The following is a 72,089-nucleotide window of genomic DNA, read 5'->3' as shown; positions in this document are numbered from 1 at the left end:
AGCGCTCTCTGCTTGTAGTCGGGACCTGGGGACTGAGACTGCTGCCGGCCCACAGCGCTCTCTGCTTGTAGTCGGGACCTGGGGACTGAGACTGCTGTCGTCCCACAGCGCTCTCTGCTTGTAGTCAGGTCCTGGGGACTGAGACTGCTGCCATCCCACAGTGCTCTCTGCTTGCAGTCGGGACCTGGGGACTGAGACTGCTGTCGTCCCACAGCGCTCTCTGCTTGTAGTCGGGACCTGGGGACTGAGACTGCTGCCGGCCCACAGCGCTCTCTGCTTGTAGTCGGGACCTGGGGACTGAGACTGCTGCCGGCCCACAGCGCTCTCTGATTGTAGTCGGGACCTGGGGACTGAGACTGCTGCCGGCCCACAGCGCTCTCTGCTTGTAGTCGGGACCTGGGGACTGAGACTGCTGCCGGCCTGCAGAGCTCTCTGCTTGTAGTCGGGACATGGGGACTGAGACTGCTGCCGGCCTGCAGAGCTCTCTGCTTGCAGTCAGGACCTGGGGACAGAGACTGCTGCCGTCCCACAGCACTCTCTGCTTGCAGTCGGGACCTGGGGACTGAGACTGCTGCCGTCCCACAGCGCTCTCTGCTTGTAGTCAGGTCCTGGGGACTGAGACTGCTGCCATCCCACAGTGCTCTCTGCTTGCAGTCGGGACCTGGGGACTGAGACTGCTGCCGTCCCACAGCGCTCTCTGCTTGCAGTCGGGACCTGGGGACTGAGACTGCTGTCGTCCCACAGCGCTCTCTGCTTGCAGTCGGGACCTGGGGACTGAGACTGCTGTCGTCCCACAGCGCTCTCTGCTTGTAGTCAGGTCCTGGGAACTGAGACTGCTGCCATCCCACAGTGCTCTCTGCTTGCAGTCGGGACCTGGGGACTGAGACTGCTGTCGTCCCACAGCGCTCTCTGCTTGTAGTCAGGTCCTGGGGACTGAGACTGCTGCCATCCCACAGTGCTCTCTGCTTGCAGTCAGGACCTGGGGACTGAGACTGCTGCCGTCCCACAGCGCTCTCTGCTTGCTGTCGGGACCTGGGGACTGAGACTGCTGCCGTCCCACAGCGCTCTCTGCTTGTAGTCAGGTCCTGGGGACTGAGACTGCTGCCGTCCCACAGCGCTCTCTGCTTGCAGTCGGGACCTGGGGACTGAGACTGCTGTCGTCCCACAGCGCTCTCTGCTTGTAGTCGGGACCTGGGGACTGAGACTGCTGCCGGCCCACAGCGCTCTCTGCTTGTAGTCGGGACCTGGGGACTGAGACTGCTGCCGGCCCACAGTGCTCTCTGCTTGCAGTCAGGACCTGGGGACTGAGACTGCTGTCGTCCCACAGCGCTCTCTGCTTGTAGTCGGGACCTGGGGACTGAGACTGCTGCCGGCCCACATCGCTCTCTGCTTGTAGTCGGGACCTGGGGACTGAGACTGCTGTCGTCCCACAGCGCTCTCTGCTTGTAGTCAGGTCCTGGGGACTGAGACTGCTGCCATCCCACAGTGCTCTCTGCTTGCAGTCGGGACCTGGGGACTGAGACTGCTGTCGTCCCACAGCGCTCTCTGCTTGTAGTCGGGACCTGGGGACTGAGACTGCTGCCGGCCCACAGCGCTCTCTGCTTGTAGTCGGGACCTGGGGACTGAGACTGCTGCCAGCCCACAGCGCTCTCTGCTTGTAGTCGGGACCTGGGGACTGAGACTGCTGCCGGCCCACGGCGCTCTCTGCTTGTAGTCGGTACCTGGGGAGTGAGACTGCTGCTGTCCCACACCGCTCTCTGCTTGCAGACAGGACCTGGGGACTGAGACTGCTGCCGGCCCACACCGCTCTCTGCTTGCAGACGGGACCTGCGGACAGAGACTGCTGCCGGCCCACACCACTCTCTGCTTGCAGTCGGGACCTGGGGACTGCGACTGCTGCTGGCCCACTGCACTCTCGGCTTGCAGTCAGGTCCTGGTGACTGAGACTGCTGCCGGCCCACAGCGCTCTCTGACCACACCGCTCCCTGCTTGCAGTCGGGACCTGAGGACTGAGACTGCTGCTGGCCCACAGTGCTCTCTGCTTGTAGTCGGGACCTGGGGACTGAGACTGCTGCCGGCCCACATTGCTCTCTGCTTGTAGTCGGGACCTGGGGACTGAGACTGCTGCCGTCCCACAGCGCTCTCTGCTTGTAGTCAGGTCCTGGGGACTGAGACTGCTGCCGTCCCACAGCGCTCTCTGCTTGTAGTCAGGACCTGGGGACTGAGACTGCTGCCGTCCCACAGCGCTCTCTGCTTGCAGTCGGGACCTGGGGACTGAGACTGCTGCCGTCCCACAGCGCTCTCTGCTTGTAGTCAGGTCCTGGGGACTGAGACTGCTGCCATCCCTCAGTGCTCTCTGCTTGCAGTCGGGACCTGGGGACTGAGACTGCTGTCGTCCCACAGCGCTCTCTGCTTGTAGTCGGGACCTGGGGACTGAGACTGCTGCCGGCCCACAGCGCTCTCTGCTTGTAGTCGGGACCTGGGGACTGAGACTGCTGTCGTCCCACAGCGCTCTCTGCTTGTAGTCAGGTCCTGGGGACTGAGACTGCTGCCATCCCACAGTGCTCTCTGCTTGCAGTCGGGACCTGGGGACTGAGACTGCTGTCGTCCCACAGCGCTCTCTGCTTGTAGTCGGGACCTGGGGACTGAGACTGCTGCCGGCCCACAGCGCTCTCTGCTTGTAGTCGGGACCTGGGGACTGAGACTGCTGCCGGCCCACAGCGCTCTCTGATTGTAGTCGGGACCTGGGGACTGAGACTGCTGCCGGCCCACAGCGCTCTCTGCTTGTAGTCGGGACCTGGGGACTGAGACTGCTGCCGGCCTGCAGAGCTCTCTGCTTGTAGTCGGGACATGGGGACTGAGACTGCTGCCGGCCTGCAGAGCTCTCTGCTTGCAGTCAGGACCTGGGGACAGAGACTGCTGCCGTCCCACAGCACTCTCTGCTTGCAGTCGGGACCTGGGGACTGAGACTGCTGCCGTCCCACAGCGCTCTCTGCTTGTAGACGGGACCTGGGGACTGAGACTGCTGCCGGCCCACAGCGCTCTCTGCTTGTAGTCGGGACCTGGGGACTGAGACTGCTGTCGTCCCACAGCGCTCTCTGATTGTAGTCGGGACCTGGGGACTGAGACTGCTGCCGGCCCACAGCGCTCTCTGCTTGTAGTCGGGACCTGGGGACTGAGACTGCTGCCGGCCTGCAGAGCTCTCTGCTTGTAGTCGGGACATGGGGACTGAGACTGCTGCCGGCCTGCAGAGCTCTCTGCTTGCAGTCAGGACCTGGGGACAGAGACTGCTGCCGTCCCACAGCACTCTCTGCTTGCAGTCGGGACCTGGGGACTGAGACTGCTGCCGTCCCACAGCGCTCTCTGCTTGTAGTCAGGTCCTGGGGACTGAGACTGCTGCCATCCCACAGTGCTCTCTGCTTGCAGTCGGGACCTGGGGACTGAGACTGCTGTCGTCCCACAGCGCTCTCTGCTTGTAGTCGGGACCTGGGGACTGAGACTGCTGCCGGCCCACAGCGCTCTCTGCTTGTAGTCGGGACCTGGGGACTGAGACTGCTGCCGGCCCACAGCGCTCTCTGCTTGTAGTCGGGACCTGGGGACTGAGACTGCTGTCGTCCCACAGCGCTCTCTGCTTGTAGTCAGGTCCTGGGGACTGAGACTGCTGCCATCCCACAGTGCTCTCTGCTTGCAGTCGGGACCTGGGGACTGAGACTGCTGTCGTCCCACAGCGCTCTCTGCTTGTAGTCAGGTCCTGGGGACTGAGACTGCTGCCATCCCACAGTGCTCTCTGCTTGCAGTCGGGACCTGGGGACTGAGACTGCTGTTGTCCCACAGCGCTCTCTGCTTGTAGTCGGGACCTGGGGACTGAGACTGCTGCCGGCCCACAGCGCTCTCTGCTTGTAGTCGGGACCTGGGGACTGAGACTGCTGCCGGCCCACAGCGCTCTCTGCTTGTAGTCGGGACCTGGGGACTGAGACTGCTGTCGTCCCACAGCGCTCTCTGCTTGTAGTCAGGTCCTGGGGACTGAGACTGCTGCCATCCCACAGTGCTCTCTGCTTGCAGTCGGGACCTGGGGACTGAGACTGCTGTCGTCCCACAGCGCTCTCTGCTTGTAGACGGGACCTGGGGACTGAGACTGCTGCCGGCCCACAGCGCTCTCTGCTTGTAGTCGGGACCTGGGGACTGAGACTGCTGTCGTCCCACAGCGCTCTCTGCTTGTAGTCGGGACCTGGGGACTGAGACTGCTGCCGGCCTGCAGAGCTCTCTGCTTGTAGTCGGGACCTGAGGGACAGTCTAGGGAAGGGAAGGGAAGTGTGTGTGGAGCAGATAAGAGGGTGCATCCGACTCTGTAGCCAGTGACTCCCGCTCGTCAATTCATGTGTCCATTTAAATTCATTTGTGTATTTTAGAAGATTATATAGATCAGCATCAAGCACTGATGTCACATCCCTGAGAGAGTGATAGGGCTTCCCCTACAGTAAGACAGTCACAGGGCAGTAACAATAGGGCTCCTACTATTGAGAGACATCCACAGAGCACTATTATGGCTCCTTCTACACTGAGACAGCCTCAGAGCACTAACAATTGGGCTCCTATCAGAGTGAGACTGCCTCAGAGCACTAATAACAGGGCTGCTACAACCATGGGACATCCACAGAGCATTAGTAGCGCTCCCTCTACAGTGAGACAGACAGATTAGAAGTTTATATAGATCAGCATCAAGCACTGATGTCACATCCCTGAGAGAGTGATAGGGCTTCCCCTAAAGTGAGACAGCCACAGGGCACTAATAACGGGGCTCCACTACACTGAGACAGCCTCAGAGAACTCATAAAAGGGCTCCCACTAGTGTGATAGCCTCAGAGCACTAGTAACAGGGCTCGCACAACACTGAGACAGCATCTGAGCACTGATAACAGGGCTCACTCTACACCGAGACAGCCACAGAGAACTAATAACAGGGCTTGCACTAGAGTGTGATAGCCACAGGGTACTAATAACAGGGCTGCTACTACCGTGAGACATCTACATAACACTAGTAGGGCTTCCCCTAAAATGAGACAGCCACAGGGTAGTAACGATAGTACTCCTACTACCGTGAGACATCCACAGAGCACTATTAGGGTTCCCTCTACAGTGAGACAGCCTCAAAGCGCTAATAACAGGGCTCACACTACACTGAGACAGCCTCAGTGCACTAATAACAGGTCTTGCACTACACTGAGACAGCCTCAGAGCACTAATAACAGGCCTCGCACAACAGTGAGACAGCCTCAGAGCACTAATAACAGGTCTTGCACTACACTGAGACAGCCTCAGAGCACTAATAACAGGCCTCGCACAACAGTGAGACAGCCTCAGAGCACTAATAACAGGGCTCGCACAACACTGAGACAGGGATGCTACAACCGTGGGACATCCACAGAGCACTAGTAGGGCTCCCTCTACAGTGAGACAGACTCAGAGCAATAATAACAGGGCTCACACTAGAGTGCGACAGCCACAGGGCACTAGTAACAGGGCTGCTACTACCGTGGGACATCTACATAACACTAGCAGGGCTTCCCCTAAAGTGAGACAGCCACAGGGTAATAACGATAGTGCTCCTACTACCGTGAGACATCCACGGAGCACTATTAGGGTTCCCTCTACAATGAGACAGCCTCAAAGCGCTAACAATAGGGCTCCCACTAGAGTGCAACAGCCTCAGAGCACTAATAATAGGGCTCCCGCTACACTGAGATAGCCTCAGAGCACTAATAACAGGGCTTGCACTCCACTGAGACAGCCTCAGGGCACTAATAACAGGGTTCGTACTACACTGAGACAGCCACGGAACACTAATAACAGGGCTTGCACTACACTGAGACAGCCTCAGAGCACTAATAACAGGGCTCGCACAACACTGAGACAGCCTCAGAGCACTAATAACAGGGCTCGCACAACACTGAGACCGCCTCAGAGCACTAATAACAGGGCTTACTCTACACCGAGACAACCTCAGAGAAGCAACGACTGGGCTCACAATACACTGAGACAGCCTCAGGGCACTATTAACAGGGTTTGCACTACACTGACACAGCCTCAGGGCACTAATAACAGGGCTTGCACTACACTGAGACAGCCTCAGGGCACTAATAACAGGGTTCACACTACACTGAGACAGCCTCAGAGCACTAATAACAGGGCTTGCACTACACTGAGCCAGCCTCAGAGCACTAATAACAGGGCTTGCACTTCAGTGAGGCAGCAACAGAGCACTAACAACAGGGCTCGCTCAACACTGAGACAGCCTCAGAGCACTAATAACAGGGCTTGCACTACACTGAGACAGCCTCAGAACACTAACAACAGGGCTCGCTCAACACTGAGACAGCCTCAGAGCACTAATAACAGGGCTTGCACTACACTGAGACAGCATCAGAGCACTAATAACAGGGCTCGCACAACACTGGGACAGCCTCAGAGCACTAATTACAGGGCTTGCACTGCACTGAGACAACCTCAGAGAAGCAACGAATGGGCGTGCACTACACTGAGACAGCCTCAGAGCACTAAAATAGGGTTCCCATTATACTAGGACAGCCACAAGGCACTAATGATAGGGCTTGCACTACACCAAGACAGCCACGACACACTGATCAAATGGCTCACACTTTATTGAAGTTGTCTCAGAGCACAATCGATAGGGTACCCACTACACTGAGACAGCCTCAGAACATTAATGACAGGGCTCGAGCTAGAATGTGACAGCCATAGAGCAATAACGATAGGGCTCACTCTACACCAAGACAGCCTCAGAGCACTAATAACAGGGCTCACTCTACACTGAGACAGCCTCAGTGGACTAATAACAGGGCTCACTCTACACCGAGACAGCCTCAGAGCACTAATAACAGGGCTCACTCTACACTGAGACAGCCTCAGTGGACTAATAACAGGGCTCACTCTACACCGAGACAGCCTCAGAGCACTAATAACAGTGCTCACTCTTCACTGAGACAGCCTCAGAGCACTAATAACATGGCTCGCACCACACCAAGACAGCCTCGGAGGAGGGCTTTAAGTGGGCCGGGTTCGTCTGGGTCTCATTCCTGGTACTGATTAATAACTGCATTGGAAAATGTCCCTACAGGCTCTACGTTCTTACCCTTAACTTTTGATCAATTTCTGAACACTGAACATAGAAAACCTTATGGTAGTGCTCAACAGCGATTTAGTTAATATTTATAGTTTACATCTTTTACTCAATTTTGCATTTCCTAAGAGTGTTTGCTTTTCCAGGATGCTGGGTCTCTGTACTTTTTCCTGCACCATACTACTCCTGGCACTGCACACTTTGAACCGAGCGTCTCCAGGTGTTTATAACAGACCATGGACAAGTACTCCTGAGTGGAGGCTGAAGGCAGTGCCTGTTTCTCACAGTGCCTGTCAGTGGGTTACAAAGGTGTTCAGAATACATGATCATCCAATTCTTGGCCTCTCTCCCAAGCACACATAACAATGGTCTTGTATCCGGTTGCAATTGTTATTCTGTGCAAATGTGTGTGATGGAGGTACACAGTTGTCGAAACACTGACAAGGCATAAATTATGCTAGGTTTAGAAAGAAATTGAAAACCTGGCCTGTTCCGGGCTAATAGATGATATGATGTATCTTATCCAGGGTCTTCTCTCAGCGGTTAGGTGAGACGAGGACTCAGCGCTGTGACATCCCTGTGGGGATAAGTGACGCGCTTTATAGGGAAAAAAGAAATAAGTTAAAGAAATGCCTTTCTTACACGTGAGTGGGTGCGTTCTGCTTGGGGAGCGGTGAAAACAAGGAGACGCGAGGAAGTGCATTCAGGAGAGAGCGAGAAGAGTGTGCTGAAGGAGAAAGATGAGGTGTGGGGTGATACGTAGATGGAGGAGATGTGGGGATTAAAAGAGTGAATACGTCTAACACAGAGTGAACATATCTGGAGTGATGGAGACACTGAAGACCACCACCCCTTCCACAGGCCTCCGGTATGTTTATGTCACAGTCTCACAATTTCAGAATTGAGCCAATTCAATATTATTTACAGCAAAACTATTGTTGTTACTCATTCAGCTTAAACAGCTAACAACCATTGGCAAAGCCAATAGTCCCGGGTGGCGTTAAATTGTGGAGAGGTGTGGCTCACTAGTTAGAGGCGGCAGACCCGTAAGCAGAGAATCGGCCAGGGACCAGGGTTCAATTCCCGACGTGGCAGGGTCGTGGACCAGGGTCAAAACAGACTCGATAATTCTTGCCTCGGTACCTACTCTAACCAGGAACACACTCGGCAACTCTGGGCATTAAGCTTGCCTCATCTCTACAACGGCCCCCCACAGACGCCGGGGATGCCTGGTTTCACCTTGGAGATACCCAGAATGGGACCATCTCACAGGGATAGCCAGGACGGGTTCCCCAGCGGTCTCCAGCGCCGGGATGCCCCGTTGCTGGGGTAGCTGTGCGCTTTACAAGTCTACAACAAATGTCCTTTAGTTTTTGTGTTATATTTGTGGAAACCATAACAAAGCTTTCAACAACCAAAATGCCAGTCACTGGGCACACTATGGGAATGATAGAAATGTAGTGTGTGTTTACACCACGCCCTAGATGATATAACTCACACCCCTTTTGGAGAACGCCCCTCTCCCCACTTCTTTCATCCCACTTGAAGCCCTGCCTTGGAGCGCTAGTAACAGTGCCCCCCTCAACTGAGGCTGCCACAGAGCACTAATGACACTGGCACCCCCACTCTAAAAGCTGCTGAGCAACACTGGTGAGGTGAAATAATGAACATTCAGGAGCCCCATGTGTGGCACATCCTGCGGTGAGGATTGTTTATATTCGACTGTGCCAGGCCCCCTCCCCGCCCCCGGATTCGAGGGCCACATTTCAGGGCCGCCTTTTACAATACGAGGCAGAGGTGCTTCATGATACAATCAGTGCTTTAAATTGGCCGGTACTGCCCGGAATGGTGTACCGGCACTTTTTTATTTTGCGAGGGAGAGTATCGGCACTTCTCAAGGGAGACCTAATACTCCTAATCGGAGAGTACCGGCACTTCTCAAGAGAGACCTAATACTTTTAAGCGGAGAGTACCGGCACTTCTCAAGAAAGACCTAATACTTTTAAATGGAGAGTGCCGCCACTTCTCAAGAGAGTCCCAGGTCTTTAAGTAGGAAAAAAACCTGGGGGTGCTTTAAAAGGGGCGGGGCACACCTCAAAGGGGTGTGGCCTATCTACGTAGGGGGCGTGGTCTAAATAAAGATAACTAGTGTAGCAGTACCCCCTGCTCTGACAAGCCGTCAGCTCGAGGACTCCTCAGAAAATCGTGTGTGGCAGCCCGGGCTGAGACAGCTTCCCAGCGCACACACAGCCGCACCAGAGTACTTCACAGGTCTTTAAAAGACCATTTGCATGTTAATGATTCTTTGTCGTTTTTTCACCCCTTCTTAGAACAATTGCACAGCTCAGCACCAGGATCTGCATTTAGGGGTCGGAAGGGGCAAAGACTGCTAATGGAACAAGCATTAAAAATGCAATAGGTCTCGCCTTTCATTAAGTTCAAGCCATTTGCTTTGCTATACAATACCATTAGCAAAGCAAATGGCTTTAATTTTATCAAAGGTAAGACCTATTGCATTTTCAATGCTTGTTTGTTGGGCCAATTACCTGAAGCATTTGCCTAGAAAAACAACATAGTCTTGGAGAAGTGTGGAGTGCTAGCTGGACAGTTAGTATTAAATCCCTTCCTTTTGAAGCAGTGATGGATGTGTTCACTGCCGACGCATGAAGCCCTGGCATCTAAGGTGGGCACTCGGAGTCTTGTCTGACTCAGGGCCTAGATTTACTAACAGTTTGTTCCAGCGCTAGCAAGACTCAAAGGGATTGAAAGCTGCATCAGTGATTTACTTTCAGAGCAAAAAGTGTTTTGTGCAGAAATGGTGGACTTCTCACAGTGCCAAATCCACTTTGTGTCATGCAAGTGTGTCTGAGGGAGGGTCACAGCAAACACCTATAGGTTTTGAGGCAAAGTCTGACCTGCTAAAGTAGCCAGACAGAACTAGCGTATAATGGAAGAATCAAAAAACAAACTGATGGGTGAAATGCTTGAATTAGTGGAAGCGGACACAAGCCACGGGAAAGCATTGAATTTCCCAGAAACAGTCATTGCTTGTCTGACCCTTCTGCAGCTGTCCATGCATTGGGGTTTTTATAGGACATCCCAAACAGAACCAATCAATATTCCAATAGCTTATGGTTTGCACAGTGAACAGGACCAATGCTTCTTTAAAGCACCAAACCGCGTCTGCTTCCATGTGAAAGTTATGTGCATCAGGTAAGCATCTGTGCCACAGGAGGACCAGTGCATAACTCATGCAGTGTGCCTTGCTGGACAAATGTCCCGCAGTCTCCATGTAAGACAGCAAGTCCAGCGTTGCTGTTTGTTGCTTTAATTTTAGTGACATCAAACCCACGTGGCTCAGAGAGGCCGGCCCAGATCTGAGATCACAATTGTTTTTTTAAGGATCATAATCCGCACTATGCTTGCGGCAACCTAAATAAACAAAGTATGACATTCTCTCAGTTGATTGTGTGACCAAAACTAAATGCAGCAGCATGGTCGCCAGTGTGCCAGCACGTGCCCTGCTGTTTCTATCGCGCGAACGACAGACAGGCACTACCCAACCCCTGCTTAGTGCACCTAGGCTCAGTGCGAGCAGGTGCTCAAGGTGCCAAAAATGTGCGATAATGCATTTTTAATGCAGTGATGCGGACCACCACATTAAAATACGTTAGTCTAACGCTTGATGCGTGGTACTTGGCAGGGAGGCACATCCTAAGTAGAAAATCTTCATTCAGCAGATCTCTGCCATTTTTAAAAGAACAGAGCAGCACAAGGGTGTGTTAAATGCCCACCATTAACCTTTTAAATGCTACAATCAAATTTTAATTTGGTACAAACATGCCACCATGCATTCGCTTTCTTGACAATGAAACAGACTGGAGGGCTTGGAAAGAGAATTGAGTGCTAGGAAATTAGACAGGGAGGCGCAAGAAATAATGAAAAGTTACTTGAAAAAAAAAGAAAGGAACGGCTTTGGCAAATTAAGTTAGGTGCTGAAAAGAAGGGAGGAATTAACAAGGCAGGAAAGAAAAGCATATTTCTTTATAAGAATTGGAAAAACGCCAACCCAGTGATTTTTTAAGGAGCTAAAAAGAGTAATACCAATAACCACTTATTTTTCCCCCGTTGTTTAAAACATTGGAATAAAAAAAACCACCCAAATTCATGACAAGCAAACTGAAACCAGGGAAGCCTAATTATAATGCATGTGATTCTATTCCATTCTCAGCTTAAGAGAACATGCCATGCAGCTACCGGTGTCTGCTTGAAGTAGAAGAAATGTAAGGGTATATGTTTCAGAGCCAAAACGTAAGCGGTGATACATTTTATTCACACTGTACGATGCCCACTCACCATGAAAGCTGCAATTTCTCAGAAACCATTACACTGAAAGCCTAGTTTACCGTGCATCATTCAGGCCTCGCAGTATCAGCAACAGGGGAGGTGGGATGAGGGACTGAGCTCCCCAGCGCTCTGTCAGTGAACGGTCTTCCCTTGCACCCGAAGCAGCAAGGACACCGGTTACGAGTATCACTAGCTGGGCTGGTTATATTTTGCTCCACCTTTCTTCCTCCTGATCCCAGATCCAGAGCTGCCTACTGCAAGATGCTCTTATCCGGAGGAAGCAGGCTGTAACAGGCACTGTAATCGCCTTCAGATTGAATGCACCTGATCAGCTTCTCTGGCTCATCTTGTAATGCCTTGACAAAGAGCAGTAAGGTACGACAGCAGTGCCGCTTCAGGGTGTGAATTGTTCTTGTTTCTGATGGGGGGATGATTTGAGTGAGTACCTAGTAGGTAAGGCAGTGTCTGTGCATGTGTCACTGTGTGTGTGCGTGTCTCCGTGCGGATTACTGTGTCTAAGTGACAGTCACTACGTCATTGTGTGGGTGAGTGGCTAAATGTTCGTGTCTGGTGTAGGTTGTTTTGTGTGTGAGGGTATGTATGTATTTGTAGTTTGTATGCATGTTTGAGTGAGTAACCATTGAAGTGTAGGTTTAATCGCTTGGTGTACAGTAAACGACGTGCCACTGAGACAATGAAAGTGAATTGAAAAACTGTTTGTCACAATATATCCACAGTTCCCCAGACATGGTGATGCGAGTAATTTTCTGTAACCAGCCGGCACTGAAGACAAAGGAGGTCGGCCGGACTGTAGCGCAGTGCACGTGCGTGCACATGGCAGCGTGCTTTCACTTTAAACTGCGTTTAAAGTGAAAGCACACGTGTCTAAACAAAATGGCGGCGGACTGTCCACTGTCCTTACATACACGCGCATGCTGTTAGGTTTGGGCAAATTGCGAGAGCAGCCATCTTTGTCCATCCCTATGCATGCATGTAAGGCTTTGGCAGAATCGATTGCAAAAGGTCCTCTCCATGGCGAGGGTAGCGCATGCGCTGCTTTTGCCAGGCGAGACCTAAAAAAGAGCAGTGTAAAACCAAATGAGCTTCTGTGGAGAAACCGGAGACTACAAATTCAATCCCTAAACATAATTCTGCACCACTGAGCGCCAATACATATTTGTTGCAAAGTATCTACACACATGAAAGGGACTGCCAGTAAATGGGTGGAGCCTCACAAAATCAAGGGGTCAGCCTGTGGTTCAAGAATCAATCCCAGGTCATCTATCTCCCGCTTTGAAGCACCATCAAAAGATGGTGGTTGCGGGAGGGACAGAGAGACTACGCCAGGTAGGAGGGCCGAGAGGGAATTCCAAGTTCTGTCATTTTCTAGGGCCATGAAACCTGCAAGTGAAAGAGTGAGAACGGAGAAAATGAAATAACCACTCTCCCGAGTCATAATTAGCTCCCAAAAATGTAATCGCTTAAAATGAAAATACACAAATGATCACTAACAGTTGTTGCAAAGTCCCTGATTAGATACACATTGCTATGAGGTTGCAGCCTCACCCACTAAGGTATTTAGGCTAGGGTTCAGGATCCATACACAGGTCATTTTTCTCCCACTCGGGAGCAACGTTAAAAGATGTTGCTGTGCTCAAGAAAAGAATGAGAGTCTTGCTAGCTTTGGGTGCAAAATAATGAAGTATAATTCCTCCTGATAGTCATCAATTAATTTAAGGAGTAACTAAAAGCATATTTGTTCCTAAGTGGTTAACCTTGATGTGCCCAGGCCTGCCGATCCACAAGCACCTTGATACCTTAAGTATGTGTGTAACAATAGTCCAAGAAAAAAAAAATAGAAAACGGACTACCTCTGCGAGGCCCGTTTCGAGGCCCCCCTAAAAAAAACTGCTGATGCTCAGACCCGTCCCACTTAAAGCCCTGGAGAGACCTAATACTTTTAAATGGAGAGTGCTGTCACTTCTCAAGAGAGACCTAATACTTTTAAATGGAGAGTACCGGCACTTCTCAAGAGAGACCTAATACTTTTAAATGGAGAGTAACGGCACTTATCAGTAACAAGCAGGTACTCTGGTATAGAGTACCTGCACTTCTATTTTTCCATTTCAAGCACTGGACAATGATTGAGTTCCCAGTCCCCACCCAAACCCCTGAATAGGGAAATAAAAAGCACAGCTATAATTAGGATGCAGTGGACACTGGTGCCACTGCACCTGCTGCACTATAGATTGTTAGGCTTGATACAGAGAGTGAAGCCCTTTAACGCAGTCCATCCTGTGCGATTTGATGAAGATTCTTGTATTTGCCGCCTGGCAATTGGTAGAAAGAAGGGAAAATGGAGCTGAGCGACCATTTATGGAAGTATGTTAAGCTTGTGTAATGTTTACATTGTCTGGGGGAAAACAGTGAATACGAGTCGCAAAAAGATGCTGTCAGAAGTGGGATTCAAACCCACGCCTCCAGAAGAGACTGCAACCTGAACGCAGCTCCTTGGACCGCTCAGCCATCCTGACACACTTCATATGTGTCTTTGGCTCACTTTCCAGCCCATGAAATGATAGCTTCCATCAGAATTTGTATTCTATTGTGGTTTTATGTCCTCTGTCCTTGCATGGAACTGATGGGGTTCAGAGATGTTTGTAAAGATGGGTCACGAGCCTAGATGCCAAAAGCTTCTAAACAAGTGGCTAGGGTCGTCACTAAACACAGCTCCATAATTTACTCCCCCCAAACATTCTAAATCATGTGTAAAAGATGTCATTGGGACATTTTATGTTATTTAGGTCTCGCCTGAGCCAGCGCATGCGATGCCCACTCTGGTGAGACATTTAGTGAGTGGGCTTTAAAAAGCCCTACCACAGCTTTTTGTGTGGCATACTGCGTGTGGTTGCGCGCACAGGCCCGAGCAGAGGCGCCATCTGGCTTTCCTCTCTCGCCTCATTAAGCGCGCACTAACCATTTGTGTGTTTTTCCTGTTTCTTTCACTTTTAGCGCGAGGCGCACGCACGCACGCACTCACCACTTGCGTGTTGTTCCTGTTTCTTTCACTTTTAGCTAGTCTACCGTGGCTCTGTGAATGTTTGCTGTTTATTATTGAATTGGAATGGGGCAAACTAACTTCCAGCCGCGGTGCCATCTCAGATCTGTGCAACTAGTCAGACGACACCGGGAAATAAAGAGCAGGTGCAACCCTTTTCAATAGGGTGAGTTTATTTGTATGCTTGCACGGGGATGAAATCTGTTCGCCCCTTTACTCCTAACCTAATTTCCAACCACTTTTTTTAATCTCTGAATGCCGATGGACAGCCAGCCCTGTGCTAAACCGGTCCCTCCGTACCACGGTAACTGCTGGCAGCAGGGATAACATTTGAAAGCAATTTTTTAATTTTTTATTTTAATATTTCGATTTTCACAATGTAAATCGTTTTACAGAGGATTTAAAAACGGTTCATGCTGAGCATTAAAAGTCAAACATCGAATGAATATGGTGGTGTTAGTTGGGGTTCGTGTTTGAGAGTCGCCTGCCCAGGCACCACCAACACCGACCTCCACTGGCGTGACGTGCACCTGTAGAAGAGCCCCGAGAAATACTGCAATGTACAGGTGTGTCTGTCTAGTGAAATAGGTTTATTCACAAATTCATCCAGGGGCAGGAGGGTGACTGCACACAGAACACCCTTCCCCCCCTGCGCTGTAATTGGCAGGCCTTGTTTGTTACATGATGTTCTCTGAAGATGGCAGACACGCATTTCATTTTAAATATTAACAATCATCTGCACAGAAAATCGGAAATGTAATTAAGGCTGACACATTGCAATTGCTCGCACCACACACTGTTAAAGAACACGCAGATTTGCCCAGAATCACATGATGTGGACGCGACCTCAAGGCTCGAACTCTGGTTTCCGGCACCAAAGTCGACAGCGCAGCCGACGAACCACATCCTCTCCCCAAGGTATATTTATTATTTATATATCTACTTCAAGGTATAGTTATTATTTATATATCTACTTCAAGGTATATTTATTATTTATGTATCTACTTCAAGGTATATTTATTATTTATATATCTACTTCAAGGTATATTTATTATTCGCCGTTTTGTCTAACTAAGCAACATCAATTACTCCAAAGGTGTCCGTTTGAAAGCAAACGCTTTTACAATATGCATTCCTTAAATTGAATGAAAGAGGGGTTGAAGGCAAAGGTTGGGGGTGGCGGGAGTGAAGCAGAGGCAGTTCACTGAGATATAGTGTTATATGTGCTGAAGTGACGCGTGGAGTTGCTCGATTGCTGACATCTTTGCGGTTGGAAACCTGGGGTAATTCCAGCCTAAATACTTGATTCTGAGCTTATCACTTTTTCGGTGTATTGAAGTGTACATACATGAAATGTTAAAACCGTCAGTACAGCGTTCTGTTTAGTTCGACCCAATCCAGGGGCATATTATCAAGCCCATTATAGCCGCTTTAGAGGCAGTTGTCTGCAGCGAAAGCGGCGATAATTTGAACGCCGTTTCTTGATAATATGCCCCCCAATTACTTGTGGTTACAATAATCTAGTCTCAGCAGCTCCCACCCCACCATGCCCCCCTGTGTACATCATCGTATGTTCACGGTGCTCCTGTCGCGATATAACCCATCTGTTAAGCGCGTGGGCTGGTTGCGCCATCCGGCGCTGTCTGTGCTATTTCAAACCCTAATTAAGTTTGTATCTACGTATAAAAACACATGTCAAAAAGTAAATAGGGGCATATCAGCAACAACCAGTGATAATTATCGCTAAGCGCACTTAGCGCTAGGATAATTATCGCCGGCTAGCGTGGATTTTTATCGCTGAGATAGCGTGCTATTAGCAATGCTTATCTCAAAATTTATAAAAATCCTAGCGCTAACTGCCAAACGTGAGGTTATCGCTCGAAACCCAGCGATGAATTATTGAAATGTGGCGTTAGCTTGTTGATAGGGACTCACAAACTTAGCCATGATATCCTCCTTCCATAGGATATCATGGCTAAGTCAGTCCTGAAGCAGGCGTAAGGAAAGTAGCGATAACAGGGGTTATCGCTACTTTTCCTGCCACTATGCTTCATAGTGTGGGGCTTGATGATAGGAGAAATGTTGCTTAGCAACATTTCTCCTGTCATGTCAGGCCAAGAACGCCCACTTTGCATCTCATTAGCGATGCAAAGCTGCGCGTTAAGAATAGGTGCGCTAATGCAAGGTTTCACGTGTTAGCGTAACCTTGCTAATTAGGCGATAAAATTATCACCGCTTTTCGGCCGAAAACGGCCGCAAAAGCGGCGATAATTTTCTATCGCCGCCTTGTAAATATGCCCCATAGTTTGTTGGTGCCAACAGCATAGTCGTTGTGTATGCCCACCGTCTGACCATGGCTCATCTCACCGACCTCGGAAGGATGAAAGGCAGAGTCGACCACTCTATAATTCAAAAGCTGATGTTTGCTTATTTTTATTTGTTTTTGCCTGCCATATTAGGGCATGAACGTAATATTTCTTCTAATTGCATAATTATGTAAAGTGGTGCCGATGCAATGACTCCAACAAACAGATGTTAAATATACTCACATTTTTTAACATAGATTGAAACGCGTTCCGATATTGAAATAGTTGTCTATTGTGAACTTTAGGATTTAGTTACTGCTATTATCGGATTGGCATAAGTTAGGTATTTTATTCAATTAATATTATGTTTGAGCAGTTTTGTATCAATGAGATCTGTATACATTCCTACCCCGCCTTTCACACATACAGGTGGACACGCAATACTCATACCTAAACTCTCCAAACTCCTCTTCCTCCCATGAAACTATAAAAAATAAGGGGCAGATTATCAAGAAACGGCGTTAAAATTATCGCTGCTAGCGGGAGAAAACTGCCGCTAAAGCGGCGATAATGGGCTTGATAATATGCCCTGGAGAATTCCCATACAAGCCCATGTTCACGCCAGAACATGGGCTTCTATGGGAATTCACCAGGGCATATTATCAAGCCCATTATCGCCGCTTTTTATTTGCAGTTTTCTGCCTCAAAAGTGGCGATAATTTTAACGCCGTCCTTGATAATATGCCCCTAAATCATTCATATGATGTATTTTAAACCTAGTAATCGTGCCTTAAAACGTACATTTTACTAACCATGCCTGAGAGTGCTTACCTTTTTTGCTTGTTCTGTCTGTATCCCGGACGCACACCCTCGGTCAAATGCTGCCATAAGTGACCCAGACTACACTTGTTATGGATGAGCATTGTTAAATGCAAAATGCGATTATTTTTTCGTATGGAATCTGATTTTAGCCACCCCATTGTCTTGACAAGCCGTTTACACCTTATACGTGCATTTCATCCTGTACACACTTTATGCACTTTGGAGTAATTGCTCACCACAGTAAACGCTAAAGTATGGTTATTGGTCACACACAGTGACGACTCAGCGACATTCACAGCTGGTCATTTTGTGCTACAGAGGCTAGTGCAAGAGCCGAAAATTCTGACCAGGCAAAGTTCCTCTAAATAATGAAAAACGTGTTGTTGGTGAGGACACACAATGTTCACATGTCCAGATACAGCAGCCTTTCAAGTGCTAGTCACAGCCGCCATTTGTTGACCAGCAACCCCGTCAAGCTTCTGGCATTCTTCGGAATGTATACTATGTACATTTCTCTCACGGGTTGTAATCTCGTTAACCAATAAGAGTCCAATATGAGCAAAGGCTCGTGTTTAGGGGAGAGAAGCGTCCTATCAAATATCTGGCCAGTTCTTTAGCGCGTGCTCAGTTTTTGCCTGTAGCCCATTTCCTTCCCATGACTGGCCTCAATAGGACAGTGATCCATGTCTTTGCTTTGCAACATATGTTTCTTTTGAACATGCTTATACGGTCTAGCAGAAAGGAGAGTATTAGATGTGATGGTTATATGCAGGCTGGGCTAGACATACCTCCATACTACACTTTAAACAGACCCCTGACAACTTCACAACCCCACTACAGCTCCATGTCATGAAGTAGGCTGAGAATGTGTCCCCTCAATGGCACAATTATATCAAGTTATAGCCAATGCTTTCCCTACTTCAATAGCACGCTACAGGCACAGAGCCCAATACCTGCATGTGCACAGCACAGTTCCAAGTCACACAGCTGGCTGAGGGTTGGCGCTTCAACAGCACATTCATATCAAGTTATAGTCCTACTTGGCCCTACACGATCAATACGCATTAAACTGCACTGAGCAAGGGAGTTAGTAGAAGGGGTCATTATACAGTTTTTAGAATTGTTGAATGCCATTTAGAAAACTTATTTTAATAATTGTATAAAATTCATGACATTTGCACAGAGGGCTTTCGCCTGAATTGTGCCCCTTTTGCTTACTTCTGTGCCCCCTTTTTTTGCTTCTGTGCCCCTTTGCTGACTTCTGTGCCCCCTCTGTGATTCTGTGCCCCTTTTACTTACTTATGCGCCACCTTTTTTGATTCTGTGCCCCTTTGCCTGTCACCTTCCCGCGGCCGCTCCGCTTCCCTGCTCCCGTCCCCGCCGCTGCTTCCCCTGCGGCCCCGCCCCCTCCATGCCCATTTGCTGCCCCTGACACACGCCTCCCGCCTCCCAGCTGCTCCTCCCTCCCCACCTCCCCATATATGGCGGCCGCTGCGCGCCCGCGCAGCGGGCACGCCGCTGGCGCGCTGAAGGCGTACCTAAGGCAAGCCCATCTGCGCCCGTCCGCACCTGGACCGCGCCCAGCACCAGAACCCCTGCCCCCCGCACCAGCCAGGAAGACCACCTCCGCTACGACGCCAACACCCTCGTCGCTCTCAACCCAGGAAGAACTCACACCTGCTGCAAAGCCGCCCCGAAGCGTACCCACGGTCCCTTCGCCTGCCAGAACTGCAGCTTCTTCTGCCTCGAAGGCACCAAGACACCCACAACGACGGAACCCAACCAGCTCAGATGCATCCTGATCAACACCCGCTCCGCATGCAAACACGCCGTCGAGCCCTGGGACCTACTCGACACCGCATCCCCAGACATCGCCTTCCTGACCGAGACCTGGATGAACGAAGCCTCCTCTCCAGACATCGCCATAGCCATCCCCGACGGGTACAAGATCATCCGCAGAGACCGCACCAACGGAGCCGGAGGAGGATTCGCCATCGTCCACAAAAACACCATCAGGGTCTCAACAAACACCAACGACACTCTCAGCACCGCCGAACACATGCACTTCCAGATCCACACGGACCCCAAGACCACCCTAAGAGGCACCCTCGTCTACAGACCCCCAGGACCCCGGCCACAATTCTGCGACTCCATCGCCGACCTCATCAGCACGCACGCGCTGACCTCCACCGACTACATCCTCCTCAGAGACCTGAACTATCATCTGGAGAACAACGACGACAACAACTCCTCCACCCTGATAGCCAACCGTCACCGTGGACTAAAACAGCTCGTCACGACGCCGACCCACCTCGCCGGTCACACGCTTGATGCCATCTTCTCCTCAAGCCCCCACGTCGCCTTCAGCCACGCGTCCGAACTCACCTGGACAGACCACCACTGCATCCACTTCTCCTTCCGAAAACCCCTCACACACCACCGCACTCTACAGATCCCCCGCCGCTGCTGGGGCAATACCACTGAAGAACAACTACAGACAAGCCTCGCACTCAAACCACCGACCAACCCTACCAACCCCGACGATGGTGCACTCACCCTCAGACGCTGGATGGACGACTGCGCCAACAGCTTAGCCCCGCTGAAAAAGCCCACCAACAGAGACACCAGCAAAAGAGCCAGCTGGTTCACCCCGGAACTCCTCGCTCCAAAGCGCACCTGCCGGAAATTGGAGAACAAATGGCACAGCGACAAGACGCCGGACAGCCACGCTGCCCACAAAGACACCATCCGCAACCACCACCACCTCATCAGGACTGCCAAAGGACCTCCTTCACAGACCGCCTTGACAACAAAGCACACAACAGCAAGGATATCTTCAACATCGTGAAGGACCTCTCCAGCGCCAACGACATCCCGCCATCGCAAGCCCTGTGCGACTCCCTCGCCACCTTCTTTCACCGAAAAATCACCGACATCCATGACAGTTTCAACCCCCGGATGACCCCTACAGGCCTCGACACGCCGGACCCACCGCACCCCACCGACCACGACTCCCTGTCAACCTGGGCCAACGTGAGCATCGAGAACACAATCACGACCATGGGCACAATCCACTCCGGATCCCCGTCCGACCCTCTCCCACACCACATCTTCAACAAAGCCGGCAGTTCCATCGCACACCACCTGCGCAACATCATCAACCTCTTCTTCGAGACCGCTACCTTCCCTGAGAGCTGGAAGCACGCAGAGATCAACGCCCTAGTGAAGAAACCCAAGGCGGATCCGAGCGACCTCAAGAACTTCTGGCCCATCTCCCGGCTTCCGTTCCCAGCAAAGGTCATCGAGAAGATAGTTAACATCCAGCTCACCCGTCACCTCGAAGACAACAGCATCCTGGACCCCTCCCAATCAGGATTCCGCAGCAATTAAAGCACCGAGACCGCCCTCATCGCCGCCACAGACGACATCAGGATCCTGCTAGACAACGGCGAGACGGCGGCCCTCATCCTCCTGGATCTCTCCGCCGCCTTCGACACCGTCTGCCACCTCACACTACGCATGCGCCTCCACGACGCAGGGATCCGAGACAAGGCCTTAGACTGGACCACCTCCTTCCTCACTGGCAGAACTCAGAGAGTCCGCCTCCACCCGTTCCGATCCGAAGCCTCCGAGATCATCTGCGGCGTCCCACAGTGATCCTCCCTTAGCCCGATGCTGTTCAACGTCTACATGGCACCACTAGCACGCATCGCCCGACAGCACGACCTCAACATAATCTCCTACGCCGATGACACGCAGCTGATCCTCTCCCTCACCAAGGACCCTCTCACCGCCAAATCCAACCTCCACCAGGGAATGAAGGCGGTCGCCGACTGGATGAAGGAAAGCCGACTTAAGCTGAACTCAGATAAGATCCTTAAGCCTGTCACGGCATGGCACGGCGTCTGTGGAACCTCATGCTATTATCACTGGTGGCTTCTTGAGATCCCTCTAATTGTTCCTTGGCCTAACACTAAACACTGGTCTGTGGTAGGGTCTGTCCCCAGCTGGAACAAGCATCGGCATAACCAATAGGTCTCGCCTTTGGGAACTTATAAGTGTTTAGCCATGCAACAGTTGATGTTGTTGCACCAAGGATATTGTGCTGCATAACTAAATACTTATAAGGTCCCAAAAGCGAGACCTATTGGCTATGCCAATGCTTGTTTTTCATTGCAGCGTTACTGGAACGGTGACAGGCAGTTCTTTAAATGGGAAAAAATAAGTGCAGGTACTCATTAAAATGAGCTAGATGTGTAGTGAGGGGGCGGGGCTAGGGGCGGGGCTTAAGGCAAGACATGATGATACTTCATGACTTATATATTAGTTGCAGCACATACCAAAACACACGAGAAATGCGTTTATATAAACAAAGCAAGTTAACTCATTACACAAAATGAAAGAGAAATGCTATAATATGTTAACATTTCCTTTTTTTTGCAATAGATGCACTTTCTTAATGCCATACTGTTAATTGATGTTGTTTGGCACAAAACCATTTATTTTTCAGCACATGAGTAGGAAGAAACTGAAAATACCCCCACTTCGACCCAAAGCTCTTATGGCACAAAGCAAATGAAGCAAATCATCATGACCCTCCCCAGAAGATATCTCTTGTCTCTTCCATTGATCTATCCATTCATCCTTTCACCTACCATTTACCTGCTGATGTCCATCATTTAACCTTTACAATTTGTTGTCTATTCAGTCTTTCATCCATCATTCAGTTTTTCACCATTCCGTCTGTCCACCCTTCATATACAAACCTATCTATCCATCCAACTCAAAACCTATCCATTCATCCTTTCACTCATCCATCTCAATCCACCCTTTCGCTCATTCATCAATCCTTTTGCTCATCTATCCATCAACCCTTTCATTTCTTAATTCCATCCACCATTCTTGTGAGTTTTCGAAAGTGCTTGCTGCAGAAGTGAAGGAGTTAAGAACTGAAAACGTTTCGGCCACATAACCCGTGCATTTATCGGTGACTTTCACTTATGAGTAATTCATAACATTGGGCCAATGTCTCATTATTTCTATGTGCGTGGAAAGCCTTTTTTGCAGCTTACACGCATGTCTATGTCACATTTAGAATCTTCCAAACGTTCAGGAAATGTTGTCTCAATATTTCATGCTATCAAAATTGTTCTGCATAAGAACCGTTTCTGTACTAGATTTGGGTGAGGCCCCTCTGGCCCTTATTTAACACTTACACTATCAATACAGTAATGCTGGGAGGAACGATTAACATAAGACACCTCTTCCCCTCGCCGCAGGGGACCCAGTGCAGCTCACGGAAGCCATGTCACACAAGGCGAGAGCAACGTTCATACCTCAGTTTGTCCTGCGACAAGGACGTTTCCCCAGACCAACTTATCAGCAGGCGGATAAATGCGCAGCAGCATTTTCACAAAAAGAATTCATATTAAATTATATAATTTTTTCCAGAATGGTTAAAGCTGCACCTGACCTTCGAGCCGCACTTGCTTTACTCTGTTAGTACACTGCAGTCCAAGAGGTCTATAGAAATGGCTCACAGTTGTTCTTCTACAATAAATGTAAAACCACTGAGAATTAACTACGGCAAAAAACAAGCTCTGTTGTAGGTCCTTACAAGAGAATATCATACCTACCTTGGCATAGCTCATTCTCAATTACATTTATCTGATAGCCTCATGTGGAACACGCATGTTCACTCACACCCACACACACAGACAGGGGCATGTGCATACACACTTTTTGTAAAACTGATGTTTTAAGAAGAATGTTGGTGGAAAAATATGCTAACTATATGTGGTGTTGTTGAAATGTATACGAGGCTAGAGTACCATCAAGTGAAGGCTGTGCTTTCGGTATATACAGTGCAGAGGTGTGGTTTCCGTCTGCGTACATGAAACTTCTAAGAATAGAGAGCAAGATTTGGAAAGTATTTTTGGGCCTGAGGTAGGGAGCACCATCCAATGTGGTTCGTCACAAATGGTAACTCTCTCCGCGGCTGCTATCGACTACAAACTACATTTTCTAATGATTATAAAACGTTCATTGACTCATCAGGTTCTCCATGAAAGTTGTGACTCGTTGTATCATGCTCTTTTTGACTACTCCCTCGGAAACCTCTGTCAGCTGACACTTGTTTGCACAAATGCACAGGATAGCGTGACTGTGATTGACAGCACAGGGCCTGAACGAACCCTGCCTGCTCTGTCAAGCATAGCGTGATGGTGAGCACCCTTCAATTATTCAAATGAGCCCTGCAGAAGCGGCGCCTTGGCTGCCAGAGACACCTTCAACTCCAGCTCACCAGCACTCTCAGCCAAAAAACCTACCTTTTCATGAGTACCGGTACTCTCCTCGGCAGAAGAGAAGTGCCGGTACTCACAGTGATAAATCTAAGAAGTGCTGGTACTCAGTCCCGGTGAGTACCAGCTCATTTAAAGCACTGCTCTATATTCTATTGTGGTTTTATGTCCTTGCAGGGAGCTGTAGGGTTTCAGAGATGTTTCTAAAAGTGGGTCATGAGCCTGGATACCAAAAGCTTCTAAACTAGCGGCTTGGGTCGTCACTAAACACAGCTCCATAATTTACTCCACCCGAACATTCTAGATTGTGTGTGTAAAAGACGTCTTTGTTTCGGCGGGACTTTTTTTTTCTTTGCAGGGTTACTGGAATGGTGACAGGAAATTGCAAAAGTCACAGAACATCCATCAAAGAAAGATTGTGTTTTTCACTCAGCAGGTGCAGCTCAGTCCGGGCTCAGCAGGTGCATCTCAGTCCGGGCTCAGCGGATGCAGCTCAGTCCGGGCTCAGCGGGTGCAGCTCAGTTCGGGCTCCGCAGGTGCAGCTCAGTCCAGACTCAGCAGATGCAGCTCAGTCCAGGCTCAGCAGATGCAGCTCAGTCCGGGCTCAGCGGGTGCAGCTCAGTCCGGGCTCAGCGGGTGCAGCTCAGTCCGGGCTCAGCGGGTGCAGCTCAGTCCGGGCTCAGCGGGTGCAGCTCAGTCCGGGCTCAGCGGGTGCAGCTCAGTCCGGGCTCCGCAGGTGCAGCTCAGTCCTGACTCAGCAGATGCAGCTCAGTCCGGGCTCAGCAGATGCAGCTCAGTCCGGGCTCAAAGGGTGCAGCTCAGTCCGGGCTCAGCAGATGCAGCTCAGTCCGGGCTCAAAGAGTGCAGCTCAGTCCGGGCTCAGCAGGTGCAGCTCAGTCCGGGCTCAGCAGGTGCAGCTCAGTCCGGGCTCAAAGGGTGCAGCTCAGTCCGGGATCAGCGGGTGCATCTCAGTCTGGGCTCCGCAGGTGAAGCTCAGTCCGGACCCAGCAGATGCAGCTCAGTCCGGGCTCAGCAGATGCAGCTCAGTCCGGGCTCAAAGGGTGCAGCTCAGTCCGGGCTCAGCAGGTGCAGCTTAGTCTGGGCTTAGAGGATGCAGCTCAGTCCGGGCTCAGAGGGTGCAGCTCAGTCCGGGCTCAGCAGATGCAGCTTAGTCTGGGCTCAAAGGATGCAGCTAAGAGCGGGGTTCAGGGCTGCACAGTTGGTGAGTGCGGTTAATCCCCACAGCTCCTGCATCCACTTTCTGCCCTTTTTAGGTCTCGCTAGCGTAAGGCTGCGTGCATGCGCAGTCTCGCTGGCGAGATTTAGTGTTGACAGGGTATTTTCAGCAAGGGGCATTAAGCCCCGCCCCTCTTTCCCATTGGCCAGCGTCACCGTTTATGGTAATCGGCGGCCAGCCATTGGGAAAGAGGTGCCGGTGACGTTTTCTCTTGGCTTTTCGAGCCGTCCCATTTGGACAGCCTCGCCTGCTTTGCATTGGTCGCAAAAGGTTTCTTGTCTTTATGGGGCCAAACACATGGCCCCATAAAGACAAGAAACCTTTTGGCAGGCGAGGCCGTCCAACTGGGATGGCAGAAAAAGCGAAACAAAAACGTCATGGGAACGCTGTTTATTAGCTGAAGATTCATGGTTGTGCTGTTTTCGGCACATCCGTTTTCGTGGTGTTCCGCTCTACCACGCTGGTTTGGGGCCATCAAAGCTTTCTATCAAAACCGATTAAATTAAAAAAAAATTAGGAATACATATTGTTTCAGTACGTTATCTGCTTGATATTCTTACGTTGTTGCAGTTTAGTGGAGTTTCGTGTGATAACCTGGCCTGTACCCACGATGGTTCATGGTTTTGTCTTTTACGTACGTCTTTGTCTGTTAGTTTAGTCTTTCTTTTGATTGCTAGTGCTGAACAATCTTTTTTTCCTTCCCAATCGCGCTCGGCTGTCTGAGGTTGCACGCATGTCGGAAATGACGTCACACCGGTGGGTGTTCGAGGTGCTCACAGAGGCGGGGTCGCTGTGACCAAAGTTTGGCCGAGGGCTAGCGGTGGAGCGGAGCTGGGGGGATCCTGGGGCAAGGGGCCACGGGAGGCCCCACCATGGGGAAGGGAAAGGAGCTTCTGGAGGCCGCGCGCACTGGCAACCTGCCGGCCGTGGAGAAGCTGCTGTCTGGAAAGAGGCTGTCTGCTGGCTTTGGTGGATCTGGAGAGCGAGGCGGGGAGTGCAGTGGCGCTGGGGGTTCTGGCCATCCCTGTCCAGCCTTCTCAGGTAAGAAACAGGACACCGTCATGGACCACACCCAATCAGCCAACCTCTGCCCAGCGAAGACCCAACAAAGTCTTCATATCCCCTTCACCAGCATCAGCCCACCTTGAACGCAGGTGGACATCTAGCCTACTTGGGTACGGCACAAATGCGCCTATCAACGCCCCAACCTACCACCGATGTTTAGAAGTCCCATGCCTACCTAGCATGTGTAAGAGTCACTTAACCATACCCTCAATCCCAGTACGCAGGAACTGCTGTCACCTTCTAGCTTGCCCAGATAATTAAGTTGTTTAGTCCCTCCCTTATGGAGGCGACCAATCTCCGGATGGCCATCCAGCTCAAGTGATACTACGGCCCGGTTAATCTCTGTCCAGTGCACTAAAATGGGACTTATCTCTTAATGGCACCCAACGGCAACCTTTCATCATCCCGCGGCAGAAGGAGTTCTAAACACCCTCTGTTCAACTTGTTTGGGTAAGAGGTCATAGAGCATTTTAGCACCCACAGCGAGCGGGTGGGCGGTAGTCACCTAATTGCGGCGGCAGAGGACTTTAGGACTTTCCTGTTCCCTTACCTAATTAGTACTGTTAGTTAACCAAAGCTCTCTATCAGGTCGCCACACTGTCCGCGTGCCTTGCGTAGTAGAGGCAAAACCTATTGGACGATACAACAGTTATTTTATTTTTATCCTATAACGTGTTCCTTATGTTTATTTCATGGTCTTCGTTATTTATTTCACTGTCCCTCACTCCTGTTATGTGGCTAATTATTCAAAATAGGTATTCGGTGGATGTTTTGGACCCTTCTCATTCATTTCATCTGAATTAGTTTCTACGAAAGAAGCGAATTATTGCACTCTATTGCAAAAGAACACAGAAGCAGTATACACGTGCATACTAGTTGTTCTTAGAATGGTTAGGGGTTGGTGTTTAGTAGGGAGAAACAGCAACAAAGCTCCCCTCGGTATTGCTGAAATATCAAAATGCCATTCAATCCACAATAACACATTTCCAATATCAACCTGAGCCCAAAGTAAACCATTACCATGGGTACCTCACTTATAGTAAAATGTTATCAAATTCATTTACAAATCTTTTTTATATGTATTTTAATATTAAAAAACATGTATTTGCTAGACACAGCCAAACACAACCACAGAAGAACTGAAAACAGATATGTTCACCAGTCTTTAAAAACAGTCACGTCTCCCATCATGCATCACTGTACAGTTTATGAACCACTTCATGTAAAAGTGTACAGTGCAGGTAGATTGTGATGGTGTAGATTTCAGGTGATTGTTTTTAAGGACTGGTCTGCAATAATATTAGAGGGCTCTATTTATTCCCTGGTGGAGACTACTACTACTACATCAGACTCCTTTCTGTACGACAGGGAACTGCTGACACTACGAGACAGTGTGGCTGCTGGAAGGTGACCTCAGACACATGCATCCTGCTGGATATGGTGTCTTCTGTGGGGCTCCTCTTCAGGAGGTCAATACCTTCTGAACCGGGTATTAACACGCAACATGGACTTAATATACTAATGATTCCTGCAATGTGTTTATTGACTTGTTATGTTTTTAAGTTGATGAGTGTTCACATAACACATTTTATATTATATGCATAGTTTTGTATGGGGCATATATTTGCATAACCCATTCTTTTCTTTACAGTATTAACTGTACTGCTGTCATAGGTATATAAATTGGTCTCTGGGTGTTGTCTTTGTAATTATAGGTAACGAAATGTGCTTATTTGTCACATTGCTTGACAGTTAAGGGGTCTTGACGAGCACTGAGCTTTCGTTTCACTGTTGGAAGAATCTGTCACCACTTAAGTGCCTTTAGAAAGATTGTGTAAGCTACATTTCTTAGGAGGAGAATTTACAAGTGCTTCTTTCAACAGGTTAACATCCACAAACTGCTTGCAAACATTCTCGACCTGCTATATTCATTAATAATTGACACTTCTTTCATATGTTAATGTAATCCATAACTCTAGAAGCGGAATCAATTATTTAAAAGACCAACAAATATTGTTTTTGTTACCAACAGGAGTAGTCTGGAATTAATTATAAATATTACATTTGTAAAAAGTGGTATTTTGATGGAATCCATGGTTACTGTGTAGTTACAAATTCACATTAAGCTCCGGTTTCAGCTAGCACCAAGACACCCTTGGGTATTCGCGCTGTATAAATTGCATTAACATGCCAAAACTGTGCTGGGGTGGGGAGGTGAGGCAGGCCTTGCATATGCCCCTCCACACATCAGACCCACATTTCCCTTTTTTGCATACTTCTGTGTGGCACATATTCTGCATAAGGCTTAAAGTATTTAGTTATGCAGCACAATATCCTTTGTGCAACAACATCAACTTGTTGCATGTGTTGGATTTTGAAATAAATAAATAAAAGGCATTGTCATTTCCAAAGCCAATAGCTCAAACTCTAGTAAATGCGAGACCTATTGCATTGTAAATGCTTGTTTTTTATCCTACCCTATCATTAGCGGGTTGCAAACGTATCTTTTCTGAGGCCCGTTTGTTTTTGAGCGGGCGTTTTGTCAGTTTGATCCAAGACATGTAGTGTTGTCTTATCTCTGCGCACGCAGCACTATTGCAGTGACGCCTCTCCACACGCAAGCGCGCGCTGCTCAAAAGAACAGTTCCGGGAAATCTCTCTATTCAAGAGTTCAGCTGCTCCGAGGCTTCCTGTTGAGAACCTATGTTGTAGAGGTGGTCGAGCAAACAAATGAACGGAGAACAGAGCTAAGGGTCTGGATGGAATGTCAGAGCCCGCGCACCAGCCGATGCCTGTATATGTGTCACGTAAAATATGATACTGTCTTCAGATTTCAGCGAAGTGTATTTAACATATGCATGCTTTGCCATCAAAAGGGCAACGTTATAGCACTGCACTGAGAAGTACTGATTAAAAGTGATACTTTTGCACAACTGTTAGTCTGAACTCGCATATTTGAAAGTGCTTATTATGCAACAATTAAAGAAAAAGGTGAAGTAAAATATTTGCCTAAGACTACACAATTTAAGCAGGGAAATACAATGTATCCAGTTTTTCTACTTTGTCTGTATAAATTGGTATCTAATTGTCTTTCCTTATGGTAAGGCTTTGGGGCAGATTTACAAGCCCCTTGCGCCTCCTTTACGCCGCCGTTGCGTAACTTTTGTGACGCAGCGGCGGCGCAAATCCTGCGGCATGGTGCGGGTTACTTACAACGTGACGCATCTGGGAGATGCATCACGTTGTAAAGCCCTGCGCCACATGTTGGCGTTCCTGCGCAGGGGGGGCGTTCCGGCACAGGAACGCCTCCTAAAAGTGGCTGAGTGAAATCTACAAGATTTCACTCAGTCACTTTTAGGCCCATGCTGCATCAAAACCCTGCGCCTGCCTGAAGCAGGCGTAAGGATTGACGCAGCATTAGCAAGATAGGGCCCCCCAGACCATTGCTGGAGCTGCGTCGCGCTTGCGACGCAACTTCAGCAATGCGCCACTTTTACGGCACAGATGCGTCACGCATCTGTGCCGTTTTTGACCCATGGTGCGCCGCATTGTAAATGCGGCGCATCCATGGTGGCGGAGCTGTGGCGCACAATAACTGGCGCATCCCTGCTGATATGCAGGGATGCGCCAGTTATTGTAAATATGCCCCATAGTTTTTACCTTTTAGTGCATACTTCTGTAGGTTTTGGAATATGGCGCATCCTTGAGCCAAAGGTGTGGGCGCGCTTTACAGGCGCACCAGTTACATTACTCAAGGTCATGCATTGTTTATAGTGAGATTAAGTGATTTGCCCAGAATCACATAATGTTGAACCGACGCCCACAGTCGGCTGCTCCTGCTATAACATCACATCTCCGGTAGAGGGAGGTGGAAGCCGCATGAAAGCTCGGCTTGCTGTGAGTTAGAGGTTCCAGCAGGACCTCGAGCTGAGCCAGGGCCATCTTCAGCCTGGAGCCTGGCTCTAGCATTCAGCGGCTCGCCCACCTCTACTATGTTGCGACACACAGTTGAGATTTCCCATGGCACCTTGGTTCCGTCCTGATAAAAACATTTCCGTGAGATAAAAAATACCGCACGTGTTTTTCATTACAGCCGATTTGTTGCCTATTCATTAAACACAGAAATAGGTTAATTTGTTGGCGCTGAGAGAAAACCCGGCGGCGAGAATGACCTAGGCTGACTGACCCTATGATTATCTACCAACCACCCAGAATATGTATCTGTTTTTTGTTGTCTTTTAGGTGTGCTTACCTCCCCACCTTTGACCACCATAGCCAGGGATGACATTGCCCCTCAGCGGGGCGCTGCTATACAGAACTGACCCACAGAAAAAAGGCAGCAAAGCAGGTGAACCCCTGTTGCCCACCTTTTAAGTTCCCAAGGGACCCGCCCGAGGATTTCTTGATGACCTGGCGCCTCCACGGGGATGTTCCCGCTCTCCGCAGTGGCAGGAGGGGCAGTTTACTTGGGCTTTGGGGAAACAAGACCATAGGGGCAGATTTATGTTCCCTGGCGCATCCCTGCAAATCAGCATGGATGCGTCACGAAAGTTTACCCTTGCGCCACAATAGATGCGCCGCATTTACAGTGCAGCGCATCGTGGCGCAAGGATAAACAGATGCGTGACGCATCTGATGGCGGAAGGTTGGCACATTGCTGGAGTTGCGTCGCAAGCGCGACGCAGCTCCAGCAAGGCTCGGGGGTGCCCTATCGTTAGGCGCAGGGTTTTGACGCAGCATGGCTGGAAAAGTGACTGAGTGAAATCTTGTAGATTTCACTCAGCCACTTTTCGGAGGCGTTCCTGCGCCGGAACGCCCCCCCCCCCCCCTGTGCAGGTACGCCCACATGTGGCGCAAGCTTTACAACGTGACGCATCTCCCTAGATGCGTCACGTTGTAAATGGGGCGCAACATGGCGCAGGGTTTATGCCACCTTTTTCTCAGTATTGCTGATTATTGCGTTTTTTTTGCTCCCCGTGTAAAACTGAGCTTGTTCTTATTTAAGCCAGATTCCTGGGTCTATTTCACGGAGATCTCGGATTTTCTTTTTTACTTTTTATATAGCGCCAGTCTGACCCACGAGCGATAGAAACCTTTACAGCAGGACCAGTTTACATCGCACATTTTTTCGGCATAGGGAGATTGAAGTGATTTCCCAGAATCACAGGGGGCCAGATTCACAGAACTAACTTAAGACAAAATCCTAAACTTACTTCCATTTTGGTATTCACAGAAGGCACTTACTCATTTCGGTATTCACAGAAGTTAGGAGTCCTAACTTTAGGACTCCTAAATGCCTTCTGTGAATACCGAAAGTCTCAAAATTAGGATTTTTCTCAATTTAGTAGTCCTAAATTTAGGACTCCTAACTTTAGGACTCCTAAATGCCTTCTGTGAATACCGAAAGCCTTAAAATTAGGTTTTTTCTCAGTTTAGTAGTTGTAAAGTTAGGAGTCCTAACCTTAGGACTCCTAAACTGAGAAAAATCCTAATTTTAAGACTTTCGGTATTCACAGAAGACATTTAGGAGTCCTAAAGTTAGGACTCCTAACTTCTGTGAATACCGAAGTGAGTAAGTGTCTTCTGTGAATACCAAAATGAGTAAGTGCCTTCTGTGAATACCAAAATGGTAGTAAGTTTAGGATTTTGTCTTAAGTTAGTTCTGTGAATCGGGCCCACGATGTTGAGCCGAAGCTGGGATTCAAACCTGGTTCCCCATTATCTAAAGCTGGGAGTTCTAGCCATTAGGCTGTCGGATTACGTATTGGCTGCCTCCTTCCATCTGAATGCATTTAAAAGCAGACAGTCATTCTGATTGGCTGATTCATTTAGTCAGATTGTCTGAGTCTTGGCATGCTCCCGTTGCCAACACAGCTGATAACACCCAGTTTTTTTGTGACTATTGTTCTGAGCAAAGCTGTGGCTCTTTTTCTAAAACGTTATCAATTGATCATGACATAAACAAACCCAACAGTAACCCCAAAGTGTGGGGAGCATTATATCGCGCACAACAGAGCAAGGTATCCAAGAGGGCGCAGGCTACGGCTGGTAGTGCCGGACTAACAGCAAATCCGTGTATATGGGAAGGTAGTTCAGGCAGTAGGAAACCCAATGAAGTCGGAGAGCAGGCTACATCTGAGGTTTACATTTGCTACTCTATAAGGTGTAACCAAGACCGATATATAGACATCACCCGTAGTCAAGAGTTAAGTTCCGTAGACTCCGATGCCTGCAGGTAGGCCCAAAGGGGTGCCCAATGTCCTTTGCTATGGCAGACGGGGGCTGAAGTGTGGCATACAGTCAGGGCCGGACTGGCCGTAGCAGGCACCGGGCAATCCCCCGGTGCGCCGCACGGGTGGGGGGCCGGTTTTGGGATGGGGGGCCGGCTGAGCACTTTGCCAGGGCCGGTTTTGGTTCCCAGTCCGGCCCTGCATACAGTACTGGTAGTGTCGCAGTGCACTAGGGTGTTCAGTCAGATTGACCAGTGTCTGCCCCTCCAGTGCAGAGCAACTTCGCACTTAGCTAATGGCAGTGTAATTGCAGTAAATTGTTAGATGCTCTTTGCTATATCCTGAACATAGCCTAGTAAACTGGCAGCGGATCCGGTGCAAGTTCCATGTCAAACATCACAGCTAGTTGGGTTCAAATGTTGCGCCATAAAGACCTGATATGACTGCACATCCATGTCTTATGCACAAAAACAGCCCCAGCAACGTGGCGCTTGAGGCAGCTAGAGGATCTCATCTGGTGTAGTTGCGGCAGGTGTGCTGGGTGTGACATTGGCTCTGCGTAAGACTATGTAATGTATAGGCCTGTGACTGTGCTTGGGTGAAATGAGGTGTGTTTGGGTGCAGCAAACAAACCAAACTTTGTCGGTAAGGAGGGCCCCCAAGTCCGCTTCCTAAGTGTCCCATCGCGTGGCGGCAGGAAAGCCACACAAGCACGGTACAGTCTTGGAGACCAGCCCACCCCCATCACTGTCAGTAATCATTCGCGTCGCAGGGGCGAATTATTCGGTTAGGATGGTAGCAGGGCCCGTAATGCGCTGTGGGGACGTCGTAAAAGGAAGTGATCCATAAGGGTGGCACAGCTGTGGCTGTCTTGAGTTTTATTACACTAGATCGCTTTTCAGTTCATGCCCACGAGACCGCTCTCTCTGTTTGGTTGGAAAATAACTCTTGTGGGCTATCCCAAAAACGTACACTGGGCTTAGACCCTGCCCATTGTTTCCATTGGTTGACTTTATTGTGCTACTTTTTTTTTCCTTCTTGAATGGCTTTCTTTATTCTTCTTGTGTTCATCCCTCCCCTGGAGCATGGGCTCTATACCATGCTTTTGATTGACTGGCATGTGCCCTTCCACTGCTTCCTTTTAGATTACTACTTTTTACTTTTTCATTGAGTACTCCGCTAGAGCGCATATGTTTTAAAAATAAAAAATAAAAACTTTCTTTAGTAGCATTTCAACAAGTACAATCTTGTAGATACAGCGCATCAGCCATCGTAAAAAGCTATCTCTAAACTGTATAAATGTTGTTTACTTTCCTACCCACCCACTTTCATCTGCCCCATGCCCTCTGCCCTCCCAGATCCCTCCTCAGAGGCAGGAAGGTGAGGATGTATGGAGCAAATCATTTGCAAGTCGCAGTAGGGGTTTTCCCAATGTTTTTCAGTGAATTCCCTCCATCCACCCGCCAATCCGCTCCAAAGAGTGTTGTCAGGGCAGTCTAGCCCCAAAATAAATCTGAAACGTCTTGCATGCGCTGCTCTAGGAGGGCCTTTAGCCATCGGTCTTCACTTTTCAAGCACTGCACTCGTGCTTGTGGCGGCATCCACCTTTCGGAAGCGAGCAGCGGCGAGCCACGAGCACGAGTGCAGTGCTTGAAAAGTGAAGTCCACGCACGCATGTCTCCCTTCTAGTTTTATTCGCCCTCTCACCATCACTCGCAGCTTCATGACCAGGCTCTCTCATGCTGTTTACCTCTGTTTACCCCCTCCCTCTTTTCCTCTGATTTCTTTCTCCCTCTTCTGTGCTCTCCCCAGTGCTTGGCGCCTTCCCAACCCTCAGTTCTGTCTTCTTTCCACCTGGCTTCTCTCTCCTGCTCTCTCCACTCTCCCTCCTTGAGTGTCTTCCTCCCAGCTCCCCTCAGCCCACCTCCTGCTCCTTCGGCCTACCTCCCGTCTCGCCCCGCTTCCTTTGTGTCTCTCTGATTTACATGGGATATGCTCAGTGTTTCCGAGAAGTCGCAGGCCCCACCCCCGGCTGTAAATGACAGATAAATGCTTAATCCATAAGATTTGTAAATTGAGACTAAGTCAACATTTTATTTTACAATAATAACCTCTTTAACTAAAACACTCATCAAGATTGCCTAATAATGTTGAGTTGTACGTTTGCGTCACATAACTAGAATAACAACATATGCATCTGAGGAATGTTTACAATCAACTACTGTTTTTTTAGCTCTTTGAACTAGGTTGCCGAGGATCATTTTGCCACCATGTGTACAGAGGTCCCCAGATAGGCGGAAGCTTTCTCTCAAGCGGCGTTTCTGAGGGGGACGCTTTAGCGCGGTGCACAGTGTCAGCACGCGTAGCTGTAGATGATATTTTGTGTGTTCAAGTCAGGGTCATTGACTGTGTGCAGGATGGCCGGCGGAGGCTTCGCTTTTCGTCTTGTACAGTAAAGTGAGTTGTTGTTAAGAAGGACATGTAGGCGAGTGGGTTCTTGGGACCTCTCGCGGGCTCTGCTGCTTCTAGGGTTTGCTGTGGCTGCCAAGAGCAAAAGCATGCAGATTCAGATTTCAAACAACTTGTTAGATTTCAGGCTCCTCCCTAACCAGCAGATGCTGATGGCTGCTCTGCAGCAAGTGTTATTGATGTAGAATTGCTGCATTTTAAACGGAAACGTTAAAATAACTGACTTTATACCGTTTTGAAGATTACGTCTGCATTTTACAGTGCTATTTCCTTGTGGTTTCCAATCCGGAGCGCAACATATTTGCCAAACCTAATCTGTTACTGCGAACATGTTTTTAACAAGAAGTGTCCCAATTGGATATTCGCACCCGAGGCATGTTTTACAAAATGTATTTTAAAAGTATGCTGTTATTCTCATGCACGAGCACAGCAGATTTACCACTAATCTTTGATTTATATCATGTTTTATGACGAGGAGTTCCCCCTTTGCGCACCTCTCAGAGTCCCACCAATTGGATAAATATATTTGACAGAAATATATCTTTAAAAACAGTTATTTCCGGCCGCTTTATACTTCCCAGACTTTGATCTGTTTTATTGTGTCCGATGTTAGTGCTTAGAAGCAGGCACTCTCGGTTGTGCATTATCCATGTTGCTCTGTCTTTCCACGAGGGAGGTCGAATGCTTCTTTCACACTCAGCAAGCCCCTTACCGCCTCTTTGCTTCCTTATTTCCCTTCCATTTCTGGTGCTTTGTAGCAGTTTAAAAAATCTTCTTAAAGTTTCTCATTGCTCTAATTGGTTTAATTAATATGTTGCACTTGTCCTAATTGCTTAATTTTTCTCACAGGAAAGTGTCACTCTTAGTTGCTAAAATGTCACTCAGAATTCAGCATAAATAATGCAAATGTCACACATGGCAATCTGAAACCTGGGCAGCAATGTTGTCTGTGTCTGCAGATCTGCCAGTCACAGACACCACTCGGTCGAGAAACCATGCCTGCGGCCCGCTGGGGGAGCAACTTGCAGCCTGGCCGCTCTCTTGTGAACGATCTGCCGGGCTTTTTATTTCATTCTTGAACACACATTTCTTTAAACGTCCACGGACTAAAGTTGGAGTCGTCATATTGAGTATTTTCAACCTGTAATCCCCGTGATTATGTTCAATGTAACAATTGCCCGCTGCCTCCTCTTCACAACAAGTGTCCTTCCATTTCTGTGTCGCACCCCCCCTTTACTCTGACATACTACTCCATTTCTGTCCACTAGTCTCCACACATGCTGCCCTGTCCTCTGTTCACTCCAGCGCTACCACCCTTTCTTTGTTTTTTTTCTCCACATTCTCCTCTATTTACAACCATCCTCTTCTCTCCTCTTCACCTACACACTGACCAGCTGTTCTGCTGGTCTTACCCCATCCCCATCTTCACCCCAGGGCTGACTTCCTTTTCTCTGTTCTCACCCCTGCCTCCTCTTCACCCTGGAACTGACTTCCTAAACTCTTATAAGGTCCCAAAGGCGAGACCTATTGGCTATGCCAATGTTTATTAATCAAATATGGTGAAAAGAGCTCTAAAGAGTTCTATAACTCGTGACTCTTCAGTCTTGGGGACTCGTTCAAGCACTGACGGTGACTGAGCCCCACAGCTGCTCCGTGGTCTTCACTCCGTTCACCCCATAGCTCACGCCTCGGCCTCATCGGGAGTTTCTGAGGGTGATTCACAGCAAAAGAAACAACCTCAGAGAGAACCACCGGAACTAGACTTACCACTCCGCAGCTGGGACTCAGTCTGGTCTCGGAGTTTGCAGTCTTCAGGGCTCTGGAATGATGAAGGGTCCGTCAGCCCCACACCCCCAGCATGCACCTGCCGCCCTGCTGAACTGGGAGCGGAGTTGTCTCCTAAACTGAGCGGTGTACTTACTATTCATAGGTTAAAAGTTAGCTTGTTTATAAATAGTCAGAATGAAATTCTTTTTGTAGGAGGGAATGGGCTGAGTGCTCTGCTGCAGCAGGAGAGGGGCAGACACGCCACAAAGGGAGACTGAGATGAAAGCAGCTAGAACCAAAGTAGGAAACCATTTCTGAAGCCGCCTTAAGAGACACAATCGGGACTTTTCACAGTGTGCTCATACTGCTGCTCTGCGCTTCTTAGAGATTTGTGCTTAGGGCCCAGCGTTGTTTACTCGTGAGTTTCCGTAGTGTAGTGGTTATCACGTTTGCCTAACACGCGAAAGGTCCCCGGTTCGAGACCGGGCGGAAACACTTTTTACAATAATTATAGAGGGTAGTTCACAGAATTCAAAGACGAGTAAAAGAAAATAAGTGAAAAAGTAAGTGTCTGTCAAAGGCAACTGGCAGGTAAATGCATTTTACTGTCGGTATTAAACACTTAGTGACTGCAGAGCAGAGAAAGACAAACACCAGCGAATTTGCTGTTTAAAACACAGCACTGTCTAAAAATCCTGCCATGGCCTGGTCTATAGGTGTTAAAGGAATTGAAATGTATATGGTTTATACGTATTCAATCAGACGGATACAGAACAAATGATAGACTGACTGTGGCATCAAAACAAAACATGCCCTCTCTTCGGTTCATCCAGAGCGCCATCTAGAATGTGATGCTGGCATTGAACATCTGCCTGCGTAAAGCGCCGAGAGGAGGCCAGGGCGCGCTGGACGCAACACAACCAGGTTAGAAAATGGGCCCTCCTACTCCTTGTTTGGTTGTAGAGTACAATAACTGGGGTGTAGAGGGCCCCAGAAACATGTCCCAGTGCCACTGCACCTGCTGCACCACTCATAGCTATGCCAATGGTAAAGATCTTTCATAGCCAGGGCTTTAAGTGGGAGAAAAAAGGTGGGTGGGGCGTCTCTCAAAGGGGCGTGGCCAATGCAATTAAGGGCGGGGCTTAAAAACAAATAAGCTAAAAATCTGTGCTTAGCATAGTGTGCCCGACTTGTATTTTGCTGCTCCTGTCATTGCATCCAGATATATCATACAACAAGTAACATCATACCTACAAGTTAGGACTATTGGCTTTGTCAATGGTTGTTAGTTGCATAAGATACATAAGCAGCAATTATGGCTTGTATATAATATTGAAAAAGCTTCCACCTAAAGCCCTGGTGACACCACGACGATGTTGCTGCTCCTGAGCTTCAACAAAAGAAGGGAAATCCAGAGAGAAAATGACTCTCTTTAAAGGATTTCCCTTCCCCATGCAACGCTCACCTGGCATGACGTCATGCCGTAACTTCTCCACTAGTGCGAGCGCGGGCACATGATGTGCATGCTCTAACTGCATTCTGGAAAAAAAACGGACCGCCTATGCCAGGGCACAAAACAGAGCCCGATAGAGACCCGTTTCGAGGCCCCCTTTAAAAAACAGCCAGTGCCCAGCCCCGTTGAGACACGGCCCACTCACAGCCCTGGGCATAGTGATATGGAGAATATTGAGGCAGCATGTTTAGCATCAGCACTTCTGGGACATTAGTAATTCTGGTCTGAGTGACTTGCTGTAAGAAACTGGCTCTATAGATACTGCACAAAAGCGAGGTACAGAGTGTATAGAGTTGAAGAGTCTCCAGAGGTTTGGCAGAGGTTAAAGTTAGATAGAACCTTACTCTCTAAAGTGGTAGCTTGGTCGAGCAGTAAGGCACTATCAGAGGACAGTGTAAAGCATTTGTTGCACACACTCACTCAGCAAATGGTCTCACACACTCAAGAACTGAACTCTAGGCCAATTGTTTTGTATAAAAAATATACTGTTGTTTTATTTCTAGAACCAAGCAAGCCTGGTACAGGTAAGCATATAAATACTCTGCAGTAGTAAATTACTTGTATGAACACAGTTCAGAATTGCAGTGTAACTTGTACTGGTTTTGGTTACAGTTTTAAGAAAGCAGTTTGCAACACATTGCAGGTATAGTACATTCAAATGAATGGGCTTTTTAAGTAAAATACAGTTAATTACTTTTCAGATTGCTTTTGCTAACACAGGACTGGATCCTAGATTCAGTCCTGGGACATTTCCTGAAAACAGGTGAGTAAATGCGTTTTGGTTAAAGGTCCGATTTTTAAGGAATATTATTGCATTTCAAAAGTTGACACAAAAACTTTTTCACATAGAATTACCAATGTTAAACTATGGGAGGAAATTCACTTAGCAGGTAAGTTAGGTTATTGTTACTTTTCTTACTCAGTGCTCGATCCTGGATTCAGCACTGGGACATTTCCTGAAAACAGTTGAGAAAATCTGTTTTGGTTAATCGGCTGATTTTTAAGGAATATTTGTAGTTTTCAAAAGTCGACACAAAACTTTTTGGGAGAAAAATTGTCAATGTTATCCTATGAGGAAAAATGAGTTATCGGTTTCATGGTAAGTAATCGGTCTTTAGAGTTAGGGTTCTGGGATTAGACTCAGGAGTCTCCTAGGGTCAGTGATGCACTGTTGTTGCACCCTCAGCGGCACTCGGGCGGCTGGGTGCAGAGTGTTGAGACCTAATGTTATCCTATGAGGGATAGGGGGGCTCCGATTGGTGGCGGCTGGCAAGCAGGCCACAGGGTTGCTGGAGCAAGGCTTCTAGGGTTAAGCTCAGGGCAAGTTAGGGACCAAGTTAGCACCAAAGGGGCACCCTCAGTGGCTCTAGGGCAGCTGGGTGCAGACTGCAATTTTGAGGTCGGTGCCCTGTTGAGTTCAATGGAGATTCTCCGGGACAAAGAAACACTGCAGGCTCGGGGACGAGGATCTTTCAGGAGTGACCACCACTTAGAGGGGTAAGTTGGGATATAGTGGGATGGTTAGGCACCACTGGGTTGGGCACACAAGGCCGTGGGGCATTGGGTGCAGGGGTGCCTTTGGACGTCGGATTTTCTTACCCGCTCTGGTCGCAGTAGGGGGGTCTCCTGGATTGAGGCCGGAGGCATCGTCTGGAGGCTTGAGGCAGGTCAGGGGTCGCCGGATCTCGGGTCAGGATCGCCGGGGGAACCTCCCCGTGGTGTTTGTTCACTCAAACACGGGCCGGGCTCGGCAGGTGCAGAGTGTGCTGGATTCGCAGTCCCTGGCTGGCACCAGGAGGTGCAGATCAAACACGTCCGGTGTTCACGGGAGAAGCAGCTTGGAAAGTGAATGCAAGCAGGTGCTCCGGGGTTTTTGAAGTTGCTGGCCGCTGGACACGCCGGGGTTTCGCAGGAGCAGGTTCGAGGGGAGACAGGCCTGTAGGGCTGGGGCCAAGTTAGTGGGCGTCGTCCTCTTGTTAGCTCTGCACGGCTTCTCGTCCTTCTTCTTCTTCTTCTTTTCTTTTGGTTGCTGGATCTGAGGAAGGAAGGTTCAGGGTGCCCCTAAATACTAAATTTAGGGGCATTACAGGTAGGCAAAGGGCAGGGTACACCCCCTATTCTGCCACTCTCCAGTGGGAGAGGGGCCAGGAGCCTGTCCCTGGTTGGCTGGGTCCCCCCATCCTCAAGATGGCGGGGACTCGAGGTTGTGCTTCACCTCACCTCCCCCACCTTAGGGGTGGAGTTGGCATAGATGGGCACACTTCTATTCCACGCTTGTTTTTCCTGCCGGCTCTCCCACCCAAAGTGGAGGGTAGAACCGGTGGGGACCAGTTGCTGAAAGTAGCAAATGGTCTGGGGAAGCTTATAAAGGCGGCTTGCCTTTGAAGCTTCTCCTTCGTGAACCTGGCCCATCCTGGGGCGGAGGCTTGGCACCTCGTCCCAGGATGTGCATTGTTTCAGGCCCCCGAGAGCAGCAAGCTCTCGACCCAGGGGTCCAGAAACATGTCTGGTGGTGGCAGCCTGTGCAGCCACTCAGTCAGGTCACTGGGAGCTGGTTGAGTTTCAGGGGGCATCTCTAAGATGCCCTCTGTCACGCATTTTACATTAAATCCCACTCTGGCATCAGTGTGGGTTTAATGTGTTGAGATGTTTGATACCAAACTTCCCAGTCTTCAGTGTAGCCATTATGGTGCTGTGGAGTTCGTAATGACAACCTCTCTGCACCATATACTCTTAATGGCAGCACTGCAATTACAGGGCCCAGGAATAGACCTGGGCACTGTTGGGGTACATGGCTCATGCACCTGTACCTTCACCACTGGCATAGGGCACCCAGCTAGAGGGGTGACTGATGTATGCCAGGGCAGTGGTTTGTGGGCATGGCACACAGGGATGTGTGCCATGTTGACTATTTGTTTTGTTCTGCACCTAGACACCCAGCCTGCAAAGGCAGTGTGTGTGTGTCAGGGTACAGGGCCTCGAAGGGTGGCACACTAAGTGCTGCAGCCCTTAGGGGCCTTCTCTGGTCACAGTGCCCTGGGTACCTATGGTACCATTTATCAGGGGCTGACATGTGGCGAGAGATGCCAATTGGGTTTAGACTTCAATGTAGTTTTAGGGAAGGAACACAGGCCCTCAGTACCTGATTGGCAGGAGCCCAGGGCACACTTAAAGTACATCAGCAATTCAGCAAAAAGTGGGGGCATACCATGCAAGAAAGAGGGCACTTTCTCACACAACCCCCCCCCCCCACCAAACGAAAGATGATGAGACTAACCTTCCCCTAGAGAGTCTTCATTGTCTAAGTGGAAGAACCTGGAAAGTCCATCTGCATTGGCATGGGTAGTCCCAGGTCTGTGTTCCACTTCAAAGTCCATTCCCTGTAGAAAGATGGACCATCTCAACAGTTTAGGATTTTCTCCTTTCATTTGCATTAGCCATCTGAGAGGTCTGTGGTCAGTTTGAACTAGGAAGTGAGTACCAAACAAGTATGGTCTCAACTTCTTCAGGGACCAAACCACAGCAAAGGCCTCCCTCTCAATGGCACTCCAACTCTGCTTTTTTTTGTAACACTAGAGAGAGAGAGAGAAAAGCAAGGCAGTTGCCATCTCCCAAGGATATAATATCACAGAAGCAACTGCTGGTGCCTATGTCCCCGATTCCGGTTCAATAGGTGTTTGGAGTCAATTATAAAATGACCCAGATAGTCCTATATAACAGATGTTGTCGTTAAACATAGCCATGAGAAGTGATGGGATATCCACAGATATTGGAGAAGACGCCTCACTCACTAATAGTGACATGCTTCATCATTGGCGTCTTTCCACACCCAGGTAAGATGGTACTACCTGGGCGGACTCAACCAAAAGGTGTAATGGGAGTTCTTATATAAATTTTCTCTGGTTATGCAGGAAACCAGTTCAGTGGTAGATACTAAAAATACCTCCAGATATACCCCTCATGCGAAACTTTATTCTTGGGGTACCTGGGGTACCAAATAAAAAGCGTATGCTGTGATGGGGTTGTTTTGAAATTATTGTTTCAAATGTACCCACTTCTTATGCCAACATGTTTCGGCCCGCGCACAGAGCCCACAAGGGTCTGGGGCCTTCTTCAGGGCCGTCTTTTGTAATAGTAGGTTTTCCTGACTCAAGTTTAATCATGTACTACATGCAAACCCAGATAGAAAAATGAGGCCTATTGCACTCACCTAAAATTAGAATCCAGTAGATTTTCTAGACGGAGAGAATAGTGTCAAAATCATGTTAGAACTCTGTTTGGAACTCACATCCATCGTGACATCTATGACTCAACTCTATGTGGCTATATCAATCCACCCGTGATTGGTGCGATATCGTCTACTCCATTGTGTTTATTAGTGTCAATTTCGCATCTCTAATTTGAGAGTGACTAAATAAAAAACTCCCTACCCTTAACCATCCGGAATACAACTCTCAAATTTGTTCTCCAAGTCACCTCGGGGGTAATAACAATGTGATTTTCTGTGTGCCCCGTGTTTCATAACAAAAGGTGGGGGCAAAGATGGGGAAAATTTTATCGGTGCGCGGTGTGTGAAACCGATATCCTTTCCCAAAACTGCACCTTCTTGTCTAATGCTGAAGTTGTGTTCATCAGCAAACCATTCTCACCTACTGGTCGGTGCTAGATTGCACCATGCGGGTCACGTGGTTATTGGTGCCGTCTTGTAGTCACACACTGAAGATATAAAGCAAAACGTGAAAGATACAAATGGTGGTCGTGTGGTTACCACTTCAGAAACTCACATACGTTTACACGTTTTATGTTTGAAGCTACAAGTATTCTTGCTGCATCACTTATACTATGAAAGTTAGTCAAGAGCCTTTCCGTCTATGAGGTAGTATTTCTCACGTTCCCGAGTGCAGACCTCTGTATTATTACACTCAAATCATAACACGGGATGGGCTCCGGTAATTTATGCTCGCACCTATTGACCGTAAGACCCTATTAGCTTAACCAGATCCCCGTCATAATACAGTTAAACAGGAAACTGATGGTAACGTAAAGTTACAGAAGGTAGTTTAAACGTTACGCATTCTCGTCCCAAACATCCAATATATTGTACTTAGAAACGCCTGCACACACACGTTTCTTAAGGCAGACATACGATCTATTTAGCTGCATCTTACTTCATCAAAGATCGGTCACCGTAGATACACCTATAGTGTTCACTGCCCGCCGCCGTGTGAATCTAGTGTGTGTGTTGTGGTTTTTAAATAATTAGTGAGTTTCCGTCCGTCTTCCGTATAGCGTCAACAGCGTATTGTGTAATTGGATACGGTCTGTCACGTGGATAGATGTTAGGACGTGCATCCGTAAAGGTTGCTCAGGTGTCTGCTGTGTGACGCGTCCTTGGTGGATTTCTGGGAGATATAGTCTACAGGGCCGGTCTTGGCGTGTTTGCACCTTATTTTGGGCAAAGAGGGGAACTTTTTCCGCGTTGACTGGAATTATATTCACAATCCCTTACAGCCAAGTGCACAGTGCGGACCTACCGATGTAGGATAACATTGAGTATCCGTCTACCCTTGTGTCGCAGGCTTGTTCTCGTCTGCATATGTAAGGGGAGACTGACCATCCTTTCAATCATTATTGCAATGTGAAATTGTTGGCAATGCGAGGAAGAGTGGCCCCCGGATCTACTCAGGGGTTATCCTATGTCAGGAACCGATCAATGGTTGCCTCAATGTAGTCCGCGTGTCGTGCAGTCTGTAGTTGTTAAAGACGTATGTATCAGTGCAACATCCAACCCCCTGGTTAGTGTCCAATCGTGTAAAGTATTTTTACATTGTGAATCTCCATCTTAAGTAATTAGTTGATTTTTTATTATCATTGATCAGTGTTTTGGGACTTTTTATTCGAATAGATACTAATCAGTACTAATCACTATCAGTGGCGTTCAAACTGTGTGTATGGTCCTGTTCATGTTAACATAGACCACGGAATTTCCTCATTTAACCCATTGCTGACATTTGACAATCGGTAAATCCATCGTTGTTCTGCTTTCAACAGTTGTTTCTCATTGCATAGATTGGGCAGTTTTTCAATGATTGACCAAGTGAAATCATTCTCACTATGTCTCAGCGTTTGGAAATGGCGCATCATCTTTGTGACCGTTTTTCCGCATCGGAAGGTACTGCGGTGTTCATTCAATCGTGTTTTGACTTTACGTGACGTCATACCAATGTACCTCAGATTACATTTACAGGTCATGATGTACACCACATTTTGGCTGTTACAATTCGAAAATGACCTTTGTTCCCATGGTGTTTGTAGCCCCAAATCGATGGTTTTACTTGCTTTTGTTAGAGTGCACACATTACAGCTTCCACATGGAAAGTGTCCTACAACTACGGGTAAGTCCCATAGTGTATTTGTGTTTTCTCTGGTTCCTGTCTTCTTCTTGGGGCGAGTGTGTACTATTGAGTCCCATAGGGATTTGCCGCGTTTGAATGCAAAAAGCGGTTTGGGTAAATTAAGAGTTCCTGAATTTAGGGTCTTCCAGTGTCTTGATACGATCCCCTTTAGTTTGTTGGATTCAGTGCCGAAGGTGGTGACGCACACTATTCGTTTATTCTCGGGTTTGAGATGAGAGTCCAGTAGTGCTTCCCTTGGGTTGTTGATTGCCCTCTTGTTAGCTTGTTTGATTAGCCGTGGTGGATACAGTTTAGAGTGTAACTTTTGTGATAATTTCTTTGCGTGTACCATGTATGTTTCCTTCTCTGTACAATTCCTGCGTAGTCTCAGAAATTGTCCTACTGGTAGATTATCTTTCAAGGTTTTCGGATGAAAGCTGTCGTATCTCAGTAAGTTGTTCACATCTGTAGGTTTATAAAAAACCTCCGTTTTCAATTTGCCCATATCGGGCCAGATTTTTAGATCGAGGAAGGTAATCCAGTCTCTTTTTACCGTCATAGTGAACTTGAGATATTGGTCTCTTGTATTTAACCAGTTCAGAAAGTCTTCTGCTGTTGCTTCGTTCCCTTTCCATATAAGGAAGATGTCGTCAATGTATTGTTTCCACACCGACATGTTGTCAACATACGGGTTAGTGTCGGTGTAGATAAATTTGGTTTTAAAATCATGGACATAAAGACATGCTATACTAGGTGCACAGGTCATGCCCATGGAAGTGCCATGAGTCTGTAAGAAAAAATCACCATCATACTCGAAGTAGTTTTTTGTAAGTGCCAATCTCGCACAGTCAATGATGAATTGTATGGGAGTGATGGATGTCCATTCTTCATTCCTTAACAGGGTTTTGATTACTCGTAGGGAGGCTTCCTGCGGGATGCTGGTATACAGCGCCTCCACATCTAAAGTAATCAATAGATCTGTGGATACATTGTATGGTATCAGCTGGAGATTGTTGAGAATATCTCGGGTATCTTTCAGGTAGGACGCCATCCTGTGGACAATGGGCCTTAAAAAAGAATCTATGAATTTTGACAATGGTTCCAAAATTGAACCAATTCCGGAAACAATTGGTCTTCCCGGTGGTGGGTTTACATTCTTGTGCACTTTTGGTAGAATGTAAAAATAGGGAATTTTTGGATTGGGTTCTACCAAAAAGGCTGCTTCTGCTGTCGTGATCCACCCCTCTTCGGCTGCTGTCTTTACCATCTTGGATATATTTTGTTTCAGGCCTCCTGTGGGGTCTCTCTGCAATCGTTTGTAATTGCGTTGATCATCCAGCAGTTTTCTGCATTCTTGCTGGTACATTTCCAAAGGCATCACAACTGTGGCGCCGCCCTTATCCGCTGGTTTGATGACGATATCATTCATGCAATCGATATTTCTGATTGCTTCTCGTTCAATCGAGGTCAGGTTATTAAAAACTTTGTGTTCATTTGTTTTCATTTTATCCACTTCTAGAGTGACTGCCTTCTCAAAAGCGAGGAGGGCGGGTGGCATAGTGTGATTGGGTGGAATAAAACGTGATTTTCTTCTGAGGCCGGTGTTTTTGTCCTCAGTTAGTTCTTGTGTATTGTCTGCATCCGCAAAAAATACTGATAATCTCAGTTTTCGAAAGAATTCTGACAATTCAATCCTTAAATTGAATAAATTTGTCCTGGCCGTAGGTACAAAGCCTAGTCCCTTGTTTAGAACATTCTGTTGTACCGGGGAGAGCATCTTGGAACTGAGGTTTAGTATTCCTGTAGGTTCCTGCTCGTGCTGGGTCTCGCTTCTGGTATTGTCTGTTCTTCCTGGGTTTTCTCTCCAGTGAACTCTGGGGCCTCTCCCATTGTTTCCCCCTCCTCTGGTTGGGCCTCTCCCTAAAAAAGAAGGTTGGAAAGGTGGCCATTGATATCCAAATTGAGGAGGTGGGAATGGTGGTTGCATGTAGGGTCCCCATCCGAATGGTTGTTGTGGAAATGAGCCCATAGTCTGGTAGTTGCCCCGGTTTCTCCTGGGGCGGCCGCCCCTCCTTTTAGTGTTATTCCAACTCTGGTTTCTCCCCTCAGAGGAGGAATCGCTTGAGGTTCTAGTGGAGCCTGAACTGTCGGTATCGGAGAAATCCGATTTGTCTTTCTCGGTTGGATTATAATCCGCTTTTGAATACGGGAAGACCTTTTCATACTTGAATCGTTTGAGATCTTTTTGGAATTTAGTGATCTTTGCTTGTGTCAAGTATTCTTTGTATTCATTGATGGTCTTGTTGTTTTCCTCCAATTTCTTTTTAAAAGCACTGATGGTAATTTGGGTTTTAAGCCCATTTTCCAGTGTCTTGATTTCTACTAGGAGGGCATCAGACAGTCTCCTAGCTGTTTTAATAATTAAGACTAGCCAATCTCTTCCATGCAATAAGGGACCAGCTATGTCGAAATTCAGGGTCATTCAAGAAAATTCTTGGGGCGTTGGTGACAATTAATCCATTAGGGGCAATGTTCCCCCGGAGGTATTCGGTCATGATTGCCCCATGCCGATGTATTCGGTCATGATTGTCCCTGCCGATAGCGCCCCCAGCAGCGGTCCTAACGCTGCGAGGGAGAGCCTACGGGAGTCTTAGCAGGCGCCACTGGCCACGCCGTAGCAAAGGACACGCCCCCTCGAGGCCACGCCCCCTCTATCAGGTATAACTAACCGGCTGATAGACGAGCGTGTTAGGTAACCTTTAGTCCTCCTGAGGCTCAGCCGGGAGTTAGTTCTGCGCTACTTGCACTGTATGCTTTTAAAATTACTTTTTAAACTCACTTGCAATTGTTGCTGCTGTTCATTTGCCCTTCAGCTGCCTCCTGCTCCCTGCCGATAGCGCCCCCAGCAGCGGTCCTAACGCTGCGAGGGAGAGCCTACGGGAGTCTTAGCAGGCGCCACTGGCCACGCCGTAGCAAAGGACACGCCCCCTCGAGGCCACGCCCCCTTCCCGCCCTATAACAATGTGTATGCACCGGAAGCGCAGCGGACGAGCGCAGCGGGCGCGACGATTGCGCGCCAAAGGCGCGCATAAGGCAAGCTCGTCTGCGCTCGTCCGCGCCGAGTCCGGGCCTAGGGCCAGTCCCTCTACCTCTCAGTCCTCAGGACTTATCACCTACAATGCTGACACTCTCCACAGTCTCAGGTCAACCAACTGGAACTGCTGTCGAAACAGCTACCAAGCTGACACCTTGCCGCCCATATGCCCTGACTGCCACCACTCCTTCAGATCCAAATGTAATTCGGATCCACTACACGACTTTCGCATGCTATTACTGAACTGTCGTTCCCTACCAAAACATACGACCGAAATCGCTCTGCTAATAGAGGAACACTCACCAGACATACTATTCCTTACAGAAACCTGGCTATCCTCTGAGGCCGATCCCGCGGTCATAGCAGCCATTCCTCCAGGCTTTCGAATCTCCCGCCAAGACCGCCCCAAAGGGAGAGGAGGAGGTGTGGCGTTAATCTATAAAGAACAACTTCACTGCCGAGTAGTTCCGGAAACCATTACGGACTGTGAGAGTCTTACCTTTAACATCAAATTAACACCCAATAGTTGCCTTTCCGGCACTCTTATTTATCGCCCACCCGGCCCCTCGAAGCAGTTCCATGTCAGCCTACCATCTGGTGTGGCTGAACGTCTTACTACCACCTCTAATTACATCCTGTTGGGTGACTTCAATTTTCATTTTGAGTCATCCTCAGATCACGTAGCACTGACTTTAGCAGAGGACCTAGCAGCTCTGCAACTCTCCCAATGGGTCCCCTCTGCCACCCACGTGAAGGGCCATCTGCTGGATCCAGTTTTTAGCAACTGTCCGGGCCTCTCAATCAGTCCACCAATTCCCCTGCCTTGGACGGACCATTTTTTGATCCCCATCAACTGGACTGTATTCAAAAACCCTGAGCCACCACCCACCACGAGATTTTTGAGAGCCTGGTCCCGTTTGGCAGCTGACAAGTGGTCCAGCAAACTTGCTGAGAACCCACCTAGGACATATGCCAATCCCGACCTTGCCCACCAGGCCTACAGCAACTGGATCACTCAATCCCTCAATGATGTTCTACCTATAAAGAAAATCACACTTAAACGCTCCTACAAATCCGCACCGTGGTACTCAGAGACCCTCAGAGATAAGAAACGTCTCTGTAGGCAATCGGAGAGACGCTGGCGCTCAGATTACTCCACAGACAATAAAACTCGCTATCGAGAAACCATCAGCGAATATAAAACGATGATAAAAGCAGCACAAGCCTCATACTTCTCCGAGAAAATTTTACTTGCCAAATCCAAGCCCAAGGAAATTTTCCAGATCATCACTACCCTCACTAAACAGTCCCCTTGCACCCAGGCGGAGGTGTCCGATACCCACTGTGACGATATTGCAGAGTTTTTCCATCAGAAGATAAGCACAATCTACTCCTCCTTTCCCCCGAAAAATCCTAACCAATCCACTCCCTTTCCTGATCCCGCCACCTCACCACCAACTTATCGGTCACCTTTGCTCACTCACTTCCCCCCTCTGGATTTAGCCACTCTTGATTCTCTGGCTCGGAAAGTACAATCTGGATCCCCAGAAGACCCAGCTCCACCAGACATAATAATGGCAGCCTCGCGGGTCACCCTACCTATTATTAAGGAGGTCTTAAATGCCTCCATTTCTTCCGGTACGGTTCCGACTGTTTGGAAACAAGCGATGGTCAAAGCCTTATTGAAAAAGCCTACCTTGGACCCCACTAATATGAGCAACTACCGTCCCATCTCCCTGCTCCCATGGGCAGGTAAGATCCTGGAGAAATATATTAATTCGCAATTAATACACTTCCTGGAAGACAACCATTTACTGGATCCAACCCAGACGGGCTTCAGACCAAAACATGGCACCGAGACCGCCCTTCTCATGGTTACAGAGGAAGCCAGAAAAATCCTCGATCAAGGAGGATCAGTGGCAGTGATCCTCCTTGATCTAAGTGCGGCCTTTGATACGGTCAGCCATGTCACCCTGCTGGAACGCTTATCCCAAGCCGGGATTAAGGATAAAGCCTGGGCCTGGTTCCAATCCTTCCTAGAGAACAGGTCATTTCGCGTGTTTGAAGGCGATTCGGTGTCCACTAGGAGACCTCTGAACTGTGGAGTCCCTCAGGGATCCTCTCTGAGTCCTGCCCTCTTTAATCTGTACATGGGGCCACTGGCTGATGTCGTCCGCCCATTTGGAGTAAAGATCATTTCCTATGCGGACGATACGCAGCTGGTGGTCTCCATGTCGCAGGCTACTAATCCACCTGTCTGTGGCGGGCTCAGAGAGTGTTTAGAGGCAGTAAGGACCTGGATGTCCCTGTCCTGTTTAAAACTGAATGGGGACAAAACCGAGCTCTTGCTCCTAGGTCCTTCTGATCTCAGCCTCCCCACCTCCCTGTGGCCGCCTGGGTCTGGGCTCCCCCCCAATCCCTAAAAATAGCATCAAGAGTCTGGGAGTTTGGCTGTATAGATCGTTGTCTTTCAATATACAATCCTCCAAACTCTCAGCTACCTGTTTTGGCATCATGAGGATGTTAAAGAAAATCCTCCCTCTCCTCCCTCTGGACGCCAAGCAGGTGGCCGTACAAGGTCTTATCCAGTCACGCCTGGATTTTAATAACGTATTATATCTTGGCGCCCCTGAATCCACTCTGAGAAGACTGCAGACAGTCCAGAATTGCGCAGCACGCATTCTACTAGACCTCCCCCGCAGACAGTCAGCAAGGTCGGGACTGATATCTCTCCATTGGTTACCGGTGCGCCAGAGAGTAATGTTCAAAGCTATGTGTTTAGCTCATCAGGCCTTCTGGAACGCCGGCCCCAGGATCACTCGGGATCTTATCATCCACTACATTCCCAGAAGAAGTCTACGTTCCACTCAGACCTTCATCGCACTGACCCCCAGGTTTAAAAGAACCAGATCCGGAGGCAGGACATTCTCCTACAATGCCGCAAGGGCTTGGAACGCCCTGCCGCTGTCTCTCAGAGCCAACCCCAATCTAACGGTCTTCCGCAAACAACTGAAAACCTGGTTATTTCACTCAGTCTAACCTTCTTTTCCTACCCCTTTCCTGAGTCCACTGGTCGGACTATTGCTACTCTTAGCGCTTGGACGCCTTCGGGCAGCAATTCGCGCTCTACAAATGCACTTCCAATTCCAATTCCAATTCCAATTCCAAAAGTGTTTTGAGTTGTGTCCTTTTTAATTCCGTAAGAGACTCCCAATCACCGCTATTTTGGGTAATGTGGGTCAGTGTGGTGTCTGAAATCAGAGGAGGTAGGGATAAAATGGATGAAATTTCATCCTCACCATATGCCAACCCTTCTGCCATTATGAGTGACAGCGGGAACAGGTATTAGAAGAGTATATTCCGGGATGTCCCAGGAGGAGAGTAGCAGTAGGGTAGATCAATTGGGTGAGAGTTGGGATAAGGAGTTATCTGAGGAACAAGTTTTGTCTCATGTACTAGGTGTCTTATTTGGCCCTAGATTCTTATAAACTCTCGAGGCTATGGAGGCCCCTCTATATCTTGTAACACTAGAGAGAGAGAGAGAGAGAGAAAAGCAAGGCAGATGCAATCTCCCAAGGATATAATATCACAGAAGCAACTGCTGGTGCCTATGTCCCCGATTCCGGTTCAATAGGTGTTTGGAGTCAATTATAAAATGACCCAGATAGTCCTATATAACAGATGTTGTCGTTAAACATAGCCATGAGAAGTGATGGGATATCCACAGATATTGGAGAAGACGCCTCACTCACTAATAGTGACATGCTTCATCATTGGCGTCTTTCCACACCCAGGTAAGATGGTACTACCTGGGCGGACTCAACCAAAAGATGTAATGGGAGTTCTTATATAAACTTTGCTCCCTGGGGCGAAGCCTTCTGCCTATAAAAGCAACAGGTTGGTCTTGGCCTTCATCATTGGTCTGAGATAGAACCGCTCGTATCCCTAGCTCAGAGGCATCCGTCTGCACTATGAACTGCTTGGCATAATCTGGAGCTTTTATAATTGGTACTGAGCACATTGTTTCTTTCAGGGTGTCAAAAGCCTTTTGGCAACTAACTGTCCAGTTAACCTTCTTGGACATTTTCTTGGAGGTGAGTTCTGTGAGGGGAGTCACAATGGACCCATATCCCTTCGCAAACCTCCTGTAGTACCCAGTCAAGCCAAGGAATGCCCTGACCTGGGTCTGGGTTGTTTGAGATGCCCAGTCCAGGATGGCCTGGATCCTGGATCCTGGGCTGTAAGGGCTGTACCTGGCCTCCACCAACATGGTGGCCAAAGTACACCACAGTGTCCTGTCCTATCTGGCATTTGGATGCGTTGATAGTTAGACTTGCAGTTTTCAGGGCTTTTAAAACCTTCCCAAGGTGGATCAGGTGATCCAGCCAGTTGGAACTAAAGACAGCAATATCATCAAAATAAGCTGGACTAAAGGACTCCAACCCAGCAAGGACTTGATTCAACAACCCCTGGAAGGTGGCAGGGGCATTCTTTCGACCAAAGTGCATTACAGTGAACTGATAGTGCCCATTAGGTGTGGAGAATGCTGTTTTCTCTTTTGCTCCTGGGGCCATGCCAATCTGCTAGTACCCTGCAGTTAAGTCAAAGGTACTTGGAAATTTTGCTGCCCTTAATTTGTCTATCAACTCATCTGCTCTTTGGATAGGGTGAGCATCTGTCTTGGTGACAGAGTTGAGTCCGAAATAGTCCACACAGAACCTAATTTCTCTCTTTCCACCCTGTGGATGAGGCTTGGGGACCAGAACCACTGGGCCGGCCCAGGGGCTCTCAGAGGGTTCAATAACCCTTAACTCCAGCATCTTGCTGACTTCAGCGTTGATGCTTTCCTTGACTTGGTCTGACTGTCGATAGGTCTTGTTTTTGACAGGTGCACTGTTACCAGTGTCCACATCATGGGTACAGCAGTTGGTCAGGCCAGGGAAAAGAGCTCAGCATACTGTTGCAAGACATGCTTGCAGTCAGTCTGCTGTTGGGCAGAGAGGGTGTCTGAAAACACAACTCCATCTACTGACCCATCTTTTGGGCTGTAAGAGAGGAGATCAGGGAGAGGTTCACCCTCTGCTTCCTGTTCCCCATCAGTCACCATCAGCATGGTGATGTCAGCCCTGTCATTGTAGAGCTTGAGGCGGTTCACATGGATAACCCTTGTGGGTGTCCTGCTTGTGCCCAGGTCAACTAAGTAGGTGACCTCACTATTTTCCTCTAGGATAGGGTAAGGTCCACTCCATCTATCTTGGAGTGCCCTTGGTGCCACTGGCTCCAAAACCCACACCTGTTGCCCAGGTTGAAATTCAACCAGTGCAGCTTTTTGGTCAAACCATTGCTTCTGAGGCTCCTGACTGGCCTCAAGATGCTTGGATGCCTTTTCCGTGTACTCAGCCATTCTGGACCTTAGGCAAAGCACATAGTCCACAATACCTTGTTTGGGTTCTTGGAGAGGCCTCTCCCAGCCCTCCTTTACAAGACAAAGTGGTCCCCTTACAGGATGGCCAAACAGAAGCTCAAATGGTGAGAAACCTACTCCCTTCTGTGGCACTTCTCTGTAAGTAAAAAGCAGACATGGTAAGAGGACATCCCATCTCCTTTAGAGTTTCTCAGGGAGCCCCATAATCATGCCTTTCAATGTCTTGACACCAATGAGGGCCTTGGCTACTGCAGGAGCTGTAGTAGTCCTAAGTGGAATTGCTTCAGGGTACCTAGTAGCACGATCCACTACCACTAGAATTAATTTGTTCCCTGAGGCTGTGGGAGGTTCAAGTGCACCCACTATGTCCACACCTACCCTTTCAAAGGGAATCCCCACCACAGGAAGTGATATCAGTGGGCCTTTGTGTGGCCACCTGTCTTGCCACTGGCGTGACAGGTAACACATGAGCTGACAAACGCCTTCACCTTTTGGTGCATCCGGGGATAGTAAAAGTGGCTAACTAGCCTTTCCCAAGTTTTGGGTTGGCCCAGAAGTCCAGCTAGGGGGATGTCATGAGCTAAAGTTAGGAGGAACTCCCTGTACTTCTGTGGCACTACCACTCTCCTGGTGGCTCCAGGAGTGGGGTTTCTTGCCTCAGTGTACAGTAATCCTTCTTCCCAATAAACTCTGTGGGTACCACTGACATCTCCATTTGCTTCTGATACAGCTTGCTGCCTCAGACGTTCGAGAGTGGGACAGTCTTGCTGACCCTGGCACAGCTCTTCCCTAGAGGGTCCCCCTGGGCCCAAGAGTTCAACCTGGTAAAGGTCAAGCTCCATAGGCTCAGTTCCCTCTGGGGTGTCCAAGTCTTCTCCCTGAGGAGAGGGGTCCTGATCTTTTTGCTGAACAGAAGCTGGTTCCCCAGTCTTCTTGCCTTTCCTCTTAGTAGGTTGGGCCATTCTTTCAGGCTCCAACACTTTTTCACCCTGCCTTTTGCTCTGTACTCTTGTGTTCACACACACCAATTCAGGGATATCCAGCATTGCTGCATGAGTTTTTAGTTCAACCTCAGCCTAGGCTGAGGCTTCCAGGTCATTCCCAAGCAGACATGCAGCTGGTAGCTTTAGAGAGACCACTACCTGTTTCAGGCCAGTAAACTCCCCCCCCCACCCCCCTCCCCCAGTCTAATGTCACCATAGACATTGCATGATTAGTGGTAACACTGTCAGCATTGGTGACTGGGTAAGTACGCCCAATCAAATATTGCTCAGGGGTAACCAGTGTATCTCTCACCATAGTGACACTGGCGCCTGTATCCACCGAGTGACCTCTGCCCTCCCAGAATTATGGCCCTCTTAGCATCAAGCTGTGACCCGGAAATCCAAAGAATTTTTAATTGTTCAATCAACTCCGGTATAATTCCCCCCACCTGGAAGGAAGCATACGTTCGCCCTATCCTGAAAAAACCATCTGCAGACCCCCAGGTACATAGCAACTACCGCCCCATATATTTGCTACCCTTGTTGGGCAAACAACTGGAAACGGCCATAAACAGGCAGCTGAGCCTCTACCTGGAGTCTAACAACCTCCTGGACCCATCACAATCAGGGTCCCGTCCAGGCTATAGCACCGAAACTGCAATCCTGGCAGTGACCGATTCACTGAGGCGAGAAATGGATGCTGGAGGATCAGTAATTCTGGTCCTCCTGGATCTCTCCGCCACATTTGACACCATCGCGCACTCCAAGCTGGTGGAGAGATTACTTTCTTGCGGCATCCAAGATCGAGCCCTAAAATGGCTGCAGAACTTTCTCTCTGACAGACATCAAACGATCATGCTAGGGCCCTACTGCTCAGAGAAATCCTGTCTGGATAAGGGTGTTCCCCAGGGTTCCTGCCTCAGTCCTACACAGTTTAATGTTTATATGTCCCCATTAGCCAAAGTAGTAGAGCCACTTGGGTTTGAGATAGTCTCATACGCGGACGACACCCAGCTTATGTTCAAAATTAACCCTGACGTAGAATCAGAAAACCTATGTTTCTCGGCAAGCATGCTTGCCATTTCTAATTGGATGACGGTAAACTGTCTCCAATTGAATACAAGCAAGACCGAAATCATGCTAATAGGGAAAGCCCCTCTTTTCTGGACGCCCGATTGGTGGCCTTCCCAGCTGGGAGTCACCCCAGCCCCAAAACAATCAGTGAAAAACCTGGGGTTTAAACTTGATCGGGCTCTATCCATGAAAGAACACATAGCAGCTATCTCCAGCTCCTGCTACTTTAGCCTTCGTCTCTTACGTAGGATTCTGCCCTATCTTCCCATCAAGCATCGCAGAACTCTAGTCCAGGCCATGGTGATCAGTCACCTCGACTACGGAAATGCTTTGCTGGGAGAAATAGGCTCGACGCTGCTCAAAAAACTGCAGGTCATTCAAAATACCGCTGCCTGAATGATTCTAAACCGTCCCGTGGGCTCGCCTTCAGCCCCTCTACTGCGAAACCTCCACTGGCTTCCGGTCTGCAAGCGATCACACTTCAAGACCTGCTGCCTCACGTTTAACGCCTTAAATGGCAAAGGCACCAAATATTTGCTTAGAAGGCTCGCTAGACATACTTCGACCCGCAATCAGAGACGTTTTAAGGCATGGGCAAAGTGGGCTCTGGCCCAGGGCCCCAGCCTATCAGGGGGGCCCCTTCATAGAGCCAGCTCTTTTCTGCAGTCCTGCCCTAGTGACCTTGAGTAATTCTTAGACAGATTGATTTAAATACCGTTTTCCTTCAATTAATTTTTCAATGTGGGCGATGGGTGAAAGTCTATTACAGACATTTTGCAGAGAAATGTTTGTTTCATGCAACATCCATAAAAAAAGGTTCTTTCAATATGAACAAGCATTTGCAATGCAATCGGTCTCGCCTTTGGGACCTTATAAGTATTTTGCCATGCAGCAGATTGTCGCACATTACTGCAAAGAAGCCTACCAATGGAATGTAAGACAGCGATCACTGCCGTTATCACCAGCTTTTTATGCTTTTGATGTGGAGAGAACTCTGCTCTCACACTTTCAACATTTTATTCGTAGTTTAAACTATCAGTAGTAAACTAACTACTAGTACCCCAAAAAAATGAAAACCTAGAACCGCAACTGACACTTGGCAAGAACGTTGCATTTTGCCAACAGATGCTTCTGTACTCTGGAAAGTGACCAACTCAAGGTAGTAAAGCAGCCAATCAGAGGGCGGCAACAGCAGTGTACACACAGTGTGCTGAAACTGCAACACAGCCTCTACGCTACCATCTCGGGACTTCACGCATTTAAATAAAATGAGCAATACGGGAAAAAAGGGTAAAAATAAAAAACAAATGTGCTAATGATTATACAGCGCTTAAAAAGGCAAAGGTGCATGGAGCGCTACCGTTCTCTGCACAGGCTCCACGTACCTTCCCTCGTCCCCTTTGTCTGGAAGTTCAGGCTCCTGCCTGCAACGGTAAAGCTGCACCTATCTTTCCTTATCCCCTGTGACTGCAAGCTGAGGCTCCTGCCTGCCCTGAGTAAAGCGCACCGCAGGACGCGCAAGAGCATTACAGTCGCCATGCTGCTGCTGACATTGACCCTTCTGCCGTCTCACAGCCGCGCTTCCGCTTCAACTTCCAGGTAAAGTCTGTATTGCGCATGTGAGTGTTCAGGACAAGTCAGGCAAAATAGCGTGCGAATGCACTCAGCCAATCCCAGGAGAAAACAAGCATTTACAAATGCAATAGGACTCGTATTTATGCGGGACCTATTGCATTGTAAACAAAAGTGTGGCCGTCCAAAAAGGAAGGAACGGGAGTGGAGGGGGTTGTGTGGGCAGAGAAGTCACGGACTGCGGGAGGGAACAGGGGGAGGCAGGGCAACAAAAGAGTTTTTAAAGTAAAGGGGCTGATAACTATGGAAGGAGAAAAATGACGACATGGTCGTCAGGAGGCGGGACTAAGTTGCCGAAAACCAATAACAATGCAGCATTTAAGATTTCGGCCAATCAAAAAGCTAGGTAAAGCTAGGAGGAAAGGGGGCGCAGCTTCCCCTGCTATACTGTATACAGCATCTCTTGAGGAGACAGCGCATGCGCTGCCTAGGCGAGACCTAAAAATGGGAGGGTGTCACAGAGATTATTTGCAGTAATATAAGTGAGTTGCTGCTGTGTTACATTATTTAAATCACACGTCACTATTCTTTAATATTATATGCAAACACATTTTGAAATTGCACTTGTGTACCTGTGCACTGTCAGTGACCTGACCAAAGGGGGCACAAAAGACCTGAAACTGAATCATAAATTCAAAGCTGTTTCAAACAGGGGCCCTCAAAATACGTTTGGCCCAGGGCCCCCCAAATCCTTAAGATGTCCCTGCCCGCAATCTCAGATCTAATTCCCTTGGGCTTCTGACGGTCCCCCAAATTCGTCTCTCCCATTCCGGGGAAAGGCTTTCTCGTATCTTGTCCCTTGCTATTGGAATATATTACCTATTTCCCTTCGTGAATGTACTTCTTTCAGTATATTTAGGAAACAACTGAAAGCCTTTCTGTTCTGATCATCGGTAATTTCCCTCCCGACTCGTTTTTTTTCCCTCCCCGGACTATTACTAGGTTCAGCGCTTAGATGCCCCAGGGTGAGTCGTGCGCTTTAGAAATTTCCCTAACATAACATAACATCCCTCAGAGCCTCTATCCTAGTTCCATTGATCCAAGGGTACTGTAAGTATTTCTTTAAGTTGGGTGGCCACACAGCTACAGTGGCAAACTCAACTTCCCCGTCTGAAACTAGAACTGCTGCAGTGTGTATCCTGATTTGCTCTGGGCACCCTGTTGATCCCATCTGTAGACTTGATACCCCAGGAGTAGCTGTACTTGCTGAACTAGGGGCCTTGTTGTGAGTGCAAGACTTATCTACATTTAAGTGTCCCAACTTCTTACAGTTGTTACACCAGGCCTTTGAAGGATCAAAGTTATTCCACCTATAGGGATGTGGCACATAGGGAGTAGTTTGGGACCCACCCCCTTGTGCAGGGTTTTGGGGCCCTTTGGAAGACTCAGACTTTTTATCTTGGGGATTCTCACCACCTTTCCCCTGGGGAGGTTTTGTAACCACTTTTTCCTGGTCACCCCCAGTGGTTGTCCTTGTCACCCTAGTCTTGACCCAGTGGTCTGCCTTCTTTCCCAATTCTTGAGGAGAAATTAGACCTAGGTCTATCAAATGCTGATGCAACTTTTCATTTGTGCAATTACTTAATATATGTTCCTTCATAAACAAATTGTAAAGTCCAGTAAAGTCATGCACATTGTGTCCAGTTAACCAACCATCCAGTGTCTTTACTGAGCAGTCTATAAAATCAATCCAGGACTGGTTCTGGGTTTTGTGAGCTCCCCTGAATATAATTCTGTACTCCTCAATGGTGTGTCCAAATCCCTCAATCAGAGTTTTCTTCATGAGATCACAGGACCCTGCATCTGGCCCAGAGAGGGTCTCTGCAGTTACCAGAGAACAGTTCCCACAGGATTCACCCCCAGAGAGATTTCTTCACCTTCCTCATTTGACAAGCCCTCACCATTTGGTGATGTCATCACCCTCCTCAAATTTAGGGACAATCCCTTTGGGGATTTTAGGATCAGAGGATTCCTCCCAGTCCTCCCAGTCCTTAGTTTTTGGATTGCTACCACCATTGATGGGTGCTAAACCCATCTCCTTTCCTTCTTTTTCTACAGCCAGGAGTCTTGACTCTAGATCCAGTTTTTTGGACAGCCTTGCTAAAAGGCTGTCCTCCTCATTAAGGCTGTCCTCAATGCCCTTACTGGAACCTGTACCACCTGTGTGGCCTCTAGATCCCCAGGGGTTGATTCTTGGAGTTAAGGGTCTGGGGACCCTTTCCACCCTAGGGATTATTTCGGGTGGGCTCCCAGCCCTGTCCTCCTCATCCCTTTCTTCATCTGACTGGTCATCACCATTCTCAGATGGGTGGGCCTGTGCATACTCAGCCAGGAGCTCCTGGAGCCCTTGTTTGGTTGGATGCTGGGCCACTGGTATATTTTTTATTTTACATAAGGACATTAACTCGTTGAATGACAAGTGAAGGTGAGGGGGTGAGGTCGAGCTCCTCAACCATGTCCTGTATGATACATAAACAGTAGAACCTAACAGTGAAACCTTCTAACTGCCAGCACCTAACCTGATATCACTCCAGTAATATTATCCCTTTCTATACTTCCAAGGATCTGTGTGCACACTGAATAGCACCCACTGTCACAGTGCTTGTTCCATCAGGAACTTCACAATTTCAAACACAAGCAAAGTTGCACCACATCGCATCACTTAATCCCAAAAAAAATATATAAGGTATTTCCAGAGCAAACAGTTCTTTGTTTTTTATTTTTATTCCAGTTTCATTTTGAGTAGATAAAAGAGGAGAGTCCAGTTCTAATGACTCTACAAACAGTACAGCCGACGCGTTTCGTCCTAATATAGGACTTCTTCAGGGCACTGAACAGAGATGAGATCAAGTACTTCCTTAAACTGCAAGTGCATCGAGTTTGCTTTTCATAATTTCTCCTCTGGTACGTTGTATAATTATATCCAGAGTCCGCGAGCCATCAATATAGAGCCCACGACTAGCTGAAAACTGCACGGCACGTTCCACAATACGGGATTAAAAACAGTATCATCTTATATTACGATGGATTGCAAAAATATTTCCATAGGTAAAGATCTATAATGCATCCAAATGAAGCAAGCGTACCAGCGTCCTAGAATATTTGGGTCACAGATCAATAGACCAAGAGAAGACAACCGGAATGATAGGCAAGAGTATAGGCATTAGGTTTAAGCAGCGTCTTAACACGACTGGCGTCCGCGTATTGTGGAACGTGCCGTCTCGGGCGGCCGGGTGCAGAGTGTTGTGGCCCAATGTTATCCTATGTGGGATGGGGGGTTCGGCTGGAGGCGGCTTGCAAGCAGGCCACAGAGTTACTGGAGCAAGGCTCCTAGGATTAAGCTCAGGGCAAGTTGGGGACCAAGTTAGCACCAAAGAGGCACCCTCAGCGGCGCTAGGGCAGCCGGGTGCACGGTGCAATTTAGAGGTTGGGTGCCCTATTGAGTTCAATGGAGATTCTCCGGGACAAAGAAACACTGCAGGCTCGAGGGCGAGGATCTTTCAGGAGTGACCACCACTTCGAGGGGTAAGTTGGGATGTAGAGGGATGGTTAGGCGCCGCTGGGTTGGGCCCACAAGGCAGTGGGGTGTCGGGTGCAGGGGTGCCTTTGGACGTTGAATTTTCTTACCCGCTCTGGTCGCGGTAGGGGGGGGTATCCTGGATTGAGGGTGCAGGCGTCGTCTGGAGGCTTGAGGCAGGTCAGGGGTTGCCAGATCTTGAGTCAGGATCGCCAGGGGGAACCTCCTCGTAGTATTTGTTCACTCAAACACAGGCCGGCTTGGCGGGTGCAGAGTGTGCTGGATTCGCAGTCCCTGGCTGGCACCAGGAGCTGCAGTTCAAACACATCCGGTGTTCATGGGAGAAGCAGCTTGGAAAGTGAATGCAGGCAGGTCCTCCGGGGTTTTTGAGCTTGCTGGTTGCTGGACACGCCGGGGTTTCGCAGGAGCAGGTTTGAGGGGAGACAAGCCTGTAGGTCAGGGGCCAAGTCAGTGGGCGTCGTCCTCTTGTTAGCTCTGCACGGCTTCTCGTCCTTCTTCTTTTCTTGTGCTTGCTGGATCTGAGGAAGGAAGGTTCAGGGTGCCTCTAAATACTAAATTTAGGGGTGTTACAAGTAGGTAAAGGGCAGGGACCAATGGGTGCCTTCCCTGGGGTGGGTAAACCCACTATTCTGCCACTTTCCAGTGGGAGGGGGGAAGGAGCCTTTCACTGGTTGGCTGGGTCCCCCCATCCTCAAGATGGCGGGGACTCGAGGTTATGCTTCACCTCGCCTCCCCCACCTTAGGGGTGGAGTTGGCATAGGTGGGCACACCTCTCTTCCTCACTTGGTTTTCCCGCCGGTTCTTCCACCCAAAGTGGGTCCAGAAACATGTCTGGTGGTGGCAGCCTGCGCAGCCACTCAGTCAGGTCACTGGGAGTTGGTCGAGTTTCAGGGGGCATCTCTAAGATGCCCTCTGTCGTGCATTTTACATTAAATCTCACACTGGCATCAGTGTGGGTTTAATGTGCTGAGAAGATTGATACCAAACTTCCCAGTCTTCAGTGTAGCCATTATGGTGCTGTGGAGTTCGTAATGACAACCTCCCAGCACCATATACTCTTAATGGCAGCGCTGCACTTACAGGGCCCAGGAATGGACCTGGGTACTGTAGGGGTACAGGGCTCATGCACCTGTACCCTCACCACTGGCAGAAGAAACCCAGCTAGAGGGGTGACTGATGTATGCCATGGCAGTGGTTTGTGGGCATGGCAAACAGGGATGTGTCTCAAGAAAGAGGAACCGTCGCACTCCTGGGTAATACGTGAGCTGAATTTTCTATGAAAAGATGTAGGTGCTAGAGATACTCGCCTCCTGTTCTAGAGGTGAGGGGCTGCAAAGCAAAGGGAATACCTTTCCACGGGAAGGGTCAATCTGAAGCCCTCCAAAGCCATGAAAATCGTTTATGTAAATTCCACTAAAAAACAGTAAAGCTTTCAAAGTGATGATATTTATTCCAATATAATTTCATTCATATTGCGTCATATGAATTTAGCATAGTTGGTTATTCGTGCACAATTAGAGCAATCCACAGTTGATAACAGCAACTTGGTGAACGTCAGGGAGATTTAAAAAGGTCAGTCATTAATAAAAGTATCCCCGATGCATTTCGAGCGAAGCTCTTCCTCAGGGGAAATTTCTGTAAAATAAGGAAATGAAAAGGAGGGTGTATTTGGGTATCCAAGAACACAGCGAAATACAATGTGCAAGCGGGAAGGGCTGTGCAGATTCGGGATGAAACAGGTATAACCTGAAGTTAGTTAAATAGCCCAGCGCGTAAATACTTAAGCTGGTGATTTAAAAGAACCAGCCGAAATATAACAACCAGAATAGAGAAAAGTGCAGGTGACTGATCAATATGTTAACCATCGTGAACGTCGTGCGAGAGTGAAAGTGTGAAAGTACGATTGTCTATTACATACTGGCAGGTGCCGAACCAGTGGATTAAGGAGAACGAAATTGACGACTAGAACAAGAACTGATGTCAAATGAACGACGCCGATGTGAACTTGTGAAGAAATAGCCCAAATTAGATTTGTGAAGGTAGCATACCTGTATAATAAAGACCCGTGATATCTAAATTCATACAGGTGTAGATTAACGCTGTCTAAAGCATAGCGGGCGAAAATGCCGGCCGAAGGAAGAAGTATAGTGTGAACCCGGAAGTGCTACCCAGGATGTGAAAATAATAAACAGAAAAGACATACTTCGGACTAGAGCGGAAAATTTGTAAAAGAAGGATAAAGTGTACGAAAATGTATAAAACGAATAAGGTGTAGGCGGGGTAGGCGGGGTAGCCGGGCTGCTTTCCCTCTCTATGACCGCAGGAAGCGAGTTTTGCGGTGGAGGCAGCGGCAATACAGCGGGGGTAGAGGATGTTGCCCCCCCCCAATCAATGTGCATTGCCAGCTGTTCTAAAGTTAGGATTGTGGTCCGTAGCCGCCCTGGAGCTGCGCCGTGGGAGGAAGGCGCGATGTTTGTCACTTGCTGCGTGTAATATTTCTTCCCAGGCTCAGAAGCTCAAATATATTTCTCGAGGTGCGGTGGAGGGTAAAGGAGGGGTTGACTGCCCGGCGGGCGCGAAGAACGTGGAGAGTGGAGAAGAGGGGGGGGGGGAGCTCCCGTAGGAGTTAGCTAAAAAGTGTCCACAGCCGCTACAGCAGCCACAGCAGCAGTCGTCTAAAAGCAGAGGCTCACGTAGAAGAGGTAAGGAGCCCGTAAATGTACAGTGGAAGAAGCCTGCTCCTACCTCACAGGTAAATCTGGCTGACTTGGTACACGGCGGACCCCCATCCTCTGAAGGTAAGAAAGCCTCATCTTATTTGTCTGTGGAAGTGAAATCGAAGGGTACAAGATTAAACGGGGTTAGAGGCAAAGCTAAACATAAAAGGGATTCAAGTGTGCCACCTGATTTGAACTCGAGGATAACCCCGTCTCTGCGCTCATACTTTAAAGTCGTACCACAGGTGCTTCGTTTGACGGATGCTCAGGGCATGTCTTCCTTCGCGACGGCAATGGATACTGGCGCTAAAGGTATGCCCGCCTCGAGTGCCCTAGGTGTTATGGGAGTTCCATCTATCAACTGTCTTTCTGCCTCTGGTGCCCCTTCTGGCGGAGACTCTGGCCCTAAGCTCACTTCTGAATGTGTTTTGTCTGAGGTGGACTTGATTCAGCCAGATTTAGAGACCAGTGACTCAGTTGAGACTCTCAAACCTCAGTTTCCGGAGGGGGGATGCCAGGGTAACGCAAGTGAAGTAGGGGGGGCAGGAGATTCTGCTAGTCCCGACCCGATATCCCCAGTGGATTCAGATACAGGGGGTGTAATCTCTGCGGCTTCTATTCTGGCAATGTTCTCAACCCTGTCCCGTGATATTAAGAAGGGGTTTGAAGAGTCTTCTGCTAATCAGGCGGACATTCGGAGCTACTGTGAGTCCTTAGACAAAAAGATCGATGGGTTAACATCTAGGACAGGGGAGCTAGAAGATAAGGTTGCTGCAATGTCTATCTATTTGGACAAAGCTAAGGAAGACATCGTCAATCTGCGAAAAGAGGATCAGGCTCTACTTGATAGGATGGAATTATTGGAAAACAATGCCAGGAGAGCCAATATACGCATACTTAATGTGCCTGAAGGCTCCGAGGGTTCCGATGTTAAAAACTTTGTGGCGCAACTTTTAAAGGAGTCATTATGTCTCGATAATTCTCTAGAGGAACTGACCATCGACATTCAGAGGGTCCATAGAGATCCGTTCAGGAGAAACCCACAAAGACCTAAACCTCGTAAAATCTTGGTTAATTTCCATACCTATGCACTCAAAGAACAGATCCTCAACTTAGCCCTAAAACAAAAATCCCTCCTTGGAAAAGGATTTACTTTTCTCATTAGATCTGACCTTTCTAGGGTCACGTTAGAGAAGCAGTGGGAGTTTGGAAGGCGGCTTGAGGCTTTTCGAAAATTGGGGGCAACGGCTCAGCTAGTGTTCCCTGCAGCCCTGAAGGTGATGTTCAACAATAAGATGTTTAACATTAGGTCAGTGCAAGCCGCTGACGAGCTCCTTTTGGAGTTGGGCAATAAAGCAGCTGGTTGATATGTACCTTGTGTAAAAATACAGATCAAATAATAAATGGGCCCCTGAGTGTTAAAACATATTAGTAGTTTGTAGATATTGAATTTAGTTTTTTTTTTTTTTTCCACATTTTTTCATATTTGTTGAGGTAGTATATGCTACAACACAACTACCATGGGGGAGAGAAAAAAGAGGAATGGTGGAAGGGAAAAAAAATAAAAAAATAAAAATTATATATATATCTTTGGTGAAGGACAGGAAATTTTATTCGGTTTTCTCTTCTCCTCTCCTTTCTCCTGTTCTTGCTCTATCCTTGCTGTATTTACAAACTCCCAGGTACATATACCGTATTCACACATTTCACACATTTTGTTAGAACATGTGAGTAATTAGATTACTTTTTGAAGGGGGATTGGTTTTTAGCGTCTAGGGTGGGTCACGGGAGCCTGAGATGGGGGTGCTATCTACTGGATCTGTTCCGGTTGGATACACCAAGGGTTCTCCATGGGTGGGAGGGGGGGGGGTGGGGGGGGATAGGGGTCACGGGGTAAAATGTCTTATAAAATTCCTCATGTGCCAACCTTGTGCATTTTTGTATTCCACTGGGTGTAGGATAATTTCAGATATGCATCTATCAGACAGTAGCTTAGGTCATACAGGTGATGTCCCAAGTCTCTGGGGGGAGTTGAGAGGCATTGAAGGCAAATGGCTAATTTAAAAATAATATCCTGGAACGTAAATGGCCTCCGTACTAAATCTAGGGCAAGGAAGATACTTCAATATCTTCGGGATTCTGAGGCACAGCTGATCATCCTGCAAGAGACGCATCTGGTCCAAGACGAAATGGATGCGTTAGTTAAGGAGAATAAGTGGATCGACTTTTCAATTTCTACTTCTCAGTCCTTGACTTGTAGAGGAGTATCAATTATCTTGAAAAAACAACTCAGGGCTAAAGTGTTAGATTTTAAGGTTGACCCAGCGGGTAGATGGGTGATTGCCTACATGACTATTTTGGGTAATCAGTTTACTATTGTGGGGTATTATGGTCCTAATCAGGACGATCCGTCATCTTTGGAGGCAATTTTTTCACACCTTATGTCCCTCCCAGAGCCTGTAATTTTTGCAGGCGATTTTAATATCGTCTTAGACCCCACTCTTGATAAATCACGTAATAGTCGATCTCGAATCCCATCAAAATCCAGATCCTTTTTGCTTAGTGAGATGAAGCAGTACGGTTATGTGGATATTTGGAGGTTGAGGGCAGGTGAACAGTTGGGTTTCTCTTTTAGAAACCAAAAATACCGCCACCAATCCAGAATAGACTTTGTATTAGTGAGCCATACCTTAGTAGATTCTGTTAAAGATGTTAAATACCTCCCGTCACATTTATCAGACCACTCGGCAGTAACTATGGAGCTTATTTCGATGCAAAATTTGCCAGCTAGAAGTTGGTCCTTTGATCGCTCCTTACTTTCTCACCCGGATGATGTTCTTTTTTTTTAAGTCTGAGGTGAGTCACTTTTTAACAACAAATGTAGGATCAACAAGCATCGGAGTGGTGTGGGATTCTCTTAAAGCTTTTGTTAGAGGTCTTATCACAAACAAAATGGTTTATAGGAGGAGGCAATACAAAGAAGCAGTGACATCGGTGGAAGCAGACATAGCTAGGACTCAGTTAGAACTAGACGCTGATTCCACTACAGCAGAAGATCGCTCTCTTTTGTCTGGAAGGTTAATTTCTTTAAAAGGCCACCTCGCTTCCGTCTTAAATCAGCGAATACAAGAGAGATGGGAGGCCAGTAAGCTTGCTCATTTTCAGTATGGAGAGGGAGCAGGGAAGCTATTGGCATGGAAATCCAAAACAGACCAAGTTCGTAACAACATCGAGGTGATTAATGTCAATGGCTTCCCTCTCTCCCGGGATGAAGATATTAGATCCGCCTTCAGAGATTTTTTTCAAAATATCTACTGTGAGGATAAGAACATCAGCTCGGTCAGAATTAAAGACCGGCTTAGTAAGATCACACTTCCAGCGCTCTCTGAGGAGCAAAGTGAGAGGTTGGATAGTGTAATCTCGGAGGAGGAAGTCATCAAGGCCATACATAATGCCAAAAAAGGGAAGGCGTCAGGTACTGACGGCCTACCGGCTGAAATCTATAAAGCCCTGGAGCAGGAACTTGTCTCCTTCTTGGTACTACTGTTTAATGACATTCTACTGGATGGGGGTCGGCCCCCGACATCTTGGGACAGTGCGTCTATCACTGTAATCTTAAAACCAGGGAAATCGCCTACTTCATGTGGTTCCTATAGGCCAATCTCCATACTGAATGTTGATTATAAAATTTTTGCCTCAATTCTGGCCAATAGACTAGCTTCGGTTGCCCCCAATATCTTACACCCGGATCAGAAAGGGTTTGTTAGGGGGAGACAGCTACATGAACTAACTTTTGATTTAATAGGCGCTATCGACTTGGCAGTTTTGGAGTCCCTCCCCCTGGCGGTTCTTACCTTGGATGCCACCAAGGCCTTCGACAGAGTTAATTGGTCGTATCTGTCGGAGGCCCTGGCAAAGTTCAATGTGGGAGCCGGGTTTCGCCGGGCAATTAGTTTATTGTATCAGAATCCAAGTGCCTGTGTACTGATTAATGGCATCTTGTCTGACCCCTTCAACATCTCGAGGGGTACGCGACAGGGCTGCCCACTTTCCCCACTTCTTTTCGATCTTTACGTGGAACCATTCGCTCAAAATTTAAGAAACAATGTTGACATCAAGGCGTTCACGTACAGGGGTTGGGAAAGGAAAGTGGCCCTGTACGCTGATGATATCCTTATTTTCACCTCTGATGCCCGTACGGCTCTCCCGAAAATAGTTAGGCTAGCCTCCGAATTTGGTGTCGTGTCCGGGTATGAGATCAACGCCTCTAAAACCGAGATGATGACATGGGGTATGGACAAGAACTTCTGTATCTCGGGTATTCAGCCGGGGAATAAATTGAGATACCTGGGCCTCGATATTGTGGAAAATATAGATCAAATTGCAGATATCAATTTTTCCAAAGTAGCTAAGGACTGCCGTAAGTTGCTTCAGTCCTGGTTCCATCTTCCTCTGTCTTTATTAGGAAGGGCTAATTTGGTTAAGATGGCTATTTTGCCAAAGATTTCCTTTCTTTTCAATACTATCCCCCTTTACTTCGATCCAAACCACATTAAAACTTTTCAGGCCGAGATTAATACCTTTATCTGGAATAAACATCTTCCAAGAATTTCGTGGAAAAAGTTAAGGAGGCGCAGGGAAAAGGGGGGGCTGGCCGCACCCGATATCCAGGCCTATGCCTGGGCGTTCCAGTTGTCTCATGCTAGGGTGCTGCTAAAAAAACCATTGGAATGTGGGGTGGGATCCCTATACACTACTCTGCTTAGGGGAGAGGGGGTCAGTCAGTCTGGGTTCCTATTGAAATTCGGTGATCCCAAGTTCTTTAAAAAAATTAAATTGAAAATTCTATTGGGAATGGCAAAGACTTGGGCCCAGGTTTCCAAATCTATCAAAATAGGGTACTATAGTAGTAGAACTCCCCTATGGGATCTCCCTGATAATCCATCTTGGTTGGGAGACTCACTTGCAACACCCATTAGAGAGGCAGGTGTGGAGGTCTGGGGTGATCTATTTGTTGAAGGGGAATTGCTCTCCTGGGAGTGTTTGAGTAGAAAGATTAGCCCTGGCCTTGCTAAGCTAAAATATCTGCAGATGGCTAGCTGGTTTTGTTCCTATTCTGCACAGCCCTCTCGTAAAAATAAATTCCCAGTGGGGGGTTATAGTACTCTTATTACTCTGCTAATTGATAGACCCCCTGCTAAGAAGGAGATCTCGTCCTGGTACAATCTGATTTTGGATGAGATGGACGGATTATTTAATCTTCCACAGGAACTCTGGGGGGCTGACATATTAAGCAATACGGATTTGCATGAGGTCTGGAGAACATCTTGTAGACTGCTGTGGGATGTGGTGAAACCGGCGTGGTTGCGTAGGAACCACATCTTTACTATCCACAGAGCATATTATTCCCCCCTTCGACTTTCTAAATTTACTCAGGGGAATATGGTGGGGTGCGCTAGATGTGGTCTCCTAGCAGCCTCTGACATCCACATGTTTTATGATTGCCCCCTTCTGTCTCAGTTTTGGGAAGCCATCTGTAAGATCCTGTCGTCCTCAATAGACTCCAGAATAACTGTACATCCTCAGTTGGTGATCTTCGGAGTCTTAGAGGGGGTCTCCAGCTCAGCAAAGAAGCTAGTATTTTACGCTATACTACTGGCTAGAAGGGAGATTTGCAGAAAGTGGAAGGATCCTTTACCTCCCTCTATCAATGATTGGTACGCCTCTACCCTGCAGGTTTCTAAGTTGGATTTGGCTAGAGCTGGGAATCCAGCCAAAAGATCATTGTGGCATCTTCTTAAATGGGATCAGTGAGACTCTGGGTTTTTTTTTTTTTTTTTTTTCACCCAGGTCCAATGATTAAGCCATATTTACAACTGCTTGGCATAAGCGGTACTTTGATTCCCTTCTTTCAGCACTTGGGTGGCACCCCAGCTGAACTTCTGAGGTTATGGTATGGCGGTCCCTGGTATGTCAAGCTTTTCTGCTGTGGGATGAGGTCCCGGCTCCATGACTATCCCTCCCAGTTGGTTCGAACTGTGTCAGCATATTGCTTGTAATCCGATTGATTGCGCATCTATAACCTCGGTGGCATATGAGGACAAAAAAAAAAAAAAAAAAACCAATAAGGAATGGAAATAAATGAAAAGTGAATAAACGGAAAAATTAATAAATAACCAGGCATAATACAGGGAAAGTGCACAAATGTGAGAGTGAACTAGAAAGTGGATGAGTGATAAGAACTGAAGGCTGTGTGGATGCAAAGGCGTGAAAAGCAAAGTGGGGGAAAGCTGTGAAAAATGTATATAGGTCGATATAAATGAATTGAAAGAAATTTAAGGAAAAGATGTAATATAGTCTAAAGAAATGTAAATACCTAGGTGTTGTGTGCCATGTCGAATCTTAGTTTTGTTCTGCACCTAGATACCCAGCCTGCAAAGGCAGTTTGTGTGTGTGTCAGAGGGGTACAGGGCCTCTAAGGGTGGCACAATAAGTGCTGCAGCCCTTAGGAGCCTTCCATGGTCACAGTGCTCTTTGTACCTATGGTACCATTTACCAGGGGCTGACATGTGGCCAGAGATGCCAATTGGGTTTAGGCTTTAATGCAGTTTATGGAAGGAACACAGGCCCTGGGTACCTGATTGGCAGGAGCCCAGGGCACACTCAGTCAAAGTACATCAGCAATTCAGCAAAAAGTGGGGGCATACCATGCAAGAAAGAGGGCACTTTCTCACACTTGGCTACATGCGGAACAACAAATGCGAGTCTGGGCAGGCCATATAGAGTTTTTATCACAAAAAAATACTCCAGTTGACCCTAGTCAGAGCGGTTATTATATTATCCGTGTCAGAAGACAGGGAAGAAGAAAAAGGGAGAAGAATGGGGCCTCTCTAGTGAAAGGTTGTGCTTAACACAATCTTGTATCAGGGAGAGAACACTACTTGTTTTAATTACCCTCACACACCCTAGTGATGTCATACTTCATCATCGGGTCACCCCGACCCCTACAAGTCGGGATGGGTTCAACCACAGTGTTGGGAGCTCTTGGAATAGATGAAGGTCGGGGAGGTTAAAGATAAAATACCTCAGGCAGACCCCGGTTTCCCTTTATTCTTGGGTCTGTCTGGGTCAGTAAAAAATCTAAAAACGGGTCTTGTTAGGGTATTATGGTCCTAAGACCCTAGTGCCGACATGTTTCAGCCCTATGTGGCCATAAAGGTCCCGGACTTTCTTTAGGACAAATAGAGAACCCCCTATGTGAGTGCTATTACAGGATGGGATTTCCCTATACTTTCTGTAAAGCGAGGGCAGAGTAGCTACTCCTCGCAGCGTGTAGAATATATGTGTATCTGTGTACTGCCAGTCTCCATCTGAAAGATTAAGTAAGGGACAGATACGCCGTAAAAAACATTAAAAAAACGTTCAATAAGTGAGTCATACCCAATCGGTGTATGGTGATAACATGCTTGCTTTTGTGTGCATGCCTCCGTTGGAGGAGAGGTCCCCTCCTTGTGCCACTCATCCTATGTAGCTCTGTGACATACTAGTAAAATGTGCCAGACCAGGTGAAGTGGCGATTTTACTCGCATTCTAAAACTATCTGCGTGTTAGTCTTATTATCAATGACAATATCACACCAATGAAATACAGTCACAGATTGCAGTAGTCGGAAGCACCGCCTCGTAAACTAGTGTAGGTTTGATAAACACCATGCACATTTATACACATTCATACATATGCGTCCATCATTTCTTAATGTCATCATCATAACTTACCAATTGCGGGAGGGCTGCGCGTTACTCATAGGACCGGAGCGATAATGTGGGTGGTCCTATAATTGGTATTACAAAAGATGATGGTAGTAGTGAGGGGAGGGAGGGAAAGGAACTAGGGGTGGATTCCCTGGGTATCGTAGGTAGCGTATGCTTGGGCGTGCAGGCACTGAGTGTGCCGTTGGGCTTGCTAGTATACTTACTTCAATTGACGTTCTCACCCGGCATCTCAACCTGCTGTGGTTCCGGTCCTCGGCTCCTGCGATTGGCGAGACGCAAGGCCGGGTTTTAAAAAAATATTTTTAGCGCGGTAGGGGCCGGGGACAAATTCCGCTGCATCCGTGATCCCCGGAAGTGACGCTAACACGTCGTGACGTGTGCATAGGGAGCGTACTCGGGAATTATGGGGAGTGTAGTTAGCGCTACGTGTTAGGTTTGCAAGAGGTAGTTTCAAAACTACTGTAGCCATTTAAAATGTAACAGGATGTGGGATACCACCATAAGACGTTATTTGAGTGCCCTTTGGGTGGAGAAAAGAGTGAAAGATAAAGTGAGTCGGCCATGATTGAATAGCGGTCCTAACATATGAAAATTAATCATGACGAGTGTAGAGTTGTTTTAAACAATAGGCTAAGTTGATTAGGAGATTTAAATCATACTTATGGGCACCGGAAGTAAAAAGTACATTATGTCTAAAATATCCGGTATTGCCATGTGTGTTCAGCACGAGCCTGACGTAGGGTGGTCTCTGGAGTCTTAATGGTGTACGTGTATATATGTCTCTTTGAAATTAGATCATGAGGACGTTAGGGTTTTTTTGGGACTCCTGCATAGGGCAGATTGTGCATATGCATGTCTGGAGGATTCCTAAATATATATTTAGGTATGTTTGAAAAACATATATATATGTATATATATCTCAATGCATTGTCTCCAGGAGAGGCTCATTCTATATTGTAATACTGATGTAAGGAGGTGTGAGAGAAATGTCCTAATCATTTGTTGAGTTGGCTCCATGGGATACTGTCGTTTAGTCCGGTCTCATGAGTCTTCAGACGGTAAACCCAACGTTGTTCCTTGTCTAGGAGTCTTTTTTGTAGATTAACACTACCTTTTACTTTCTCAATCACTGTCCATCTTATATCAGTGTCTTTATGATGTTGCTCTACGTAATGTGCGGTGAGTCTGGTCGCTGTGACAGCCCT

General features: G+C 48.1%; 1 non-coding gene across 1 annotated transcript; it reads left to right on the top strand.

Annotated features, from left to right (window-relative positions):
- Positions 1-37,163: 37,163 nt before the first annotated feature.
- Positions 37,164-37,236, top strand: TRNAV-AAC (transfer RNA valine (anticodon AAC)). Its single transcript has one exon. It is a non-coding gene; the product is annotated as a tRNA-Val (tRNA).
- The last annotated feature ends 34,853 nt before the right edge of the window (positions 37,237-72,089 follow it).

This window comes from Triturus cristatus, chromosome 4_1 (genome assembly GCF_964204655.1).
Source record: "Triturus cristatus chromosome 4_1, aTriCri1.1, whole genome shotgun sequence".
In the NCBI taxonomy this organism is placed as follows: Eukaryota; Metazoa; Chordata; class Amphibia; order Caudata; family Salamandridae; genus Triturus; species Triturus cristatus.
Note: the sequence above shows the minus strand (reverse complement) of the source record. Positions and strands in the feature narration are given on the sequence as shown.